The sequence below is a fragment of the Argiope bruennichi genome, chromosome 4 (genome assembly GCF_947563725.1).
Source record: "Argiope bruennichi chromosome 4, qqArgBrue1.1, whole genome shotgun sequence".
Classification (NCBI taxonomy): Eukaryota; Metazoa; Arthropoda; class Arachnida; order Araneae; family Araneidae; genus Argiope; species Argiope bruennichi.
This window is the reverse complement of record NC_079154.1, coordinates 68,794,491-68,866,579: the sequence shown is the minus strand read 5'-3', so window position 1 is coordinate 68,866,579 and position 72,089 is coordinate 68,794,491. Positions and strand designations below refer to the sequence as shown.

Here is a 72,089-nt window from a genome sequence, read left to right as displayed (position 1 = left end):
AATATAACCAAACCTTCATTCCTTGGTTTTTATCAATTAATGAAAAATGCCCGAGAAAATATTTGATGAAAGATTAAAATCAATTGAATTTCATCACAACAACGTAGTGATGTAGCAAATTATACATGTAAATATTTTTTAAAAATTATTTTAATTAGAAGGGAATTATGGAAATAAAATTTCTATAATTAAAAAAATTGATTCTTTTTTTCTAAGCTTTAAAATGTCGTAAAAATCATTTTTTTTCTCAGTAACATTGCTGGAAATCATGGCAGAAAAACACCAAAATTTCACCTAATTTTTAATTAATTAAAATTAAAAAAAATTACTCCGTAGTGTACATTTCCACAATGCAAAGCACGCGTGTTCTAAAACTGGTTTTTCTAGATCAAGCAGTTTTCCCTGTAGATTGCCAGTATAAGTTAATGTGCATTCTTTTTGCATAAGATGCATTTCGAGAACTTTACTCATGAATTCTAAAATAGAGCAAGATTTCAATGAGTGACAATCTGTAACAATTAAAAAAATCTGTAAGTTTTTTTCTGTTAGTAAATAAAATGAAAGTTTCACCCGGAACAATGTTAAGTATATCGGCTCATTCAATTATAAATAAATTATAAATTAAATATTAATATGAAATTATTTTTAGTGTTTCTCATATAATCTTTTCCTAATTCTGAAACACTGCGTTGAATTTAAAATTATTTTAAAACATATCCGTATTTCAAAAAGATTTAAATTAAAAAATTTTTTTAAAAAATTATGATTATTTTTTAAATATTCCTTTTGAATAAATATTCAGTTTATATTCTAATTAAATTTTTAAAAAACATGTAGACATTTCGCAGAAGATTTTTTTTCCTTGGCAAGATTTTATTTTCCTTCTTCAATCATTGATAAGTATTTTATTAAAATAATTTAAACATTATATACATTTTGCGGTAAGCTTCTAATTGAAAATAAACTTTTAAAAAGCTGAATATCGAATTATAAATAAAATAAGTTTAAATAGCATTTTCTGAAATTAACCAGTGTGTGTGGTCTTCACAAAACTTTCTTTTATACTCCTTATTACTCCTTCTCCTTTCTCTTATTAGTGAATCTATTGTGTCATCTTTAGCGATTTATCTGGCAATTAATTCCTAGCATAGGCTAATAATATCCAAAAAGCAAATTTGTGTTTTAGACACATTTTTCATAATCGATTAAAACAAAAATTTGACGCAAAACTGCACTTGTAGTCACAAATCCCACACCAAATTTGGTATCTTAAAATCACTGCATTTTTGAATTATGTAATTATCGTTTTAGCTAATGTTCGAACAATCGGACAGATGGATTTCCTCTGAAAAGATTTTAGTGAAAATTTGATAGAAATCTTCAAATTTGGTATAATGACAACATACTAAATTTCAACCGTCTAGCTCAAATCGTTTTTGAATTATCTTTATCACAGACAAACGGACAGTCAGACAGATGGACATTTTCCAAAAATGTGTTTTTCAAAAGCAGGGGGGTCTAAAACATATAGATTTTTCAAATTCTTGAGTTCGAATTTTTTGATGATTATTATACTTCCTCTATACTACATATGCGAAAAAGTAAAAAGTTAATATTCTTCAACAACAACAAAAAAAAAAAAAAATCGACTGTAATAACAATCAAATAAAAATTGTTATGAATCGTGACATAGTTTTCATTGATCCTTCGTCAAAAATACGCCTTTCCCTCCCAGTTAATTCACTTTTTATTCTCTTTTGATTCAATTCTAATACTATGCATTTCAACAGAAACAGGAAGTGATATTGAATAACATAACTACTGAGCTATTAAAACAATGCATAAACTTTTTTTTCCCCTCCTCTTTATTTCTTTCATAAATTCAGTATTGTTTGACAAATGGAATTTCCATTTGTTAGTTAATGCGATATAAATGAAAGAATATGTGGCACCCCTAAAATATTTCTCACAGTTTGCTTACAAGGAGGTGTAGAATAAACAAGAAATACCCTATCATACAACTAGTTCGGATTTTCCTTAGATTGCGAACGGTTTGAAACGTCAATGGATAAAATTCCCCAGAACAGAAAATCCCAAAGAATCGATTTTTATTGTTGTGACAACTCCAGTAAAAGCAAAAATCATATCTTTAAAAAAAGAACGAAAGCAGCACACCTGATTAATTTATCTAGAGAATAAGTGGGAGATAACGTTCGAAAATATTTTTGTTACTTTTTTTTTTTTTTTTTTTTTTTTTTTTGTTATGAGAATACCTTCGCTTTTCTTCCATTTTAGGAGGAAAATTTGAAAGAAATCCCCGATCTGGTTGGGATTTTCTCAAACCGATTGATTTTAATTTTTAAAGTATAATTATTTAAGGCATTTTATTTTTTAATAGAAATTTTGTTTATTTCAATATAATGATTAGTGTCTATAATAATCAAGTTAACAGTAATAAAAGGAAAGGAGGGGGGGGGGATGATGAACAGATAGTTCATATTTACTGTTTTAAATATTGATTTACAGCCGCCATATATCAAATTACATAATTACTATAATTAATCGGCCAGACGATAATGATGTAAAGACAAAAAATTAAATGAAAGTCATTTGCATTAAAATTCCTAATTTTAAATAAAAAAAACGTATATCATTTGGAAAAAAAAATTAGTCAAGTATATTTTAAAACACATTATACATAATTTTCAATAAACAAACTTCGATTTTATTTTTCACAGATTAAAATGCACAACAACATCTATCTACAGCTATAAAAGTTATGGAAACTTCTGAATAACTCAAGCACACAAGACCATATTAAATGATAAATAAAATACAGAAATATAAATGCCTGTAAACTCATAATGACATCCGGGATACATATACAGTGGCTCAAAAAATTGAGAGTACACCTTACTTTTACGTGATAAATTCAACTTTTAATATAAATAACACATTACCGGGAAGTGCAAACATGTTTTTATTTTTACACATAACAAATGGTTTAATTTAGAGTAAAAATAAAGAAAAATGAACGAAAAACTTGTAAATTGAAAAGTTTCAGAAGCATTTTAAATAAACATATGCAGAATTTTCCTCAAAAAATTGAGAATACACTAATGAAATTTTTGTAATATCACGCATAGAAAAAACGTGTCAGTATTTAGTTGCATGTCTTTTGGCTCTAATAATGGCCTCTAAATGTCATGGTACCGATTCGACCAACTTTTGGTGGTATCTAATTACCCCATTCTTCTTGCAACATTTGTTTTAAATGGGTTTTGTTACTAATTTTGTGTTTTTGAACCACTTTTTAATTATGGCCCATGAATATTCAGTGGCATTGATGTGCTAAAAATTTGAGTTTTAGATGGAAATTTCATTTTTTAGTTGGACCACACCCTAAAACAGAATGCACTTGACGTCAAAATATGGTGTCTTTTTCATTGTAAACAGCAGTTACACACACCACCACATTACCTCGACATCAATACCATTGAATATCTGTGGGTCACACTCGAACCAGTGGTCCCAAAATACAAAATTAGAAATAAAACCCATTTAAAACAAGTGGTGCGAAAAGAATGGGGTAAAATATCTACAGATACTACCAAAAATTCGTCGAATCGGTACCACAGCGTTTAGAGGCCATTATAAAAGCCAAGAGACATGCAACTAAATACTAATACGTTCTTTCTATGCGAGATATTACAAGAATTTTATTGGTGTATTCTCAATTTTTTGAGGCAAAATTCTACATATGTTTATTTAAAATGCTTCTGAAACTTTTCAATTTACAAGTTTTTCGTTCATTTTTCTTTATTTTTACTCTAAATTAAACCATTTGCTATGTGTAAAAATAAAAACATGCTTGCATTTCCCATTAATGTGTTATTTATATTGGATGTCGGATTTATCAAGTAAAAGTAAGGTGTACATGCATTTGTTAGATTTTACTGCGGTGCAAATTTATGTTCATCGATTCTGCAGCATAAAAAGACTGTATAAATCTAGTCCAGCACGTTTTTAAGGCTAACTCTTGGATTTATTAATGCTCATAGCAAAATTAAGTCTGAAATTTTCGAATCTGGAGCTATTTTTTTCCCCCGATCTCCTTGTCACATGGTCAAAATGTATAAATAATCCTCCTTCTCTACAAAAAATTAATTAATTAATTAATTAAAAAAGGAAATTAATAAAATGAAATAAAGAAAGTTAAATGATATACAATAAAACTATCATTTATTGAAAACGTTTATTAATAAATTAACATAAATTATTTTATTAAAATGGGCATATGCAAAAATATTTATGAGAAAATATAGAAACATTTTTAATAAAAAAATACTGCCGCAAAATTTAATACTTCAAAATTAAATCCTATGATAAAGAACAATAAAATTACGATGGGAACAAGTATAAATTATATTTAAGAATTAATTTTTTTCGAATCTAATAAAATTAGAGGCAAAATATAATTATATTAAAATGTTAGAATACAGAGGAAAATTCTTATATCATTTAAATGAGAAAAAAAACATGATATTTAAATATTTTACGAAATACTGAAATCAGCTTAATTTAAGATGAAAAATATTATAATGCATCATATAAAATTAATTCTAAAAATTTGTTGTAATTAGGGAAAATTTTATTTGAAAATTAAATTGGTATCATTGAACAAATAATTGTTTTAAATCTTAAATGAAACACAAATTATTTTTACGAATTTAAGTTTTTAGAAGTTAATCTGGAAAAAAAAAACTGGAATTCTTACTAATTTTTAATGAATTAAAAATTCAAAAAACTTGCTCCAAGATGCTCCCTTTTACCCTCCAAAGCATGTTTGCGTCAAATTTGGTTGTTATAAGTCTAATGATTTTTTTTGTTGAACGCCGATGGCAAACACATAGACTTATTTACATTTAATATTAGTTTTTATTATTATTATTATTATCTGTAAAAAATTCAGGAAATAAAAAAACTCTTACGACGAAAATTTTTGCAATTATCAATATCATATTAATCTTAGTCTCTTACAGATAATTAATGAAATAAATAATTGTTTTTTTTATCTGCATGATATTCAAAATATTCTAAAATTTATTAACAATGAATGTCGATAATGAATTGTATCATGCTGAAATGTCTTTGAAATATTATGAAAAAAAACCCAATTGCATGACAAAAATGAAGCTATTGTATAATTTTAGTATACAGCTAAAGTGAGTAATTTACTGTATTTTGAATTCTTATTTTTTTTTTTTTTGATAGAGTATCATTTTGGAGAGATCACTTGCATGACCATAACTATCGCCGGTTAATTTTCGATATTAAGGTTCCCCGAATGAAAGGGGAAAATATATCTCTTTTTATATTGGAGATTTTGTTTTTAAAAATTGAAAAGATAAATTTTGCCCGGGATGTTTACAATTTTACTTTTCAAGACGAGAAACTATTATTTATATTATTCTCTTCATAGAGGGCATCGCATTACGAGGATACAGAGCATAGGAAGGAAGTTATGGAGCTTGATGACTTCCTTAATATTAACGAATACCTAAAGATGAAACGTGGAATTATAGCGGCCAATTCGAACAATCTGATAGCAATTTTCCAAGAGATGACAAACAACAAAGTTGGCTTTTTTCCAGTGCCTATCACATTTTGTAATCAAGACAAGATTTAAATTTAAAAAAAAATTAATTATGTTATCTAGTAACACTTGACTAAGTTTGTCCTTTAGAATGTTGGTTACTTTCCCAGAACAAGAAGTTCACTGGCAAGGTACTGGAAGTATATTTCAGTATCAATAACAAATTATGAATGACCCCAAATCTTTCTATTTGGTATTGTTTAAGAACAGTGGTATAGGCATGGAATAATAAGCAATTGAAATAAGAATGTAGGATTAAAAAAACTTCTTGACGCACAGTTATTGGGAACCTCCTGAATACGATCTTTACTTTAGAACATGCGATCTCACTTTCCATAGGACTATAGTTAGTTACTTAAAAACAGCATTAATGAAAATTTCTTATTAGGCTGTGAGCTTTTGTCAAAACATGATCTATTGTTGCATTTGTTTCTATAGCCCTTACGTAGTGAGATAAAATAATTAGGTTCAAAAAATTCAAAATGAGCTTATCAAGTACTTTGTATATGAAAATAATTGTACCACTCAGAAGTTTATAATACCTATTTTATTCATTAATTTTGGATGAAACACAAGATGATTCTTAATACGTAATCAAATTTCTTCCTTAGTCTTTAATACTAATGAAAGATCTCAATTCTTGAAAACGCATAAACAAGTGAGTTTTAAGAAAGAATTGTTATAAGAATTGAATCTTATAAGAATTGTTCGCTTTGGCTGAGCACGAAAAAAGAAAAAATAAATCAATAAACAGTTCAATCATTTAAGATTTAATGCTTAAAAATTGAAAATATCCAGCCCAGAAACTTTAGAAATGCATTTATAAAGTAGAATAACAGAACTACAAAAATATAGAAAGAAATTCGTGATTTCGAAAATAAAATGTTAAAATCCCTTCCAATAGGATATGTTTCTCTTTCATTTTAAAATTGCGTCTTAATGGAACATAAATACTTCCTAAGTTGTCATATCCTTTTTCTATCAACAAATAAAATAAATGATTCCACAATGTCGTCACTTTCACTGCAATTTCAAACATTACGAACTGAAACTGAAACTGTTAGCGGTTGATTCAGACATTTTTTTTTTTTTTTTTTTCTGTTTCCCATTTGTTCTAACTGCGTGATGTCGCTGTGGTTTCAAAACAGAAAACAGTTAATAAATACCGGAAAAGGAACTTTTATAAAACACATCAGTTCCTTTCAAAATAAATATGTGATTAACAATATTAAATAAAAATAAACTGGTCAAATTTGATAGAAAACCATGAATTGTAAGTTTTTTTTATCGAAATACAATGGAACTGCAATTGTAGATGTAAAAATAAGAAGATGTACCAATTAGATATCGTAAAAAAAATTATATAGAACGTTTTTGTTGCGTCCTTTCAAGACAGACTGTGATATAATTTAAGACTGAAATTTAAATTAAATTGCTATTTAGGTTTAGTCTTGGTGGCAGAGTTTCAAAATTGGGAATCGTAGGGTCCAAGTTCAAAATCTGTTTTTACCAAAGGTAACATTCCGTAACTGTTACATCTGATCTGAGGATATTAGTATCATGTCAGACTTATAATAATTCTAGAATATCTTCTAAACGGAATGTTAATGTAAATAAATTAATCTTCAACTAATGTTAAATAATTATTGAAAAGTTGGAATAAACTTAATTTGTTACACTTTAATATTTATTATGTTTGCTTACTATTTTCTAGGTCCAAGAAAAAAAAAACTAAATGAATTTGCATTAGAAACCTATATAAATGTTGGGTATTTATGTTGGGCGGATGGCAATTTCAAGTAGAAATCAAGCTAAGAATTTAAGGGTTTTTTTTTTGACAATTTATACAGTTAATTTTTAATATAAAAAACTATGTTGCCGAAACAAATTAAAAAGTACCGGGATCGCATTGAAGCAAAAACTGAATTTTTGGGTAGAACTAACTAAACATATACAATTTGGATTTTACATTACAGAAATATATATATATATAATATGCAGTTTGGATTTTATATTACTAGAAATATATATATAAATTAAAATTTGGATTTTAGATTACTAGAATTTTTTTTCTCCATACGTTACAATTTATGTCATGAATATCAAATATTTATTTAATCTTACAGTACTTCGTGTAGCTATTTGACTATATTTTTATTTCCATTTATAAGTTTCACATGACTGTTCCAAAAGGCAACAATGAGTGTTTCGAAATCCTTTCTTAAATGCTTTTGTATAAATGTTTGTAGAAAAGAGTGCTATATGGCAATGATGGACCGGAGACTTGGGAAAATACCAAGATGTATAAATAATTCTATCATTAAAAATACTATCGAAAAATATTTTTTGCACTGTAAAAATACATTGGTAAAAAGAGACTTTTATTTTTATTACAGAATTGTTTTCTATCACTGAGATATTGTTTAATTCATAATGTAGCCATTTTGCACATTTTAATTTTTTTTTTTAAATTTCACAAAAGAAAATAATTAATTACTGTACAAAATTTTTCTAAATATTCCTTAAAATTCCTGCATATGATTTTCTTAAATTATATAAAGCTATTCAAAACGCATATATTTTTTAATAAAAATTTTGAAAAATAATCAATTATTTTAGGATTAAACAGTAGTATTAATCTCTAAAAATGGTGGAAATTGTTTAGAAAATATATTTTTAAATATAAGAGAAATATTTCATTTTTTATCGTTCTTATATCCGTCCGCAGACAGTAAAATTGAAAGGGTATAATTTCTGTTCAATATAAAAAAAAATCTTAATTTTAAAGAAAATTTTTATTTGTTATCCCCGAATCCGAAGAGCGTAAAATTTGTGCATATATATATATAAAATAGCAAATTGTAGCTTGTATGAAAAACCCATAAACTTATTCCCCTTCGGTTTTACTTTTCAATTACCAAAGTACTAGATTTAATAGCTATTCATCAATTAATCGTTTTATTTCATTCAATCTGTAAGGCAGGAAATGTTCTATGACCATTTTTACGAACCTAAACTACAGACGCTCTTAAGATAAAGCTTGATTTCGACCTCTATCCAAGTACAAACATGGCAGGGAAAATACCCGTTTTTAGAGGTGGAATCTTTAGCTGCACAGTTGTTTTTTGAATTATCGGCCTAATTTATAAGATGCTATCTTCAGCTTTTAAAACGTCTGCATTTCTTTTCTTTTCACACTTGAAACATAAAGAGCTTTGATCGCATAATACGATCCACGTGTTCTCTACAAAATTGGATTTTTCCGTGTCTTTAAATATATGAATTAATTATTGTTTGCTAATTTATGAAGCATTTTTTTTTACAGTATTGCTACCATTGCATGTGGATTTTTTCCCCTTTGCTAGATAATAATTTAATAAATTATTTTTATAAAATTATTTTATAAATTATTTTATAAAATTATTAATGAATGTCGTCAAAGATCAATAATGGCGATTTTTAATTTGATAAAAATGTTTTAAAGTAAAAAAAAATGCTACATTCAGGTTTTACTAGGCGGCAAATTTAATTATTATGGAAAATTTCTAAATGCAATTATGATAATTTTAAGAAATCTAATACTTTGTGTTTGCACGCTTCAGAGAAACGTGACTGAATCCCAAATGGCTGAGATTTTACAACATATTAAAAGTTCAAAATCCATGAAACATTTGAATTCGACATGATCTGAGTTGAGCAAATGCAAAGAATTTTCTTTATCAGAAGTAGTTTAACATTCAAAGAATGATTTGTTATTTTTCAGATATTACAAAACATCTGGAACTTTTATATATTATATATTTTATACACTATGCACAAAGTTTTTCGATATTTTTTACATCATTTTGATTATTACAAGAATTACATAAATTTTATTATTATAATCTGCCTAGAAACGAAACTAAATTAATAATCAATAAAATGAACTTAATTTAATAAAATTTAATCACTTTGCAAACAATGACATCAAATGATTTTCAAATGAACTAAAAACAAAGAATTGTTAAGCTGCTCCAGATTTTAACTAATGTCTCTTTCATATGTATATATAAAGTATTTATGGAGGAAAACTGAATATTAGTATTTCTTGTACACATTTCCGATTTTTATCCGTTTGATGAAATTTCGCACATGTGCCCTTCAAAAAGACAAAAAAAAATCGCTATCAACATTTTAGAGTACAAAATTTAATTAAATTTTCAATTAATAAGATTGAAGATTTCAGCATTTTTCAATCTGTATCTTCTGAAAACATTATTTCACAAAAATAATTTTTGCATTTCTTAAAAACCTAAAAAAAAAAAAAAACTTTAAAATAACATTAATTTAATTGTCGTACGTTTTTTTTTTTTTTTTTGATTAAACCAAATTTTGTTAAAAAAAAAAAGATTGCAACACAATTTTTTATAGTTGCAATAAAGGAAAAAACTACCATCGATTTGCCATTAATTTACAATAATAAAGCCATAATTGAAAAAGTTTACTTTTTCAAGCAAATTAAGTGAATTAACTCCAAAGTAAATTTTCTCTTAATGCTATTTACACTTTTTAAAATATATGTTTTAACTTATAATGAATAAACCGATTTTTTTAAAATATTTGATAAGCGTTGAACAGTGAAACGTTTTCTTACATCGGCTTCATATCCACCCCTTTTATAAAGTGACAGTGGACATTTACTTTGCTTTTTGATTACAGATTTTAAATTTAATTTTAATTTGGCACTATTGTTATTGAGGCTTCTTTCTTTTCAGGCATTTTGATTTTTAAAAACGTATTCAACAACTCGTATTCTTCAAGAAAAGTTATTATTTGGAAAATTCTAATTGTTAGATCTTTTTGAATGATTTTTAATATTCTCCTAAACAACGTTTTTGAAAATGTACTCTCCTTTCTAATTAATTTAATTGATTTTCTCAAATTGTCGTTTCATTCTTTCATCCAGTATGATCAATGCTGTAATGATTTTGCAAACTTTTTCAACCGTATATCTGTAATTTTCTTTCTGTAACATTTCTGTTGCTAAATATAGTTATACACAATCACTTAGTCCAAAACATTTCATCTAAAATTATATATTTCGGAAGCAAGCACAGTCCAAATTTCATTAATATTTTTTTAATTTTATCAAATACAAAACTAGAAATCTTAAATAATTATGCATTCCAATATTTTAAAAACCAGGAAAAACAATATTCTGGACAAATAAACAAGTCACCAGTCTTTTTTAACCAAAGAAATAATATTATTTTTCACTATGTTACATAGTTCTATTCTATTACATAGTTCTGTGTTCAATCACATTATTGTTTTGATATCAAAGAGACGAAGAATGTCAGACATTCTGTTAGTTTTTAATAATGAAAATAAGTTATGTAATAGACGGATACACAAATTTCTGTCTTTACACAAATTTATTTTTTTTGTTTGCATTAATATTCATTTCCAGCGGAAACATCGGGCGAGCAATTATGGCTATTGATTTTGTATGTGAATCAGAAAATTTCCCCGTTTCCCCGTTTTCCGGAATTCAGTTTGGCGCTTTTCTTCTTCAGTTTGGCGTCGAAATGCCATCTCCATCGTCAGCGAATTCTTTTATTTATGCTAAACTTACATAATGATAAAAAGCTGGACATTTGAATAGCTTAACTTGAGAATTTACAAATCTTATCTACGCGTCAGTTTAGGATTTGTTTATAAAGATAATTTCAAAACTTTTTTGCCTTGACACGTGAAATTTGACTGAAGCCCTATGCATTTTTTTCGTAATGCAAATTTTATATAAATGTTAAATTTCCATTATTCTGCGCATTTTGCTTATTTTTTTAATTTTATCAGAAACTTTAAACAATCATAATAAAATTTCTGATGTATAGCAAGTGTATTCCAAAATTTTTTCAATGATTGACAGAGAAATACAAAAATTGGTATTGAGATATAATGTAAATGTAAATTCATGCAATTCATGTAAATTAAAAGTGAAATAAGTATTTTGCATGCTCATAAATAGATAATACGCCATAGAAATTCTATCTGCTGATTAAATTTTATTAACATTTTGTATATAAATATTGTAAAACATAGGGAAGTTTTTATAAAATTTAATCGTGTAAATTGATTAATTAAGTATTTTTCTTAATTAAAAACGCATTTTCGAGTACGATAAAGATTACTTTATTTAAGTTTTGCTTTCCCTATTGAATGAAAATATTGCAGATAATTTATATTCTTGTATTTAAATTTGTCTCTAAATTGTCATAGCCAATGTTAACTTAAATTATGTTTCATTCTTTAAAAATTATTAATAAACTACAGTAAAATGGATTTTCGGTAGTTTTTAAAAGTCGTTCTACGTAGTTTGAATTTTTTAAGGGTGCTAAGAGATTTAAAAATTGTTTGATGCGATTTATATAATTTTATTTCAAACATTTCTGAAGGCCCTTCAAAAATTAATCATAATGTGAATTCGTTATGATTCTGTTAAATATTTTTCATTTTTTTTTGCATGAACGTTTTATTTTTCGTTAAATTTTTTTTAGCTAGATTATTTACTCCTAGGACACTTCTTAAATTTTTTCTTCTTTTTTCGATTGTTACTTTCGGTTCAATTTTATTATTATTTATTTATTTACTCTGTCGATATGATATTTCTTTCTTTGTATGTGTGTATGTGTATTGGTGTTACCGTTTAACCGTTTAACCAACAGCTTCCAATTTTGTACACATATTCGTAGATGGATAAGAGAAATTTGTCATTTAATATAAATTAGAATTTTAGTTTAAAAAATTAAATGAGATTTTAGAAATTTTCCACAATAACTGCCAATTATACTATTGTAAAAATGATTTTATCTCATTTTAAAATTAAAAAAGAAGGATCTTTTAAAGTATCTGGCTAGATTAAAAAATTTGGATGAAAACTCGCATTTTTATTTTTTGCAGCTTCAAAAAATACGTGGGGGCTTTGTTTCCAATGATATCTTTATTATACCTCTATGTCCATTAGAAGTCAAGCTACAGCAAACTATTGACATATAACAGATGCTTATTTAGAAGCATTTAAAAACTTTAAATGCATTTTTTGAACGAGTTTTTTTTTCATAATTCTGTTGTACAAGTATCGTAAAATTTCAAAAAAAAAAAAAAATAATCAAGATATCTTAATGAAATTTATTAGCGCTCATTATGTTATGCCGAATGTTATGAACTGTGGATGTGATGTTGAATGCTCTTGAAGTGGATATATGATTGTTTAAAGCAAATATTGTTGAAAAAATTCCAAAATTTCATAATTTTATATATTACACACAAATATTTTATTTTTGAATATAATTCTTAGAAATGGTTAGTTACATTTTAATGTATGTTACACATGTAATCTCACAAAGAAAAAAAATGAAATACCGTAAATTTTTTTTCTAGAACAATTCTGGTTTTTGTAAATAAATGCTAAAATGTACATCAAAATATGCCTTTTCGTCAAAAGCTACACATATATTTAAATAATTTCACTTTTATTCATCATTTTATATTTATATTAATAAAAAAACATCATAAAAACATTTAAATATTTTTTTTTGGAAAATTCTCTGAACCTAGTCTTAATGATGCTAAATTTATTTCTTTATAATCGTTTCCTTAATTTTTTATTACAATATATGCATTGTATTATTGAAACGAAATATTTAATCGCATGATGTTGTTCCATTATTAAAAGCTAAAGAAAAAAGGTTCTGTTTATTATTTGCGTGGTTTACATGCGTAATAATGAAGAGAAGTTACAAAAACGTGGAAAAAAATTAAAACATTCATTATTAAGAGAGTTACGTTTTTGTGGTGCTATGATGTCATGGGACTTACTTCCATTAGACTATTCCTTTACAGAATAAATAGAATAGATGTAAGATAATTCGTAAAACCGAATAAGATAATTAAAACCTATTTCAATAATTAATATCTAATATTTTAATTCAATAATTTTTTAAGTAGTTGAATCTTAACTTCAAGAGCAAGCAATGATAGAAATCTTTACTATTTTAGAAATCGTAAGTGCAAAATATCACTTTTCCAAAATTCCAAAATTTAAGGAACGAAAAAAGAAATTAATCATTAAAAGCAACTGGAGGACTTCTTTTAACATTTTTACAGTTTCCAGCTAAACAGAATATTTATTTTGACAATGAACATAAATAAATTTTGTATAATGAAATTTGACTTTAATATTAGGGAAATATGAGGTCTGAAATACAATAAATGGGCGAATATTAGTTGTGGAATGCCCGGATTTAAAATACCTGACACAAAAAAATAAAAGTGTAATTCCCCAATTATCTATGGAAGCATAATGAAATAAAAAAAAAGACCGTTGTAATATGTCATAAAAGTTACTTAATTTTAGACATAATGATCCCCAGAAAAACTGGTTTATATTTGAAAAGCAGAAACCTCTTCTGAAACATATCATTTCCATCTCGCTGTGTGGAAGTGGTATATTTAAAAATGCAACATTGGAAAAACTTATTAAAAAAAAGAAATTCTCACTCTTCCTTTAATTTTCTCCATAATGATTTTTATAATGGAAATCTACATTTTTTTTTTTTTTTTTGTCTTTTTCGTATGTTTGTTTTCTGGAATAACCTCCGTTCTTAAATCATCCATATTCCTTCCTTATTTGGTAAATTTACTAATTTACCTTTTAAATTGCATGTAGTTTCACCTTGAGCTAAAACAGATATTTTATTTTGAATCTGCATTTTAATGAAGTAAATTCATTTGCTTGATTGTATTCCGAAGTACCAGGAAGCAAGTTTCTTAATGTTGTCGTTGACAATTTTCCCTTAGTCTTTAGTTATGATATCTAGGGTCTCACATTTAAATCTCCTTTATTAGTTAAATCCCGATAAAAAAAATCAAAACTACTCTAATGTTCAACGTAAATATAGGTATAATGAACCACTTATCTCAATTCTAATAATATAGTCATACTGGAAACACGTGACTGGAATCAAGGCTCTTTATTGGTTGGTACGAATGTCATTTACAACGAAGAAGGGAAATGCAAGTTTTAAAACTGAAACCATTTTGACATTCCTTTTTAAATAGGTTAATATTAGGTTTACTTTGTAACGATGTTTGATAAAATTGAAGGCCGATACATCCAGTTTTGATCTATTAAAATCTCGTAAATCGCAAGAACCATTCTTGGTTAAATTGCACCACTTTCATTGAATTCAAAAAAGTGGTAGGAAAAAAAATGTAAATTAAAAACGACAAATATATTTTAACACATTGAAAAACGCCGGCGTCCTGGCATAGGGGTAGCGCGTCTTCCCCATGATCTGGGCGTCCCGGGTTGGGCATGGTTGCTCCTCCTGTTCTATCTGTGAGACGTGGGAATGGGCAACTCCTGTAAAAAGGGGTTCTGCAAGCGAATGAGTGATGCGTGAGTAGTTAAGTCGTACTCTTGGCCCAAGATCTACGACAAAAACAATCGGCTTTCGAACAGCGGGCTTGTCCGTGGCAAGTGCCATGAGAAACAACAACAACATTGAAATACACGCCGAACTGTTACTTTTAAAAAGAAACATATGTAAACCAATGATAAAAGGTGTTAGATGCTTTTAAAAAACCCAATTAACTTTAAAAAGTTAAAAACATTTGGATGGTGCTTCTCACCAATCAAGTCTTTCAAGTTAAGAGACACTGAATTAAATTGATAATAATAATGAGGAATAAAAGGACATTCAACAAAAGTGTGCTTCACACTAAAATTCATGTGGGACAAATTGGTGTTCTATCACCAAAAAATAGATACCAGTGAGTGAAACGAGTGTAACCTATATGGACGCGAGTCAATTTGACTTCACCCTCTCTTATAGGGTGAACAAGCCACAAACCAATTGTAAGTTTTATGGAGTATAATTTATTGTTGATCTGCAGATCCCATCATTCCTGCCAAGTAGTAAAGAGTCGACAAATAAATGACCTCTTAGCGTCACAATATGAGAGTGTTTGTGGCTGAAATGATGATGCAGATTTAGCAGCAAAATCAGACCTTTCGTTGCCCAAAATACCCAAATTAAATGACTCGGAACTCAACAGAAAAGAATACTTTTTGCTTATTCTTGAAAGAATTTAAACATTTTATCATAATGCAAGTAAACATGTTTGTATAGAAGATTTGTCTGAAATGTTTATCAACAGATAATTTTGAGTCGTGAGCATTTATATCCATTTACCCTGCAGACGAGTTGGCAGAATATTTGCTACATTTTTTGATAAATTGAATCTTGCATACTTTTGGGGATTAATCTTACTTTTCCAATCAGTATATCAGAACTGTAGATGAGAAAGGAACCTTTGTAGCATTAAAACAATGTTTTACGAATATTTGTGCATTGTTATCATTGCAACATCAATGATAGGGAGTAGCTTTGGAGATATCATTCATCAGATTAACGATCTGATCAATATTTTTGAATCAACTTCAGGATTTTTTTGGGATATGTATAATTTATTCTAAATTCTTTATTTTATTTCAGTAGTGTATTTAAATATAAAAGGTATATTTTGTTCATCATTATGCAGCCTAAACATCAATAACTGTTAAGAATTTATTCGAATAAATTTGCACCGATAGTAATTTTACATCTTTTCAAGGACGAAAATTCTCAAATATTTGATACGCGCCCTTAGACTTTTCCTTTACCAGGATATTTTATGCAACATTTCGTTATGATTATGAGCCTTTTATCGAAGAATTTAATCGAAATTATTAGATATATTCTAAACTTTTGAAGTCATTAACTTCTAAAATATCAAGAATCTTTATTGGATGAGGAATGCCATGAATATGTGGATACACTGTGTAAAAAAGTAAAACACTAGATTTTTTTTTTTAAATAAAGATTTTTTTTATTTTACTGCAATTATTTTTATAAGAATTATTTTTTAGATCATTCACCAAAAAAAATATTGGTATCATTTTCATGAGATTCAAAAATAAAGTATAGATGACAAAAATGATTCCTTCAATTTGAAACCGTGTAAAAAAAGTAGAAGGACAGTTATAAAAAGAACAAATTATAAGCGGTTTTAGTAAGGAATACTCTTTCCATTAGCCTATATGACTTCGAATATTCTATTTGGAAGTGAATCATACAAAGATTGGATTTCTGTTTGACAAAAATTATCTCAGGAGGTATTTAATGCCACTCGAAGCTCAGAGAGCGATTCAAACTGCTTCCCACCAGCATATATTCGACTAACAAGTATTACCTAGATATTTTTTGCTATATTAAGATAGGGGCTTTTAGCTGGCCATGGTGAAATCTTTACATTATTTACAGCAAACCATTTTTTAACTCCACTTGCGGTGTGGATTGAGGCTCTATCTTGTTGAAACATCCACTACTCTTCTCCTAATTCGGAGCCACAAGGAAGAGGCTAAGAATTCAGAACATTAATGTAATTTGTCTGCTTCTGCCTACCATTGAGAAAGATCAAACTTGTGCTCAAGCCCTAACCAGACCATCAAACTTCCTCCTCCCATTTTTCTAGTTGAATAATGTTGTTCTGCATTCTTCAGACAATTTCAGTAGCAGTGATAACTGTCTGGACCATCTAAGTTAAACTTTTTTTCATCTGAAAATATCACAGAAGTCCATTCTGTGGTCCATGACATGTGTTTCTTACCCCAAGATAAACGATTATTAATGTGTTTGTTTCCACTTTGGATGATGCCACCGTTTTTTGAAAATGAATCTTTTGGAGCTTTGGATGTAGTTATATACTGTTTGATTGGACACACGAATAAGTCCTGCTTGATTTCGAGCTTTTGGAACACTTTCACTACTCTTTTTTTAAGCTCATGAGCAAGTTTCCTCTCATCACGAGGTGTTAACTTCTTAGTTCTACCACTATTCGTTCTTATTCCGTTTCTATTTGGATTTTTAATAAAGCTTGAAACTGTATTGGAGCTGACGTGCAGTATACGAGTGATCTCTTTAATGCCGTTATCTTCATTTCTATATGCAACAATTTTACCCTTTTGATATCATTTAAAGGTATACCTCTAGGCATTCTGAAAGTAAAGAACCAGTGAAATTTTTAACAAAATGCATTTTCCTGAGAAAAAGTAGATTAAAAACATATCTTACATATTCCACCAATGACACCAATAAAATGTAGAAAGTGTCCTAATTTTTTTATACACTGTAAATCATATATTCTTGTCTTTCTAATTATAAATAGGGGTAGCTATTTCGTTTTTATACGAAAATAAAGAAACACTGTTAAATAAAACTTACATAAAAATCTATTAACCAGGATAAAAATATTTAAAAAAAAATGTCAGAAAACAGCTGTCCTTCTACTTTCTTTACGCAGTGTAAGAGGATAAGTAAGCAGGGTGTGACTTTTCTTTAACGGGACATAACTTTGTAATAAGATGGCCATTGGTTCTCACTTCCATACTGTGGTAATGATTGGCATTCAACTATTCTGGTGTTTTAGCAGAATGGATGTAATTAACTTCAATGTAATTACACCAAGAAGAATCTATCATTTTCATCCATTAAACTTTTCAGTTTTGGCTATCATTTTTTCAGCTATAATTTTCAGTAATTTTTAAAAGAAGAAATTCCTCTGTTTCCCTGCGCGAAAGTAAGAAATTTCGAACTAAAGTATCTACCGATTTAAATAGTTTCCACATACATTTTAAAGCTGCATTTTCTTGGCTTTTTTAATCCTGATTTAAATTTGTAAATATCCTGTATATTCCATGGTAATTATTATAAATCAAAGTTGAAGTCAAAAAGACGCAATTAATAAATGCTCACAAAATTGAAAACAAAATACTTGAAATTTATTTAAATATGTGAAATGCAATACGAATATAATTGCATTTAAAAATAAAAGGAATGTTTCTGTAAATAAACACGAGAAGCACCTACACATCCGGCAGAAACAATTCTCAACAAACAAAATCTGTTGCTTCCTGCTTTTGAGCACAAAATGAATCCACCACGCTTTCCGGAATTTCTCTATTTTGAAAAAGCGCTTTTTTTTTTTAATGTTAGGACTGACAGCTATGAAAAAATATATAAATATTTTCTGTCATTGTATAAAATTATGAAAAATATATCAATGAAAGTCACAGATATTTTGCTTTTGATATATCAAAAATGTTCGAAGAAATAATAGAAGTCTATTGGTACTAATGAAAAGGTAATATTTGGAATTTTGAACGAAATGATTAAAAAGGACTGCAAAAATATTTCAAATTTCTTTTTCATGTTGTTATTGATATGAAAATAATAGCAAATATGAAATATGTGCGAAAATAATTGACTAATTTCTATAAAAGCTTTAAAAAATATTTTTTAATTTAAAAAAAATACTCACCATATGAAGTTAAAATAAAAAAAAATTATTAGTTAGTAACCGCATAAAGTTGAATACTAAAAGCTTCTTTATGAACTACCAAAATTAAAATAAGTAGAATAGAAAAGATGAAAATATTGACTTGCTTCAACTTATATTAAATGAAATAACAAGAGATTTTCGAAAAGTAAGAATTAGTAGTCTGAGACGCATATTTAATTCCTTAAAATAGAAAAGGCTTAAACAGAAAGAATTTCATTTCAATTCTTGATTAGAATGTCGAAAAAAAGTGGATGGATTTTTACATATTGTGAAATTAAACTGGAATAAAAATATGTAGTTAGAAAGGAAAGTTAAAAGTGAATTCCCTTCCTGCTTTTTAGAATAGAAATTAAAATTCTTTTTACAATAGAAATTAAAAACAATTAAAAGTGTGCTATTTAAAATGTGTATTGTTTGCTTATAGTGAATATTGCAATAAAAATGCATGTAAAAAAAGTATGCTCGATGTATGTAAAAAGTACTATATATATCGAATTTTATTAAAGAATGCAATTTTTTTTACAATTGAGGAAGAACATGATTCAAAAAGTATTTTAATGGCATTAAATGCATCAGAGGTCTCTACATTGTGGTATTTTTAATGAAAATATATTAATTTACTGGTAGATGCATCGTTTCACTTTTAATTTATGCATTGCAACAACTATCTAGATATTGAAAACAAAAGACTGCGTAAAATATACGAGTTTAGACTGTCTCATGAGCTAATTTCTAACAGAGGATTTTTTGGGATTTTTTTTTTTTACTAATCTTTGTCAAATAAAATATAAAATACAATTTCATCAAGGTAAAAAAAATTAGAATTGTTACATCTTTAAATTTTCATACAAGAATAACACTTACCATGTCAGAAAAATTTATTCTCTTGTACTACGCAGGCAAAAGTTCTCGTTTCTCTTCAATAAGTGTTCTCTAGAACTCAAATGTGGTAAGCATTACCAAACTTCTACAAAAGGAAAAAGCTCCAACAATTTTTCCTTGCCGGAAAAATATGCGTAGTTTCAGGTAAATAAAGTTTATAACTAAAGTAATTTTAAACAAGATTTAATGAAACTTTAACTTTCCTTTGGCAACGTAGTAAGCAAAAATTCCCATTTTTTTAAATTGTTAAATAAAAAAATAAAATATCAGCAACTTTAATCAATATGCAAGACTGGGTATGAGCTTTTTATCCCTTTTTTTCCAACACACAAAAAGTGAATAATTTTAGGTTTCACTTCGATGGACAAAAGAAATCACTTTGATTTTCTAAACAACAATAAAAATATTGTTTCGAAATATTTTTTAATGTTAACATCGGATAAAAAAAATAATAAACTGCGTACAATTAGATTCATATCATTGAAACGATAAAGGTTTGAATCCGTAACGAAAGAATATTCAGTTTTTTCTCTTTTACGATAATTTCCTTTCTTAAGGCTCTTCATGAATTACCAATATTTTCTTTTTTTCTGAATACAAAGAGTAAATATTATTCCATCTCTTAAGAATGTGCCTCAAATAATGCAATATAAGCTTCCGTTTTCTCCGCAATTATCTAGGAAATGTGTCCTTCCCTGAGAAATTTAAACTGCGGTAAACATTTTCGAGGAAAGAAGTAATAAAGGAACTAGGATATAATACTCTTTCCTTTTCGAAAAAAAATTCCAGTAATTTCGAATCTTGTAATTAAAATTTGCAATACTCTGTTGATGAATATCTGTTTCTACTTTGATAATCCGGTAAGGCATGGATTCTCAAGCTTTTCGAATTTTGCAACGCATAAATAAGAATTGAAAATAGACGTGCTATTGTAAAAGTATTTCAAATTCAAAAAAAAATGTATTTTAAAGGCAGTTTTAAAGATTAATATATTTCAATTTTATATTATATAGTTACATTTGTGTGTGGAATTTGAATGCGTCATTATAAAATATTGGCCTATGTCAACGACCAACTATTTACTTCCCATTTATTTATTTGAAATAATTGCAAAAACAAAGAAACAGTCTCCCAGACATAATCACCGGAACGATTTTGCCGCTTTTTATGCTTCATCGGCACTATCAATCCTTGTACTGAACCATCCGTTTAATTTTGAGAGAAATCTTGAAAACAATTAAAACAGTTCCAGTCACAACCTCTAAATAAATTATCTAATGTACAGATTTTATCAATTTTTATTTCACAAGAAAGCTTATAACCTGTAGATACGCCATCGCTGACGGTCTGCCCCCTCCGCCGTCATCTCCATCAATACTATCTAAATAGAGAGGCTAACCTCAACAAATACTCGATTTTGTTAATTTTCATCGTCATTTTGTAAACAAAGCTTATCAATCATAATGTTTTTCTTTATTATGCAGTTATAATTTAAAATAGCGCTTTCTTTTAGTTTGGTAAGATATATTTCATTTCATAAAAAATGTATCTACGCGACTGACTATATTAATACCATAAATAGGGGTGCCAAAGACAGCTTGAATTGTTAAGATTAATTTAGCCATGTCAATCGCCTCTGATGAATCGCATTTCATCACAACAAAATAATGTCTGTGCGCGAAAAGGTTCAAGAAGTGCTTGAACTTAAGATTCTTAACTCCTGTAAATTTCTATTGATTTGGAAAAAAGTGGCTCACTAATACAACTATATGTCGGAACAATAGTGTCTTAAAATATATATGAGTGCATAATAAGATTAATAGTTTAATTATAATTAAATACAAAAAAATAAAATGTTATTTTAAATTATACTTCATAAAATTGGCAGATTATTCTAATTGATCAGCTTTTGAGGTCGAGAGCTCTATCAAAGTTTTATTTTGCGACATGTCTTGAAATGAAGAGGTAGGTGGTAGATGAACAATGAAGACGTATTTTCAGATCACGTGGATTCATATTAAACAAAAATTCTTGAAATCAGAACGAGGGTTGTGGTTGGAGAACTCTTTCTTCTTTTCTTCTTCTTTTTCCCTTCTTCTTCCTAAAGAATGTACGTTGAAGAAGAGTTTGTCCGACTGCTCTCGGAAATGGAGAAAGGTGAAGGAATTTCCCTCTAAGCCTGAAGTTCCTAATATTAACGAAATGAATAAAAGAAAATGCCTGAAACAGTAGATTTACATATAAGCTGCAGTTATCGGATAGACAAAAAGTCAAATACGATTCCCATTAAATTTCTCTGTATTAAGATGTCAAGTGTATTATTTAGCTCAAAGTAATGGCGCCATATAGAAGCTTTGCTTCATAATAGAATGGAGCGCAAGATTCTTCACGAACCTGGAAAGGAAAGTAATATTTCATAACAAATTGTTAAAACAGCCTGAACCATCTAATTAATTGCTTTTATTTTTTATTGATGGAGTATTTATTTTTAATTTTTTAATAAACGATGTCTTATTACTTTTCACAGATATTTTTATTTTCAGATTGTGATTCTTAAAAGATATACATACAGACGACATAGGTATGGATAAAAAGTTACAATAATCACATAGATACATATTATGAAACTATTAGCTCTCTTTCATAATAGTTATCTATGTATAGATACAACATAGATAACTATTATGAAAGAGAGAGCATTGATTTCTTTTTATTTATTTATTTATAAAGACATAAATGGTCTAGAAAAAGTTGGGAACCTCAGATTTTGAATCAATAAATATGGCAAAAATTTGTTTTGGCAAGTGAGAATGTGTACCTCGGAGCGATTTCATTGAAATTTTAATTAAAATCTAAATGCATTAAAAGGCTAGTAAGATTTTGTCAGATATTGATGTCCTCTTTCAAAAATTTCGAAAATTATTATCTTAAAAATTAATCCATTTTTCACTAAAAGCTATTTTCTATTGAATGATCCGATTTGACTACTCGACAATTTTTCTCTAATCTCCAAAATTTATTGATTTTTTTTAAATTACAGCTCTGATAATTTTTATGCGAATAAATGTGTTTATTATTTTACGAAGATACATTAGCAAGAAGTGTATGAAAAAAATTGAATAAAAATGTATACATTGCATCCTTTGACTTAAACGTTCGTGGGACTTCGTAGACAAAAAAAGAAAAACCCGTAATCAAAAATTATGCAATATTTTTTTCAATATTTCTTCAAATGTGCATGTTAAAATTTTTTTCACAAATATGGTTCTTTTTCTATAAAGAAAAGAATAGTGAGACCATATTTCGGAAAAAAATACTTCTTTGCTTTGAAAATTTTCATGCAAAATGTGATATAGATTAGCAATTTTGATTCACATGCTAACTTTCATTCAGTTAGTTTGCTGCAGTTTTGAGTTATTGCACAGATGTATATGCTGGCATGATTAAAAAATTTTTTATTGGACTGGAAATGTTAAATCTTGAAGAATTATTGATTGTCTGAACATCTCATTTCTAGACAATTACAGTATTTCTTCTTGGTGATTTTTGAAAGATTTCTTAATGATTACAGTATTGTTTTGTATGCATTTTTTGTGTGCGAGAAAAAAAAAGAGGCATTTCACAAATATTATTAGTTTAGAGAAATTATATTTTTAATATGAGCAAAATTTTTAAATATCCAGGTGTTAATGATTTATTTGCACATTTATACTCATAGCCAGTTAAATTATTTATGTATTGATTTATCCACGCGCATATTGCTAACATTTAAATCTTAGAAATTTTGTATCAACTTACTACTGAACCTTCGTTTTGAAATTTTCCCTTTAGTGGTGTGGCAAGAAGAAGCTAGTGGTTTCAAGAAGAAGCTTTAGTACTTCGAAGAAGAATGTTAATACAACTAAATTATTTTCAAAAATTCCTTAAAATCTAAATATGTCAGTAGGAAAACTAAATATAGAAATGTATTTAGCATTAGCATGGATTTTTTTTCATCCATGTGTTTCTCTCACATTATTTGTCTCCGTGGCGAACAAAACGTTTATGTATGCATTTGCTTCAATCTCTTTATAGAAAAAAAGTTCTTTTTTTTTTCTTTTTCACTTTTCATAAAATCGTTTAATATTTTCACTACTGATTCTGTCAAACTTTTGGCATCACATTTTGATTTCTTCATTATTTCTGTGACACCACCATCTGCCGGCGATAAGATGCAGATCTATAAATTTTGCATTTAGTGTCGGTTCTTGTGCGTTCTGTGAGACATTCGTTATCCGAGCATAAAAAGTAAATAAAGTGTTCGTTTTTCGATTTATTCATAAGTCGAAGTATTCATTAACAAATAAATACCCATAACTTAAATTAACTTACTTTTTTGCATGGCCTGCTTTTAAGCAAACATACAATTTCCTATAAAAATATGTCCCTGTGTTTTCGCTGAAGAGATAGTAAGAGACATAAACCGAAATATCCTATCAAGGATCACCACAAAACAAAACTAACTCAAACATATCTTCATTTATTAGAAATCCAAAACACGTTTAAAAAACAATAGAAAAAATAAAAAAGATGAGAATATCTTGAATTGTTTTAGTATAGATTGTATCTGGAATTTTCGAAACCATTTCTGAGGTAAAATTATGTGCGCAGGAGCTTGATTTTCGACCCTTGTGTCTGGCGAATCCCAAACCGCAACAAGATACATTGACTTGTAGAACTAGATACAATTTTCGGAAATGCTCGAATTTCTTGACGTAAGAACTTTCTTTTTCTCAGAATAAACATAAAAAATATCAAAGGTTTGGAGAGCTTTAAAAAAAAAAAGAAAATTTTTTATAATTACTAAAGGAAATGGATGAAGTCAGATGGCCAGTAAAATTCCTCCTTTTTAGAAAAGGAAGAAATTACTTTTGCAAACGATTTATGCCTAAGGAATTCTAAATAATTAGCACAAAAGTAAATAAAAAGGTAATTTATTTTTGGAATATCAAATTCACTGCGTTAAAGATAAAAATTTAAAAAAATATTCTAAATATTTTGAATGTGTTTTAATCACTTAATTGCTTCTATTCTACGTCATAAATACATAGCATTACTGTATATTCAGAAATAATAAATTAAAATTTAATTCATTATAGAGATTAAAATTCAATAAAAAAAGAAGTGGAGTTTTTAAGAGTACATTAATATTTTTAAAAAATGATCTTATTTTATTCTCAATAACGAATTCAGTTACTGTTTTCAAACTTGTAAATATTGTTTATGCTTTTTTTCCCCTAATATCTCTAAAAAAATTCACTTGGAAATCAGTCAATCGAACGATTAACGCATTTCAGTAATTTCTTTGAAGTTTCAATAGAAATACATAATATTTCAATATAAAAATGTCTCGACAGTATATAATTACCTGAATTATAATGTGCACTCCGTTTAATCAAAATAGTTAAATATCTCCTTAATAGAATTAACATTGAATCTTATGATTTTATAGCAGAGAAAAAAAGTCAAATTATAAATGAGTAACACAACAATCATGTTATAAGGTACCAAAAGATTGTTCCAACCTAATTCGTTTGCATTAATGGAATCTGAAGAAAAAAATTATAAGAAATTTGTTCAGACCTGTAAAGCAAAAATTTATAAGAAAAACCTTCACAAAGTTATGAACTTATTTATTTAGGGTGTTCATTAATTATTGTCGGGGTTTCAGTACCTCATAACTTTCGAATAAAAAATATTACGCAAAAACCGATTACGTATTCGTAAATTACAACTCAAAGAATTTTATTAATGATATTAAAGTGTAAAGCTTGCACGATTTGCACTTTGAATACCACTTTGCAATTTGAATGAAAAAATACCAATTCTATGAAATATAAAATGCTAATATAATATCAAAACTTTATCAAGAGTATTGGCATCATTGCGTTCAATTCGTTATTCGAGAATTTATAACAGAGAACGTCTCATAAATTATATTGTACAGAAACAGGAAAACCCGCTATTCATAAATAATAATAAGTTTAGTTTAGTTTGGTTATATTAACGTCCCGTCTTTAAAGCAACACTAGGACTATATTGGGTCCTCGTGACATGAGTACCTAATTAATTTTTGTAATTTTGAACCGCGGACAGATGATGAGTTCAACGCCTAAGCTGGCACATAAATAAAAATAAACACACTTTCAAAATTTTACAAGATAAAAAAAATAAGTCATTATTTAGTTTAAAATGTGTGAAATGTGCTGAAATTTAAAATTATATAGGCCATTTAAAGAGGAGCTTTATAAAATGCATTAGACTGCAAAATGCCCAAATTCTCTATTGGAAATAACATTGCATAAATATTCAACGATTAATCGATGAGTCATAATGAAGTTACAGTCACAGTGACGGATAGATAAATGTTAGTGCTCATGTCATTTCAATTAGAACTTCCCTTTGTTTAACGCTGAAATTTGAAGCTATGTATTTTCTTTATTACTTACAAGACACTTATTGCATTCAGAAATCAAAATAGAGCAATGTGTAATGTAAGCATGAATTCGCCCTATTGTTTTTGTTATTCCACACACGCGTCATGAATACGTACAGTATTATAAAAAAGAAAAGGCAAGGAGTTCAGCAAAAATTCATCTCGAATTTTAATTAGGAAATGGGTATTCTTGCGTGTATTTTAACGGAAATCAAACGGTTGTATCATAGTTCTTTTCGGAGAATTTCGAAAATGTTTACCACATTTTAAGTTGGGTATTAAAGAACGCATTTCCTGGTTATTTCGGAGAAAATCGGAGGTTATACTATATCAGTTTAAGATGTATTCTCAAGAAGCAAAACTACTTTCACTCTTTAAGACAAGAAACGAAATTACTAATAATTAATAAAAATAATTTTAAGGAGCTTCGAACCTCTAGTCAGAAACACTTAGTATAATAATATTTATATTTAGTTCGTCTATCTTTAATTCATTCATAAAATTTTAAATTTTTATATTTATCTATAGAATTACAAAGTAGTGATAACTCATGTATAAAAAAATGCAATTAATGTCATTGCAATGCCAGTATAGATCCAATTACTAGAAACAAAGTATTATAAAGTAAACTTAAAAATAATTTAAATATTAAATAAAATTTAAAAATATTGGACAAACGTAAAAATGGTATCATAGAAAAGGTTACTTTTTGAATTTTAAAGTGGTGTGAAAATTATATTATGCGATAATATGTTCCGAAATTATTTAGGAAAAAATAAGATACTATGAATATTTAGTTCAAAATGTATTTAAAACTTTTCATAAGCTTCCTTTATTTAGCCTCTAATACTAAAAAAATAACTATGTTCAAATTTAGAAACTTTAGACTGCACAGTCTACTAGGTATAGCATTTTGAATTTCTTTTTTCGCCATTTATATGAAATTACTCAATTTACAGATGATATACATCCTATGAATATTCTCATGTTAAAATTAAAATGGAGAGGCGCAGTTCATGTGAGAACATGAATTGATTCCATTATTTCATCACTGATACACCATTATAATGAGTAAGCCTGAAGAAGGCTAGATAACTCATTCAGTGACTATTATAAATGTTAACAAAATTTTTTTTGAAATTACCGATATTTTCAAGGAAATCAAAACATGTTGTATCTTAGCTCCATTTCGATTATTTCGAACATGCTTATAGTAGTTTTAAGCTTCTTATTGCAGAATATATTTCTAGATTAGTTGCGGAGAAACCGGGATATTATGTTGCAGTGTTTAAGATGCGTTTCTGGAAAAGTCCACCCTTTATACTTAGAAAAAAAAAAAAAAAAAAAACGAAATTATCGTCCATAATTATGAAAAGAAGTGTTAGTGTTTCTATGGTTATCAAGCGAATCTGTGGTATTTACAGCCATGGATTCGGTTCTCAGTTATTTCGAATGATGTATGTTGAAACTCACTGTTTTATAATTCAACGTAGAATTTTTTCTGTTATTTTTGAAAATTTCCCGTGTTATTGTTTATGATGACACAAAATCGATGCATCAAATAGGATAAAGGATCAGATAGGATATAAATCTTAAAATAAGCAATTGCCCTTTGATTGGAATCTAGTTTGAAAATCTAATCAAAATTTGCTGCTTTCCAGGAAATTTTTTTAAAAAAATAGTTAAAAATGGATAAAGTTTGCCTAAAAAATTTTAAATATTAACATTTTGATATTTCAATAAAGTTTTCTTTAAAAAAACATTATGGGAATGATTTTGCACAATATTAAAAAACTAAGGCTTAAAATACATTTTTCATTAATTTATTGAAAGCTATTATTCTTCGGACATGCTGAAATATTTTTTTCTAGAATCCTACGGCTGGAATATAATTCTTCAGAGATTTGTCAAGGATCCGAACAAGAATCAAGGTTTCAAAAATTTTGAAAAATATTTTAATTTTATTTAAATTATAGTATCATTTGCAGCAAACTTTCTAATTCCTTTGTCTATTTTTTTCGTAATATTTCTTCATTTTCAGTTTTTATCATGATTTTTATCGTTTGCATTCTTCTCTCCCCAAAAATAGTTCAGTACACATACTATTTTAGTGAGAAAAAAAAACAATGAATGCGCTAAAGCAATATATATATATATATATATATATATATATATATATATATATATATATATATATATATATATATATATATATATATATATATATATATATATATTTATTTTGTTTTCGTATATAATTAAATTTTGTATTGTGATTTTTGTTATTATTATTCTAATATTCATCATCTGAAAAATAAAATATATTCTTTATATATTCTTTTATCAGAACGGGAATCAACATTTCATTTAAATAAGAAATTCTGAATCATCAGAAACATTTGAATTAAGAAAAGCTGGAGAAAACTCACATGGGAATCCTGTATAAAAATATTTAAATAAATAGAAAATCTATTTTAAAATGTAGCATTTTATTCGGAAAACGATATGGGGATAGAACCTTCAAAACCATTGTAGATGAATGAATATGAATTGATGTGAAAAGTTGGGTCCCAAATATTAAACGATCATGGAATTTAAATAGCCTCGAATATAAAAATTAATTTGATGAATTGGAAAAATAAATTCTTTTATGTATTTTAACGTTCTTTTATGTGCTTGAAGGGAAAAATTCATAGGAGCCTATATTTTAGCTATAAAACATTGAAAATAATGCTCCAAATAATATTCAATCACGAGTAAGAAGAGAAGAAGTATTATCGCTAACATTTGATCACAGCTCAAAATTCCAAAGTTCTACTCCAAACAAACCCAGCATATAATTCAAAATTCATTTACGAAGTTTTTAAATTTAATTTTATAATTAAATTTTTTAAAAAAACGGAACAAATTGTTGCTTTTTATTTAATGTTCTCTATTAGCAGCAAGCAGGTATTTTTGAGGAAATGGAAAAGTGTCGAAGCGAATTTCGAAATTGTTTTGGACAATTTAAGTTTCTCAGTGAAGAAGACATTTCCTGCTTAGCTGCGTAGAAAGAGAGAGAGAGAGAGAGAGTGAGATTGCATATTTTTATTTAAGATGCAGTCTCAAGAAACAGAATAACTTTCACTCTTTGTTCTAAGAAAATAAACGATATCTTTGATAACCAATAAGAAAAATGTTTTTATGAAATGTTATGCAGAGCTTGCAGTTTAATTAACTAACAAATTAGTGTTATTTAAAAATGAAGAATAAAATAAAATTTTCCTTAACCAGAAATTAGCCAAATAAATAATTTTTATTTAAATCAGAGTTTTTCATTTAGCCGAAGGTCAGTCATCGGTTAAGTTGGATCAGAGCATCCAATCCCTTCCATGCAAAAATAGTCCGTATCATTATGGAGCCGCCACCATCTTGCACAGTGCCTTGTTGACGGGTTCATAACTTCGTGGGGTCTGTGCCATAATTGAACTTACCATCAGCTCTAAAATCGTGACTTATCTAAGCGAACCACGGTTTTCCAGTCTTCTAGTGCCCAGCCGATATGATCAAGAGCACAGAACAGAAGTTGCAGGCGTTGTCGTGCTGTTATAGGCAGTCGAATTGGTCATTTGCTCTCAGATTATTAAAGCTAAATTTCGCCGAGCTGTCATAACGGACACATCCATCGTACATCCCACATTGATCCCAGCGGTTATTTCACGCAGTTGCTTGTCTTGTAACACTAACAATGCTATAATCACGTCGCTGGTATCAGTCATTAAGAGCAGGTGGTCGTCCACTGCGTTGTCCGTGGTAAGAGGTAATGTCTGCAATTAGGTATTCTCAGCACACTCCTGACACTGTGGATCTTCGAATGTTGAATTCCTTAATGAAAGAAATATCTCATGCGTCTAACTCCAACTACTAATCCGCCTTCAAAGTCTGTTAATTCTCGTCTGAAGTCGTAACCATAGAAACCTTTTCACATAAATAATTTAAATACAAATGAAAGCCTTACCAATGCCCTGTCCATTTATATATTTTGTTTGTGATACTAATGCTATCTGTATATTTGTATATTATTATCCTTGACTTTTGTCATCTTAATGCAATTCATATTTTATTCTGTTTTACTATATTATTGATGAATGCAAGGAAATTACACAAGGAAAATAATAACGTCTATCTTATATAAAAATTGTTAAAAAACTTGGTAAATGATGAAATGTATTTGGTTTGTAAAACGCAAGAATTCATATTTAATTAATTGTTTAAAACTGTTATTTATTTTCAAATTTAGTTGTGGAAAATTTTCAAGATATAAGAAATTAAAGTGGCTAAATGTCCTGGATTAACCAGAGTAATTTCAAATTCTCACTGTTTATTTATTAACTAAATTTCCCAGATTTTTTAATTTAATTAAAAATTCCAGATTATCTTGGATTTTCTTTAGAAATAATCAGACGATATAAAAATATCAATTCCAAAATTACAATATAAATTTTCAATTTTTGATACAGATATATAAAAATCAGAAGTCATATGGAAAAGTATTGTGGATTCGGATTTAATATCACAAATAGACCTTTTTTTTATTTATCAATAAATAGTTTACATTAAAAAGTACAATTTAGATTTAATTTTTAAAAATATTGGTGACAGGAGAATTTTTCAACTTTACTAATCAAAGAATATAGTCATTTTAATATGAATTAATAATTAATTTTACGAAATCATATTAAAAAGACTTAAACAATATAATAAAATAATTAATATAAATGAATCAGTTTGAAAAACAATAATAAAATTAGTTATAACATATTATTTATGCCATTTTATTTATTTATTTATTTTTAAATATTTAAATAAATCACCATTATTTCTAATTTTTATTTTATGAATTTATTTACTTCTTGGAATTTTGTTGATCCCTCCTGCCCTACGTTGAACCATTAAAATTCAGAAATTCCTGCTGTTTTTCATGACACCCAAACGCGGTAAGTCACATTTGAAAACATGCGATCCGTTCGTTACCTTATTTGTTAATTCGAACTTTCTCGACGTAATTCAGCAAACATATGGTAGAATTTAGTAATCAACATAATTCTTATGACATTGGTATCAATATAAAAAAAAGTGTATTTAGATAAGTTTGCAATGATTAGAATGGCCTCTTTGAAGGCCAAGAATGATCAAGGGTCAAAACTCTTAAGATGTCTGCTTTGAATACGGGAAAAGGGGAACCACCTTTTTTCCTCCACCTAAAAGAGCGCCAAATAGAGTAAAAAGTCGCCAAACGAAAGCTCAGGGTCTGAATCTGGCAATGCTGCCAGCAATAATGACGGGGCAACGTTTGAGGGGAATTCCCTTCTACCTTCTAACGAAACCGAGGCTGAAAGCCCGGAGCATTTGATTATTTTATCTCACTTTCAAACAGAAACGGTACAGGAAAGAGAGAAAAATTATCTCAGAAAAGAGGGTTCGTTATTATTTTTTTTTTCATCGGAATTATATATATATCAGGAGACTACTAAATAGTGAATACTTTTTAGTTTAAGCGGTGAGTGATGCTTTAATAATTATTCTCTTTCTCTTTTATTTTCCACATACTTATAAATACCAATAAAAATTATTTTTATATTTATTATTTTTTTTTCATTGTTAGAATAAAATATGAATAATACTGTAATATAGTTTTTTTAAAATAAAATTTCTCTTCCAATATTTTTATTGCACTTTAAGATTAAATTATTTAATTACTGTAAAATTAATTTACTCATTGCATAATAACTATTGCATAAACATATTTAAATATAATCAATTTTAACTTAGAATCCTTGAATGTTATTCTGATAACTAATAAATATCCGCAGTTAATACGGCTTTAGCATATTGCTGCTTAGCTAATGGCTGAGACTAATATGTTTTTAATTAGTTAATTATCAGATAGCTAATATTTTATAAATTTAATATTTAAAATATCAAATATTGTAATGAAAATATTTTATTAACATATATTTCTATGATGTTTTGGATTTTTTTTTAAGTAGCATTGATTTTATTTAGAGCTTTGGATGTTTTTATATAAAAATAAGAATTTTATTGATAAATTAGATGATTCTTCTTATTTTTATTGTATATTTTAATTTATAAGTTACTTAAATATTAGGAATAATATTTTTATATCTTCATAATATTTAAACATGTAATATGTGGTTCTAATCTGAATTATTTTTTTCTATAAATGACTATATTCGCTGTTTTAAATTTTATTTTTGCCGTAACCATAATTTTTATAAACCGATTTTCCGATTTTACTTTTATATTTAGATTTTATTTTTACCTGATATTCTTTAACAAATGGTAAATGTTAAAATGTTACTCAATTGGTAGTTGTTATGATTAATAGTTAAATTATAAAAAGAAATATTGCAACTCGCTTTTATTGCGCAGTTATAAATAATTGGTTTTTAAAAGAATTGCTTAAAAAATTATAAGCATTTCATTAAATTTCGTTTTTTAGAAATCTTTTCAAACACTTTCTGAAGTTGATGCTCAATAGAGTTTAAAAAAAAATATTGTGGAAATATTATTGTTTTATTTTCCTTTCCATCTTGTTATTTAGATAATTTTTTTGCGCGTGCGCACATCTGTGTAAATTTATTCTAGTGCGAACATTTCTGCAGTAAGGAATAATTGCGTCTGAAAGAAGTTGACGAGGCACTCTTATTACTTTGTGCGTAAGAATTCATTATATATATTTTTTTATATCCGTACAATCTGTAATGCCTGGGCATTGGCCCTTCTTAATTGCACTTCTATTGAATGCAATAAACTGAGGTTTAATAATTTCTGAAAGAAGAAAAAATTTCAGAAAAAATGGCGAGAAATACTGCCGATTACTTTAATTAATGAAGAAAATTCTAACTCATTTTTTTTTTTGCCGCGAATGAAATAGTAATTTGATGTTTTTATTCAACATAACATTTTATCGCAAATTATATATGATAGTGATTTATCAATATTTTAATTCGTTGCATTATTACTTTCAATTCGATGATTTTCCGAATATAAACAGACAAGAAGTGAAAGCTCATATTATGTTCTGATTATTTTAACAGAAATATGCAACAATTATATTGCAATCCACCAATTCATTTTAAGATATAGATTAAATAATTTATATTTATTAGAAAGATGATTTAAAAAATTATTATCAAACTTATTATGAAAATGAATCATTATCTGCAAATTTAAATAAACGGAAAACATCATTTTTTTTGTAATAATTTAATGTATTTTTTATGTATTTTCCAGGAATTAGAGACAATTTTTGAGTTGTCATCTAACAACTTAAATCTTACCAAATAAAAATTAAATAACCTGAGTGTAACTCACAGACTTCAGATCAACATTAAATCTTCAGCCTACAGTTTCCAGAACCACTCATTCTGCTTACCATGAAATGGACGATGAGTCGGAAACCCTCTAACTCGGTTTCCGATGACACAGACGCAAACTCTCATGTTACATATACAGTGCTTCAAAATTCAGTGATCCAAGAAAATCCGCTCAGTAAAAAACGCAAGCTCAGTGGATCATCATTAACAGACTTTCCATCTTCATATACCAACATTTCTGACCAAATGTGCAATGTGCGGAAAGTCCACACCGCAGTTCAGCGCACTCCTCAAAATGCGGTTAAACGGACTCATTTGAATAGGAAAGATCTGAGTATGCTGCGTGTTCAAATTGCAATGATTTCTGACAATGACGGAGATAGGTAAGAAATCATATGGATGTAGTTGCTATTTTTTTTCTCAATACATTAGAGGAATCAGAATACGCATCCATTGTTATTTGTTGCCGAAGTATATTCACAAATTATACACATCTGTGAACCTCAAATAAGAACTAATAGATAGATTTGATATTTTGTAATTATTTAATCATAAACTTTTAAAAAGTTTCGATCACCTAGTCCGAAACGTTGTATTGTGTTAATATTCTAAGGTTGATCCATCTGTCTTCATTTTATTTTTAAAAAATGTTCTCTAAATTATGCAGCTGCGTTAACACGATTAATTATACAGCTGCGCGTTACAACGGTGTTAAATCATTTAACACCCTTTGTAACGCGCTCAAATATAAATCCAATATTCAAACGATGAAAAATATTACTGTTAATTTTAGTGAGAAATATTTTTAAAAGTTTGTTAAAATTAGAGGGAAAAAAATCTGGGAAAATAGAATTCCTGAAAAGCTTATATATTTTTTCTCTTAAATTTTAGATTTATTGTATTTTGTAAAATTATGCACAGAACTTATTGAAGAAGAAAAGTAGAATAACTGTTAGATTTTAATTAAAATCAATTGCAAGTTTGAAAAACGTTTTAGTGAGAATAACTCTTTTCAAGAAATAATTATGTGCGAATCATGCCGCCCATTTTTCTTTTTTAAATCTCGCATGTCATAAATTATAGGAAGCACGCCAGCCTCTAAACATTATATTAATTTTGAGCATCTAACGGTTAATAAATAGATAAAGAGACCTTTAATGAGACCATCATATGAATTTTGGTTGCTTATCAAAGTAACTGCATTGTCAAAAAATTTAACCACCGAATGCGATTATTAAAGTATTATAAGCTACTAATTAAATTACACAGTTTTGATATTTATTAAACTTTAACAACAAAGGGGCATTAAAAGTTAATAGATATCAAAACTGAGCAGTTCCAGATTACAAAAATTCTAAATTCAAATCACTCTGATTGCTGTAGGTTTTAAATCGTTTCCAAATGATTGCCAGTTAACCTCATGGTCACCAAGCTTTCATTATAATTTCTATTTTATTGCATTTCACTGAATAGTCGCATCTGATCTGATTGAATTTTTCCATCTGATGAAGTGAATTCCAAACCTACAGTAATTTTTATAATAATCCTTTTAAAACTCGCTTCGGAAATATATTATTTATTGTTTTAAAGAAAAAGTCGAAATTCTCTTTAAATGGTACCAATTTCAACGGAGTCAATTGCCGTTTTACAATAGGGAACCAGACACCATTTAATGAATATTTAGGTTTACTATTGTAAACTGAGTTTTAAGTGTGTAATCAGCGATGAGAAATTGTAACAATTCCAAAAATGGATCAATATTCTACATATGATACAATAATTCTTATTGGGAATTTAATTTGCTATTTCAATAGGTATCTGATTGAAGCTTCATCAATTACTGCGTCTTTCTCCGAAGCCAATACTTCTGCAGATTTTATTAAAAAAAAAAAAAAAAAAAACTGAATATGGAATCCCTTGCCATTCATAAAAAGTGGATTAGAATTTGATTGTTTGTAAGCTTGACATGAAGCAGACATACGAATGAGTTTTTTGAAATGTTATTTAATCAAAGAATGTATTCCTTACTTAAAACCGTTTTTAAATTAGTCATATTAATACTTGTTTAGATTAAGAAATTTCTAACACTTACATTGTACACATATTTTTAAATTTATATTAGAGCAAGCAGTTGCAAATGTTATTACATATTATTTTAATTAAAGATGTATGTGCTTGTTATCGTTCCTCGATTAGAAAGAGGCAACCTGTTTTTTCAACCTTCGGGAAAGTCCCTGATTCGGATCAGTATTGCGTTAACGTTATTATCAGGAAGCATATTTAGAAGAAATTCCTCATCACATGTAGTTTTAAAAATAGGTTTATTAAATTTATGCTACAATATTTTTTTTATTTTATATTAAATGTAACGGGGAGAAAATTTGTAAAGAAATGTTAGACAATTATAAATGTAATAATAAGCTATAAATCCTCATTTTATGTATATGTTTTTAGTTCGCTTCAGAACTCACGTGGATTGGGAAATTATGTCCTGAAAAATTTGAATTTCTATGAAGTTTTAGAACACGAAATTATTCTATTAATATATTTTGAAGCAGACTACACTTCAGTGGATTGATTTTAATGAAAAAAATTAATATTATTTTATTGGTAGATTTATGAATTTTATCTGGTTGAAACATTCGACCGCAGTGATGGTAAAGTCTTATATTTGGGACTGGAGGAGGGGGGGAGGGGAGTTCAAAACCCAATTCTTCTAAAGAGTTATCTTGTGTGTGAGTCTGTTGCCCTCCAAGCGCGCTGTAATGGGAAGGCTTAAGAAAAGGGGTGTTAGCTCAGGATCATTCTTGTCGTCTGACCACGGTTCGAAATTACGAATTCCTCTCAAAATAATCTTCCTGTTGTTTCGTAACGAAATGCTAATACAATTAAACTAGACTGAATTAAAGCCTTCAGTTCTTTGGAATTTATTGTTTGTGAATGACACTTAACCAATATAATAACATTTTGGTTAGATTTTTTAATTAATATTTTACTATGCAATTATAAAACTATGTATATATCGATTTGTGAAATTGTATACCAATTTCGTGGAACTACGATCACGTATTTAATCTTAAATAGAGATTGAATATCTATTACACACTTAATAAGGCTCAACGTTTAAGGTTTTATATTTTTATAATTAATTTGCGGGTGTCCAGTTGTTCCCCCGGTATATTAATAACATTAATTTAGATATGTCCCTCCATTTTGATGAACTACATTTTATCACAACAACAACAACAAAAAAGTACTATTTTAAATCATAGTTTCACATTGAACAGAATATTATGATTAGGTTGCTGTGCTTCAAAGTGGCGAAATTAATTGGCGACGAAAATTGGCTAAATCGATACGGCTCTTGAAGTTAAAAGAGTTCTGTATAAATTCTATTTTGAAATATCTCTCGAAATAGAAAGAAAGGTCGTCATTAAAGACGTATCTAGGAACTGTGATTAATTATATGAAACGCTGTGAAGTAATATCTATCGATTTTTCTGCAAAATAAAATTTTGTGGGGGGAGGGGGCGAATGGTCATTGACGATAAATTTAAAATTCCTCATCTTTCATATAAAATAAATTTTTAAAAATTTGGTAGAATAGTTGTAGCTGGAGAATTCTCTCAAGATTTTACCTCATAAAGAATATCCAATGAAACAGTGTTTTTGAAACTTCTCTAGAAAAGGGGGGGGGGGTGGATGACCATAGATGACGTATCTAGGGTTTCATGCGCTTTCATATATCATAAAGGATTTTGAAATAGGCTTAGTGGTTGTGGCTGGGAAACTCGGGCACGGTTTTCCCTCATTGGGAATGCATTGAAGTAGTGTTTTTTTCGATTACCCACGAAAATGGTGAGTGGGTGAAATTAGGGAGTCAATAATTTCGTATCTAGAGAATGGCGGATTAAGGCATTTATCTCCTTATTCAGTTAACTGATTTAGTTTCACATTTTAATATATTTTTAACTTAATCGATACTCCGATGATTTATTTTAGGTTAATTTTTTTAATCGCATTGTGAAAATGTATGTTTTTATTTATTTATCATGAAACTACGTTTATATTCATTTATATTCAGGCAAATATTTGGTGCTTATAAACACTGTAATAGCTACAAGAATGTAATGAAACAGAGAAGAACATGGCCATTTATACGTGACAAAATACATATTTTATCCTGATATTTTTAAAATCATCAAATTTGAATATTTATAAATTTATTTGACTGCAATTATAATAACATTGTTAATGTCCTGTCTGCGACCCCCCCCCCCCTCTCTCTGTCCAGTGGATCTAGGCTGTTCTCTAGTTGGAAATTCGCGTCTGTACCTAACGTTCATGAGTTTTCTTGTGATATAAAAATTGGCGAAATAGGATAAGTAATTATGATTGAATGGCTGATTTTTTTTTTACATATAATACATTTTTTATGTGTTTACATTTTTTAAACATATAATAGCACCCAAAGTTTATGTCGTAAAACTGAAGTTTGCATATGATTTTCATTGTAATGCTAGATTTGGGTGCTCGACAACAGATTAAAGATTATGGACGCATGTTTGATTACCGAAATCTTGCATCTTCTCAGTTTAATTAAATTCGATTCTGAATTTTTTTTAATGTTACTTGGTTTAAAAAGGAAGAAATGTTTAAATTTAGTTTTGAATGAACACATTTACTGTAGTTTTGAGTTTTTGGTGATATTTTATTTGAAAATGCTGAAAGTATACGTAGATGAGAAAGAAAACATAAAAGAAAAGAAGTATAGTGTTTTAGAAAAAACTTTGAAATATTACGTTTTATGAAAATAAAGAAGTTTCGTGGTGATGATAAAAATGCGTTTTGGATGTGATGTAATTAAAGATGGCATCTAGGAGAAAAGGCTCTAAATTTCGAGTTCTTGAAAAGGATTGAAACACAAACCGGATCTCCAAATGTGCGATTAATTAACTATTCTAGTTAGTCACCTAGAATAGTTAATTTTTAAATTTTATTGAATTTTACATAAATTTTTTGAAACTAATATAAAAGAAAATTATATAAAGAAGCTTGAAACAGTTGGTTATTTGAGATGGCATTATTTCTAAAGAGCCTGACAAGCACATTTTAATTATATTTTTGATTTACTTGTCAAATCAAACAAATACATTTTTCAAAGAATGCAAGCTTTTTTACATTGCGTAGATGTAAAGAAGTGAGTGTCTTGAAAATTTGAATGTTGAATGTAAGTTTGAATGTTTATTTAAAATGAAACGGAGAGTGAACATCTGTTTCGTCAAGAAAATGCTCCTAAGTCCTAAAAGGAAATAGTTGCCTGCGGTTCTATGGGTGTGAAAGTGTTTAAATTGAAACAAGAAACTATTCCATAAAATAAATCCATTCATATAAAGAAAATAAATACTATTGTAAATATATTCTTCTTTTATTAAATAAACTTAGGAAAATGAATGTAATCATGTTTTGTGAGTTTTATCTTCAAAGCAGATTTTTTAATACTTATTTGAAGTATGCATAGTGAAACTACCACTTTCATGATAAAATCCTATTTTACGACTTGATAAATATTGACTTTTTAGATCTTCATGCATTCAAAGTCACGTTTTAGAGGTATCCGAGGAAGAGAAACTCAATCAATCCAAAACGGATATACAGAGAACAATATTAAGGATATGTTAATAAAACTCAAAATTTAACATTATGTTTATTCAGTTTCAAAGCAGATGTTCCTTTATCTGACAAAGGGGAAAATGATGTCTACATTCAAAGTTAATGCTTCTTTTTTGCTTATTCTTTGTCACTCTGCTCAGATAAAATACTAATAGTGTAATTGTTGAGAGGCAATTACATTAAATTGATTTAAGATCTTGATTCATGCGCATGCTTCTTTAAATGACAAAATGAAAGTTTCTGTCTGGGTACAAGTTTTTTTATCGTTTATTTCAATTTTGGTGCATTTATAATTCAGTTAACAAAGTGTTTTTTAATTCATTATTAAAAATCATAATATCGTCCCGTAAAGAATATTATTTATGGTTTTATATGATATTGATTGATTGATATAATACGATTGATGTGGCAGTATTCATATTTCATAAAGACCTTACTTCAAACTGTCTCTTATTTGAACAAAATTAATAAATAAAAATAAAACGACAAAGTCAAGGAGCTCTGAGTTGCAGTATCATGCATTGATTTTCTTTGTTCTTGTGATTCGGCTTGTAGCTAAAATAATCATTTCATATAATATAAATTCATATTGTATTTTTTTTATCAAAAAATCTAAAACCAATTTAATAAGCTAAGATTTTATGTATGAATGTTTGGAAAAAAAAAAGATGAGGCTAATGAGTGCAGCATTATTAAATTTTTTTTGTAAGATAAAAAATATATAAATTAATTTTTAAAAATTTCATTACTTTGTATATGTTTTTGAAATTAATTAATAAAAGATATAATTTTTAAAATCCTTTTTAGTTTTAAATTGATATACTGTATTTCTTAGATATATTGCGTTTGTTACATTGATACGGTATTTGTTACATCTTCCCGATCAAAAGAAACGATGTACACAAGAAGTAAGATTTTTAAGATAAAACCCGTTTTTTATTTAGATGAAGCCTTTCAGCTTTCTCATGCTGATATTGGGGATACACACACTAACTAGGCAAAACAACAACAACAACTGTATAGGCATGACTATTCATTACTGAATATGAACAATGACGATTTCCAATGAAGCCAATAGTAGGATTTCGTGGATGAACTGTAAACATAGTGGATATTTTTTCATTTACTTTATATCAAATATCTCCACAGAGTTTCTGCAGTTCTTTAAAGTTATAAAAAGAATCATTTCAGTTTATATATGAGTTTCAATAAAATGCATAGGACCTGGTGATGGCTAATTGAACTAAGTTTATATTCAGTTTTCTGGAACCTTTAAAAAAATTATTTCAATCTCAATTTGTTCTGAAAAAAGTTCTTTGGAGGAAAGAAAAAAAAAGTTACAGAGATTTTTTTATTATTGTCCTTGAACAAATTCTCTTGTTAAATGTCGGGCAATAAGGCAAAGAAACATGATTAATTTTTTTAAAAAAGAACATACAAGGGTCAAAAATAAGATTTTGTTTCACATCATTAAAAAAAAATAAGATTCTTCCTTCTATTTTCTTATGAGATTTCAAATGTTCTTTATTAACGTTCGTAAAAATTCTCCAAGAGTATTCAACATAACCTTTCTCGCTGTTTCTTTTTTTGTGTGTGTGTTCGTTATTTTGATGTTTTCTTGCATTAATTTCTGAGTTTATTCATTAAAGATAAAGCAGTTTTTCTTATTGAATATTAAGATATTATCAATTCAGTTATGCTAATTTCATTGCTTGACTGTTTTTCTTTGATTTCCACTGTTTAAAATTTTCTCTAATTATAGTCATGATATAATAATTTGTGCAGATATAAATGTTCTCAAAGTTTTCATTGTATAAAGGGATATTCGCATATAAATAAATGCAATAAAGGAAAATAACATCTTTATATACTGTAAATGACAATTTTCATTTTTAATTATGGACTTTTTTTGTTGGATTTGTATTGTGTAAAATGATGAAGTTCTAACTTGTATTAAGGAAAATAATAGTGATGAATTTTGGATAAAAATTTGCAATTTTGACGCCATGCTAATTCTCATCAATTTTGATTAATGCTTATTCTCATATTTTCTTTGCATTTGTATTTTTCATTTCCATCTATAAATGCTTCTTTTTTTCATTTTAAATTCCTTTATATTACTTGTTTTCATACTGTATCGAAATCCGTGGATTTTCAAACTTTTTTTTTATAACAGTTGACAAAGAACCTTTTGTCTCATAGAATGTCGTGATTTTCTTGAGTTATTTTTTTTTTCATTAAAAACAATTTCTTTACGAAAATTAGAATTATTAGAGACTTTAATTTTAATTTCACGCCTTCAATTCTGAATTCTATTCATAAAACAGAATTGACTATTAGTGCATTGTTTTTGTTCTTTTGCTTGTATATCTGTTGTTTATATAGATAATTTTTTTTGTTATTTTTATCACAAAAGACCTTCTGTTATTTATCATTCTGATTCATTTGGAATAGCGATTTTTGGATTAGGTTATTCTACTTCTACAAACTGTAGCAGAAGGAAATTGTGAAAGCATTTTCTTGGTTGGAATTTAACGGTGGAAGGGGCCGCGATATAGACTCGCATATTAGAAGAACTGTATTGTCGCATGTTCTTCAATTGTTAAATAAATGTATAATTTGCATTGCAGTATCAGTGGCCTAAATTTAAGAACTCTGACACTAATAATCCACTGCATATCCCCGAATTAATAGACGTGATTTTCGAAATATGGCTTTAAATAATGTAACTTCAATTTTAACATATATTTTTGTCTGTTTTTTTTAAATATATATTCAATTGAAATTTAACGTAGATGAAAGTGATTGGTCCTCACGAATTTTACAACATATATGAGGAAAAAAATGTAATGGATTTGTTCCGATTTTAATTAATTGATCCTTAATTATAATTATCATTGTTTTTCTGCTGCTGTATAGAGATTTTCGTAAATTATTGCATTTTAGTCCCCCCCCCATCTGTTTTTTTTTTTTTTTTTTTCTTTTCTTATAGCCAATAGCCGAAATCGTTATTCAAGTGATTTCTGTTGAAACATTTGTATTTTTGTTCCTAAAGTTTCATCCCTGATATTCTGGACCCATCAAACACATAAAAGGATCATGCTTCAAATGCTTGATATCTCTTTATTTGCTTAAAAATTAATACATGTTTTTATAACTATCTTAACGCATTCGAGCTCCATAATTTAAATTTAGCATGCATTTCTTTAACCCAAAGCTTGCACTATTTTAAAAGACACCTTTTATATTTAAATTATTTATTAAAATGTTAAATTCTGAACTAATGAGAGCTATTACTAAAGTATTAAAGTGAAATAATAACCAGAACTAGAAGCACTTCACTACAATCAAGGAAACCCGCCATCTTACAGCAGATTCATATCTTGGGGATTCCCCTTCTTATTAGGCGCATGCGCCGAAATTGTCTTTCTTTAAGCCCGCCCTCGACAGTGACGTATCCAGAAAAGCTCGTCCTATTTAATTACTTCAGAGCCGCATTTCGTGAATGCGTTTGAAAAAAATTATTGACTTTATCGCAGATGAATGTTTTGACAAATGTTTACTATTCAACAAATTATTCTGATTTCATTCGAAGTGGAATATTTAAATTATTGACCAAGGTGCATTACAAAATATTAATAAAATGTTATTGATCATTTAAAAAATATTTCTGTTCATTCACTATTTATTTTTATAGCATGCGTATTTTAATTAAATATTATAATATATTTGTTTCATGAATTTTCTGAATCATAAAGAAATATTGCCAATTTCAATTCGTGTTTGTGTGTGCGTGTGTGTGTGTGTGTGTGTGTGATATGTTATGAAATTTATTTTTCTTCATAAAAGATTGAAAAAATGAAAATATTTTATTTTTTAATTATTTTTTTGCAAGTTTTTTCAATTAATTTTTCGCAAAATGCTGGGCAAAAAAAAATTATTTAAAGTATACTACTCAGAAAAAAATTCCGTATACATTATACAAACGCTTTTAAAAACGCATTTACATATAATAACGAACTTGAGGCTCCACAATCATATGGAATATAAGGAGAAAAGGTGATAATATATTTTTCATTCATTTTGATTGTCAGTTTATAAAGTCATATGAGTTATGAAACTGATTCTTTAAGAATATAATTTGAATCGCATCTAAAAAAACAGGTGTTTTTTCAGTTGGTATGAGGAACTATAATTAAGATATTTATTACTAAACCTCTGCCGCTTCATTAAAAAAATATTTGTTGGCGAAATTTTCAAGAAGCATTCAGCTTTTCTAATTCAGACATGAAATATTTCCGCTAAAGTGAGGATTTCAATGCTTTCGGATCCCCACCCCCTGTTCTCAGCCTGTGCCATATTTCCTAATTTCCTTAACAAAACTAATCCTAATCGAGAATTTCATACATTTCATAAAAAGAAATCGTCTTTTAAAAATCTGTCTTATAAATTACATATATATATATATTGAAAAAAAGATAAACCATGTTAGACATTATTTTGCATTTAGTATCTAATAATATGAACTTTAACTATAAACAATTTGTAAAAATTTATAATTAGTATAATGCTAGATACATATTTCGTAGTCTCAATGCAAATATTTTTTTTAAGATTATTTTTTGAAACTTCTTATCTCACATATGTTATTCACTCATTATTTACAGACCAATTCACGTCGCTGTTGCTCAAGAAAATCTTAAATTAGTCCAAAAGCTGTGTGCTCTTATGTTAAAAGCATCTATACCTTTAGATATCACGAATTACCTTCGACAAGTAAGTAAGCGATAACTGGTACGCACTTTCGTCATCTTTTTTCTCTTTATATTAATATAATTCTTGTTCATAAGCATTAATAAAATTACAATTATCTACATTGTATTTACTCTTTATAAATTAAAAAAACATGTTTTACTAAATTGTACTTATATATTTATTGCATTGCTTCTTACTTTAATGATTTGATTAATGAATATGCTCACCATTGAATTGCAAATTCTTTGTCTAAATTCTCTCACTACTTACCCTGTTGTGCAAATTCTATACTCGCATTTGGCGACTTTCTGTTTCACATAAGAAATAAGGATGTAAAACGATTCATCGCCAAAGATGTCCTCGGAGGACAAATGTCAGTTATTCATGCTTGACATTGATGAATCGCTTTACATCTCTGGACAGTTTCAGAAGTTTAAAGAAAGAGTTAGGCAATGAATTTGTTCTTGCATTTTCAAAATAAGGTTCTGTGATTATTTTAGAAGTCTTATGTTTTTTATTTATTAAACTTTGCATTGATTTGAATAAGAGAAATATTAAATTGTAAGAATACAGAAAATAAAAGCTAAGCATTTTTGTGGAACTTATTTACTGAAGTTGATTTTATAACTCAACTTGAAACTGTATCATTCAATTGGTGATTACCATTCATAGTGATAGTGAGAACAGAAGTCAGCCACTCCATACAGAAAAAAAAAATCATCCGTTGCAACCGCATATTAAACTATGATTATATTCGAGAGTCAGAGGGTTAAACTGTTCATTTATAAACTTCACTGAAATCCATTTCTGTAAATGGTTTGCTTGAGTATATACCGTTTTCTCTTCGATATACAACTCTCTCTCCTCTCCCCCAGATTTCCATTCCACACCAGCTAGGAAACGGTTAATACCCACGATGCTCATGTAATACACTGATCTTTTGGAGAATCATGTCTCGAACTAGATATCCGGCATCCAAATCGCTTCTGTGGCATGACAATCTGTGAATCTAAGACTTTGGTTTGAACATAAAATAAAAATAATATTCAATGTGAGGGAAAATTAAAGAGCAAATATATAAGGCTATATAATGACTATTTGTTCGTCATTAATATTAATTGTCTTTCGTTGGATTCTATTTTATTTCGCAGGAAAATGTTTAAAGCGTGTATTTTTAGATGGCATGTATAAATGGATGCTAATAAAATGTATTTTATACTAACAGTAGAACATTCTGAAAGCAATTTCGGCTGTTTCTTCAGATTTAAAAGCTGAAACCTTAATTAATAAATATACACTGGAGTGAGAGTTGCTGTATTTTTTCAATCATTACTTGAAAATGTCTTCTTGATTATTAGAGGAAATTTCGCGCTATAGCTTTTAATGCAGTATGAAATTTTTTAAATGGCAGTTTAAAATCTTCTGAACTGCCATTTTATTTTGCAGATTTCTTCATCAACATTGTGATATTTAAGCATATCACCTTTACATACAAGATGGGACATTTTAAATTGGAGTCTGATTTGAATGTATGATTATCTGTATTAATAATGAAGATGAATGTATATGTTTACTGCTCTGTTGGTCAGATTTTTAGACCTACAGCTAGCAAATGGGAACATACCTATCTTGGAGGATAGGAATATGCACCTCCGAGCGATTTTTTTTAAATAATTAAAATTTAATCTGAATTTTGGTACTTTTTTGTGATAACTTAGAAAATATAATTATAATAAATTTAAAACCGTTTCAAAATTCAAAATATCGTCTTTTTAATGAAGCATTCCAATTCATATGTATTCCAATTTCTCCAAAATTTTGTTAATTAATTAATTATTATTATTATTTTTTTGCTTTGTTTACAGCAATAGATTATGTTGTTACCTAACAATAAATTACATTGAAATTAAAATTCATCGTTTCCATATTCGTTTAATATGTATAATTGCGCAATTTTTTTCCACTGTTGAAAGCTAAAGAAGATAAAATTTGTTTAATACCTATATAGTTTACAAGACGAATAAAAAAAAGTGAAGTTGCAATACTGCATAATTTAGAAAATAGATGAGTTAAACATTCATTTTAATAGTATTATGATATCATGACACTGGTTTCCATTAGAAAGGTTCATGTACCCAATACTAATAGTTTAATGGAATCAAGGATATGAAGTTAACATCTAAAGATTTAATTGAAATTAAATATAACTAATATCCCCTGTGAACCAGATGGTCGCCAAAGACGACTTGTGTGACAAAGAAACATTTGCTATTCCTGATACTCAAATAAAACAAAAATGAACATTTTTAATTTGCATTATTTATATTCCATATCATTAGGGTGGTGTCTCAAAGAATTGTTATAAAGTAGCAAACCTTATTATGTGTAAAATTAAAATGTTAATTTTGCCATTTACCATCTCAATCAGCAGAAATCCTATGCCCTTACTCTCTGATAATACTTGCAAAACATCGAGGGTATATTCTAATGCATAATATAGCGAAAAGAAGCATCATGTTTACATTTTGGACTTCTTTTCTGTGATCGATTTGATTAAAAATTTGATGCTTATTTAGAATTGTGCTATAAAGATCACAGACTTAAATTCTTCTTTATAGTTTAATGCCTTTTTAAGGTATTATGTTGACATACACATTATTAAATAGACTAGTTCATGTGAATGTTGTTATATAAATTGAATTTATGTCAACGAATATGGTTCAAATTTGAAACAATCATTCCTTTCCGTTCACAAAACTGCATGCCAAATTTCATCCACAGCGCTTAATGTTGGAGACGAACTTCTTTTTGACGGATTTCAAACAGAATTTGATAGAAATCAATAATTTTAGTATTCAGAATATATACCAAATTTTATGTCAATAATTTTAATGTTATAACTCAAAAGCCTTTGGGATTTTTGAGTTATCGCACTCATATATCAGCATATTTCAAAGCTTGTTTTTACAAATTCGGCTATTTGGAATTTCATCAAATCGTTTTCATCAAATCATTCAAATCTAAAGCTTGAATCGTTTTTGGATATTAAAATACTTTTTCTATATATATTTCATCTTCATCTTTGATAAAATAAATTCAGTAGCCAAGAAAAACTTTTCAAGAGAAATTTTATTCAAATTATACTTTTTCAAATTCAGTTTCTCTGTTTACTATCTAAGTGTCATAATTAAATTGGGAATTCGATGAACTTAATTCTTGTTATTTTTTACTAGCTGCCTTTGGCGATTATTTGTTTCTTCAGAATTAATGGTTGCTAAAAATTTCAATTGTTTCCTCAGCAAATTATTTTTAAACTTCAATGTATCAAAAGCTTTACATCGTTCTATTAATTATGCTTCACATTTCCTTAATTTTCTGTCTTCATCTTTACGTATCCAATTATATCACAGGAAAAAGCAATAATATTTTTTAATGAAGACACTTCAAATTTTTTTCTATTATTACTTGATTCTAAACTTTAATTTTATTTACAACAAATTATGAAAAAATTATTAAAAGCATGTCTTATGCTAAAACCTACTCAACATCGAAAAAAAAATAGTCTTATATCTTAATCACAACAATGGAAAAAAGGTCAAGATGAAATTGTATTAGTAGCAACAATGCTTACAGTTTGAGTTTCACATCATCGATGAAATACAGGGTGTGCCATAAATTCATGCAGACTTCAAAAAAATCTTAAAAATAATAGTAATGCTGGAAGAAAACTGTGGTGTGTGGGAAATATGTTCAGAGAGGATCCCCCCCCCATTAACAAATAATTCACATAATGACCGATAGTAACGTCAACGCACCTTAACGTCAAACTCAGATTTTTTGAGATGTAAATCAGAAAAAAAAAGAGCACAATAATTAACAAGCGCAGTTTATTTTAAATCAACAGGACCGCTACCACAAGGCATTAAGCAAGTACGGCGTATATCTATTGCCTATTACTATTACAGCTGAGTGTACCATGTCGGCATCGATGCCATCGACGACCCGTTGAATGGCATCTATCAGCTTCTGCCAAGCGGCTGGAGAGCCCCTATAGACACAAGACTATAGTATCCCCACAATCTAAAGTTCGTTGGAGTAAGGTCTGACGAACATGAGAGTCACTTAATCTTGCATCTTCGGCATATCACTTGGTCCTCAATGAAAGAAAGTCTTGATGGAGCGAGCAACGTGAGATTGGGCTCATTTTGCATGAAAGTGACGGCAATTAACGCACGTAGCACAACTTGCTACAAAGCAAGCACAACGTGGTGTCGCAAAAGCGTTAGATACTGTTATGCAGTGACGATACAGATTTTCTGACAGGGTACAAGACACCGCTCGTCAAAATAGAAAGGACCCAGACTGAAAGACACTTTGAAACCACAACAAACAGTCACGCGGAGATTTTAGCAAGGGTTTAATGTCACCCAGATACTTTTTTTCTTTTTGCAAATTCACGTTACCATGTAATGAAAAGTGGGTTTCATCTGTCTACATGATGTTCAGCAACCTTTCTGGGTCATGTTTCATTTCTACAAACGCCCATGTTGCAAAGGCATGTTTTACATCGAGATCTGCAGTAATTGGTGAAGTGCCTGTGTCTTATACAGATGCAGTTTCAAGATTCCGTGCTGCATGCATCAGATCAACGTTTCCGGAATCCACGTTACTCTCAGCTTCATGCACACTGATATTCCTCGTTGATGTGTCGGTTGCGAAATTTCCCATGACATTTTGTACAACAAAGTCGCGGATGTTCTGCCATTTCGGGATTTTTCTCCAAACTCACAATTTGCTCAAAACGGCGTACTAAATTCAGTATCCCTTGAAATAGGGCCTCTATCCACCTTGCTTCCTTTTACCGAAAGGAACTTTCGCAATGCTTTAGTCGTGGATTCAACAATTCTTACCGAAACTAATCACTAATTAAACTACTAATCACTAATTCTAGTTCCTGTAACTGTAACATGTTGCTGGCACTGAATGACGGATCCATTCCCAGTCTTGTGACTTATAGTCAATCTGATTTGCATAAACCGTCTCGGTTTGACGTATGAGTGCCATCTATTGGTCATTTTTTGAATCATTTTAATGGGGGAAATCCAAAGACTTTTTGAACATATTCCCACAAACTGCATTTTTTTCCCAGCATTACTTTTTTTATTAAGGTTTTATGAAGTTTGCACAAATTTATGACACACCTTGTATGCTTTTAAAAAATCCCCATAAAATAGTTAAAAAAATTAATTAAAAATAAAAAAAACTGACATCATTGAAATTTTTTTTTAATTTTAAATTGTTATAAAAATTATTTTTCTACTGTAATATTTTTGAAAATTATTGCAAAAAGGTGCCGAAATTTTGCTTACTTTTTAATGAATTAAAATTCCAAAAATCTCTCAGAGTTGTATATTTCCACCCTCCAAAATATAAAATATATGTATACTACATTTGATAGCTGTAAGTCACATGTAGGTTTACATGTAATTCCATTGAGGGGGGGGGGAGTCACCACGAGTACGTGAATGAGAAGTCGTTGTAGAAGTAAACAGGATATATCTCTATATTTCGGCTATTCTACCCAGATAGGTACAGTAATTATATGAGATTAGATTACTTCAACACCGATAATATATTTCCTTTGGATGGTGTTGATTCGTAGCAGTGAGGACTCCACCCTTAATGTTTAATTACTGTCATGACGAAGGTAATTCAGTTAACTCCGGATGCTTAGGCAGGGGAGAGGCTTGATATTTGTTAATATGCGAGGACTGTTAAAAAGTATCCAATCTTGAATTTTTCTGCTCATGGTAATGATGCTCTAAAGCAGTGGAAGAAGACGATTTCATGCGATTGCTTGAATTTTTTTCTCCGTATTCGAGTATATCAGTCACTGTCTGCTAGCCGCTGAGTAAGGTGCTATCATAAGTGTTCGTCAGATTTTTTATTTATCTCAAAATGACTGAACGAGTTGAGCAAAGATATTGCATCAAATTTTGTCATAAGCTTGGTGATTCTCAAAGCGAAACAATTCGTAAGATTCACCGAATGTTTAGAGATGTTGCTATGAGGCTAAAACAAGTGAAGGAATGGTTTAACTGATTGAAAAATGGCCGCCCATCGGTGGAGACGATTACGAATGCATCACGAATACACATCAGAAGGATAAAAGAGTACTATCAACAAATTCTATGCCGACTCAGAGATGCATTTCGACGCAAAGGACCAGATTTCTGAACGATGGAAAATTAGTATTTGCATCATGACAATGCTTTGACTTATTCGTTACACCTTATTCTGACTTTCTTGGCAAAGCACGAAATTCCAGTAGTCTCCCAATCACCCTGCTCTCCAGATATAGCCCCTTGTGATTTCTGGTTGTTTCGAAAATTGAAGATGCCTGTGATAGGATCCTGTTTTGAGAGTAGAGAACAGAAAAGCAGAACGCAGCAAGATAGGAGGAGATTTGATGGATGGGATTTGGTGTGGAGATGAACACCATACCGAAAGAAAGCCTTCCATAAGTCTTTTCGGCTGTGGAAGGATCGGTGGGTTAAGTGTGTAAAGGCGCAAGGGGTATACTTTGAAGGTCCCAGTTTCGCTACGTGAGTAATATATTTTGCTCGGCCAAAGGTCGGATACTTTTTAGACAGCCCTTGTATATTGCTTCGTCGAAAAAAAGATAAAAGATATAGATTGAATTTTTTTTAGTGTTTATTTCGAAGATTTTCTTCCAAAAAGAGACGACAACATTGATTTTCTTTTTTTGAAATAAATAACATGTTTCAGAAAACTAAAATAAATTTTCTATTTGATTTTTTTATCGCATCGTTGATAGTATCCTCATATTTTCCAATCAAATTTCTAGTAGAAAATTTAACTGTTTGACTAAATTTGCATATTATTATGGTACTTTCTAAATACCCAAATTTTTAACAAGAAGATATTGCCTTTTAAAAATCAAAAAATTAGATTTTAGGTTTTATACAGAATTTTCTTATATTGTCATTGTATATTAAAACATAAACGACCTATTATATTAATTTTAAATAAATAAAAATTGACGAATATTTTAATTGTACATTAAAGTGTTGTATTCTTTTCGTAGACTCCTCTTCACTTGGCAGTGATGTTAGGTAACTCTGAGATAGTTGAGCTGCTCTTGAAGTGTGGTTCTTCGATCACTCTGAGGGACAGAAATGGCAACTCAGCGGTCCACTTGGCAGTAAAATCATCTGCTAACAAAAATGTACTGGACCTTATTCTCTCGCATCCAGACACCAAAGCTATCCAAGATTCACTGGATCACGAAGGTTAGTCTCCGTTCATTGGTATTTGTAGTACAGCACTTAGGGTTACAAAACTATGGACACCGACACCAATTGGTGGCTCGTGTATGGGAATAATTAGAAAGCACTTATTTGTGGTATTCTTTAGTATTAATAAATAAAAAACAAGTTTATTTTTGCATCTCGATTTGGTACATTATCTAGAAAAACAAAATAAATTTTTTTGAAGATATACAATATGAATTAATGGCTGGCTTCACACTGCGCCTGGGATGGGGTATTGAGCATAGAACCGGTTCTGAAACCAAGGACTTATGTAGCTACCAAGCCACATAAGTCTGCCCGAGCGTAAAATGAAAAGGTTCAGTAAGCATTGCGTTATTTTAAATTAAAAACTAAGTTAAATACAATTATAAAGTGACAAACCATTTCCGAAATAAGCATTCAAAAAATTAACTGTTTTTAAAAAAGGATTACAGAAAAAATTATAATTCTAACCTTTTTTTAAGGTTATTCGTTATTTATGTAAGTAATCTTTTGTACTGTAATAGAAAATAAAATGAAATGATGAATAGAAATAGCCTTTTCTAATAAACTAAACATTTAAGCGCAGTTTATGGTATTGAATTGAAACCGATCAAGGATTTTGATTCGTTACTGGAAGCCTGTAACCATTTGCATCTCGTACTGAAAATTTTACTTTTGTGTTTGGTTTCATCCGAATTGCATTGAATCATGCCGTTTTGTAATTATTATATTTTAAAATTTATTTTCCTTATCGGTAGATCCTTATAAAAAACAAATAGAATCTTATTAGAATGTAATATTAAATATTAAAAGTTCTTTGAATTAAGTTTTCCTTACTTAAGCTAAGTACACGGATGAGCGGAATGAAGACACATACTTTTTGGAGTATATACTGTATTACATACTAATGTATGTATACTTATTTATTAACTAATTAAAACCCAAAGTTTACTCAAAGTTACAATCACAGTCACTGAATCATGTACCAAATTTCTTATATTTTAGTCATTATTGTTTTAAGCTATACTGTTTACATGCAAAGAGTTTTTGAGTTTTCTTGCTCACATACAGAAATAATTCCAAACATGCTTCTGTCGGACTCGGAGAGGTGTGGATTGTAAAGTTCGTCAAAATCTCTGAGTTCAAAAAAATAAATAAATAATTGATGATTATAGTACCTTTTATTTGTATGCTTCGAGTATGAGAAAGTTAAAGCGAGTATAAATAATAATAGCATGAAAAATATGAGTAATGAAATAATACAGGGTGCTCATTAATTATTGTCGGGGTTTCCGTACCTCGTAACTTTCGAATAAAAAATATTACGCAAAAACCGATTACGTATTCGTAAATTACAACTCAAAGAATTTTATTAATGATATTAAAGTGTAAAGCTTGCTCAATTTGCACTTTGTAGGCATTCAGCTGAAGGCGATTATGTATTCGTAAATTACAACTCAAAGAATTTTACGTGGCAACAATGCGATCTTAGAGCATTTGCAGTCTGGGTAATTAGCCACGAAGGGCAGCCATGTGTAAATTCATTAGTCTTTTTAATATCATTAATAAAATTCTTTGATTTGTAATTTACGAATACGTAATCGTCTTCAGCTGAATACCTACAAAGTGAAATATTGTGCAAGCTTTACACTTTAATATCATTAATAAAATTCTTTGAGTTGTCATTTACGAATACGTAATCGGTTTTTGCGTAATATTTTTTATTCGAAAGTTAGGAGGTGCAGAAACCCCGACAATAATTAATGAACACCCTGTATTATTAAATACATGAAGTTATCCCCCACTTTTTTTTTAAACATAACTGAATGTTATGGTAAAAACATTGCATAACTTTTTACTTAGATTCCTAAAAGAAGTTTATGATAGTATTATATAGAAATATGCGCAATTCTATTTCATATTTCAACAACAATTTACTAATGTCATCGATTGCGGTAGCATTATCAGTTACGAGGCAGAATTGCACCATATTAAATGTAATTGAAGAAACATTTCAGCTGCCGCTTTCGCCGAAGATGATCTCGCAAAGAACCGTGATAACATGATAAATGCGGTTATTTTGTTTACTTAAACGCAATTCCTTATTGCAAGGTGCATCGTTACAATTCGCCTGAACGCTCGTTATCACTGATTTGGTAATTTTCGTATATTTTTAATTTAATTCATGTATACAGAAATGCATATTTAACTTAATATTATGAACACATTACAAATACATTTTAAATATTTTAAATTTTCATTTCACTAAAAGATACCGAGTGGCCTTAAAATAACTTTTCCATATTTCGAATTAATTGCTCCTAAAACTAATGAAAGAAATGAAACCAAATTTCATATGCGAGTAGTATAGAAGTGTGGAAGGCGTGGAGAGAAGAATTCAATAAAAAAATTTGAAACAAAAGTCGCTTCATGTAGAAAAGGGTGAATAATTTTTATGAAAACGTGAAATTTTTTATTAATATTCGAATGATAAAATAGGCACATACAGAAATAAATACTGTACAAAATGAATAAAGGGTTAATATTCAGTGTGAAAGTTTATTGAAGGAATGCCATTTCGAGTGATATCTTTGTTATGTTAAATTTTGATATAAACCTGGTATCATTTCAAAATGGAATATTAACCCTTTCTAAGGCCGTGGGAAGTATGCTTCCCACCAAATTTATCAATATTTGTATGAGGTATGGCATAAGTTCTGACAAATTTTTTTAGAAAGACAAAAACTTAGATGCTTCAGTTCTTTATCTCACACAAAATGATGTGTCTTGGTTTGTCACTTAATTATTAATTAACCAAATTAATTATTTAATCAAATTAAATTTATCTAATAAGCTAAATGAATCCCTTTTCTTATTCTAATTTCAAGCCTAAAAATATTTTAACATAATATGACTAGAAAAAAATGGCCCTTTAAAGGGTTAATATAACTAAAGCGTTCTATGTTTAGCTTCGTCATATAATGAAGAAAATTGAGTATGTATTTGAGACATCTTCTCCTTGATTAATTTAATAAAAACATGCAGTTTATTGCAAAAAAAAAAAAAAACACTTCTTAATTTGAGTTTTTGCAGTATTCAAATACAATAAATAGACTGACCAACAAACAAGCAAACAATGATGGATTTAATTCGAAATTTGAATCATATTAATAATTTCACTTATATTATGAGCGATATTCCCAAATATTATATTAGTCTCGTCATAATCTTTTGCCTTTTTTATTCAGGTTACAGCGCTCTTCATTATGCAGTCTTTAAAAATAACAGAACAGCTGTTCGATGTCTTCATACGGTTGGAGCGGAAATGAACGTCATTGTAAGTATTTTGATTTCAATAAGAGTGCAATAAATATTAGAATAGTTGCCATAAATAACCTAAATGCGATGTCAGCTGAATTAATGCGTGTAGAATAAAAAGTTCTGAGGTAACAATTAGTCATGTTTGTGAGGGTTTCTCCTAGCTTCACTCATTTCCTTATGTTGTGAAATGCATTCTGCCGAGGTTAGTTTTTGTTTCCTACTTGCGTCATGGGTGGGTTTACTAATAATTATCTTAGGACGCCGCAATAAAGGATCCCTTGTGCATCAGAATTGTTTGTCTTTCATCAGCTTAGAGAGTAATGCTTTAAATGCAATTATTCTGAAGATGATGACGGTGTATATATTAAGTATAGAATTGCAGGAATTTGAGGTTGCTGTGACCTGGTGGTAAGGTCTTAGCTTCGTAATTGGAGGGTTTCAGGCTAGAGATCCGATTCCATCGAAGAACCGTCGTGTAAGCGGGTCTGGTGCACGTTAAATCCGTTGGGGCCAGATATCCTCTTGGTGGTATGGTGAAGAAACTTGGGGAAGGTGTTCCACCACAGGTGTCGTCCTCGTTATGTGACCACGGTTCAAAATTACGAGATCAATCTCAAAATAGCCCTAGTTTTACTTTAAAAAAAACAACGGGATGTTAATATAACTGAACAGCAAGAATTTGAATGACGAAATTTCGAAAACAACGTTGGTGATTGTTATTCTCTGATGCTCAGAATAATGTATATTAAAAAAGGGTGTCCCAAATGTATTCATCACTTTGTGCCGATTCTCATAACCATTAATATCTGTTCTAGAATTTGAAGCTATATGAAGTGATTTTTCCCTTAAGTTCTTACAAACTCCTTAATAAAATATTTCATCCTTTTTCTTATCTAAAAATCTATAACCTTGGACAAATCCATAAACGTCATGTATGTTGAGATTTTATTTTTAAAGCCCTGCACATGATCAAAATTATGCGCTTTGTAATATAATTAAGAAAACTGAATACGCATTTTGGACACTTTTTTTTTTTTTTTTTTTTTTTTTTTTTTACAAATTTACAGAATTATCAAAATTTAGAGATAGTTACAATTTTTTAACATATCACATACCAAATTGCATTAATCTAGTCATTGCGTTTTTGAATTATAGAGTTTACAAGCATGCAAATATACAGCTTGTAATGTCTTGATCTTGACCGATCAAATCAGAGGATAGCGTAACAAACAATTCTTTTATTTACAGCCTTATATATGCACACAAAAAATAACGTTCTCATCTAGGCTAATATCATTTACAAAATACGCACAACAGTTGGAAGTTAATCATTAAATAGTTTCTTAGTAATCATCAATTCGGAGAATAAACACACACACACATAAAAAAAGAAAAAAAAACGCTAACAGACTGTTAACTTATACGGCTACTCCAGGGGTAGCTCCAGAGATCCAATGATCTTTATAGGGTGTATCTGAACACAGAAAACCGCATCACACGCAGCTTCTCAGAAAATCAGGAACACCTTTGAACACTCACGCCTTTTCCACTCCACCTTAAACGGCTCTCACTGCTCTTCTCTTTTCTCAAAACAAAAATCCCGCATTTTATTTCCATCAAATCTCCGCTTCTGATTTTCTCCGTGATGCACTTGAGTTCCTTACCCAATAGCTGCTCAGCAATGCTTCCTCAATGGTCTCCAGTCGATCTTGGGATGTCTGTTCATCATCAATCTTAGCAGCTGACTCTTCCTGATCACATATTAATTATATTCAATTCCCCGCTAATACCGGTTAAAGTCCACCACTTTATGACAACAGTTCTGGTGATAAATTGTTCCACAGAGATGTGAAGGTTTATCATATGGATTTTTTGACATTCTTCTCCCTTGAAGATATGACGGATCTCTTTGAAATGACGAAACACATATATGTTGTTCTTTGTCTGGATACAACAAATGACCAGACGCAATGACTCCACTGTCGAAGAGGATCCACATATGGCGGTCCGTAGACAACGATACATGAGAAAACGCATGGCGTCACATCTGGCTGGATTTCCAATTATCATGTGAGGGAAACAGGGAAACATTACAAGACCTACAGATGGCCATCTCACTAACGCGTGATTTGGTTCAAAATTTGATAAGGGCCTATGCTTTAAATATCGAAAATTTGTATCAAATTTTATAGTTTTCATTTTATAATTATTATACTCACTTGTATTCGGACAACTGAAAAATAAACCTCATGTGAATGAAATTCGATATAAATTTTATAGAATTTCATCCGTCTTCCTCAGAGCATTTTAAAATCGCTTTCAAAAGAGGATAGGTAGATATTATTTCAAATAAAAGTTTTTTTCGGACACGGGAAAGCTGAAACGTAGATATTCATCAAAATGTCGAGTTCGAATTTTTTTAAACAGTTTCAGTACTTCTTATTTGAAAAAGTAAAAGGTATGTATTTGATCAGTCAGAACTCAAGAAAAGCGGACTAGTATGGCCATAATATGAGCTGAACACATAATTCCAGCTAATCTTGTCTTCGACACATTAGATCAAAGATTTGGAAGAGTATAAACATGCAAAATCTATTTCTCACAACAAAAATATATATGTTATATGTAATTAACTTTTACTGGAAGTGTAATAGTGAACATAATCTTGAAATATTGGTGATAATTTAAGCTATCCGACTAGGTTGTAAAGATGCTTTTTCCAGAAAATTCTTTTTATGATCTGAAAACAAAGTCCAAACTTCGTAGGTTCTAAAACAGACTTTGTTTTTAATACATCTAAGATAGAAGAATAGATAAAGTAGTTTCAATAATACACAATAAATAAATGTGAAATCGGAAACAATGGCATTTTAAACCGAAAATGAGTGATTTATTTTATTTTTGTCGTGAAATTCTCCAAAATAGTATTTCAAATGTTTATATTAACTCTCTACCTATTCAACCGTGGGTTGATTATTTTTGGACATTTCTGTTAAAAAGGCGTGAAAACTCCATTTGTTACCAGCGCATATGATGAACTAATTTATAAGTAGAGTATATAAACGCATTTTCTGAAGAATGAATATTCCAATGTGATTGATTCACGGAAAACATGAAATCTCAAAATCAGCTCAATAAAATTTCATGAAATTTGGTATGCATGTATCCAAAACCTTTAAGGGTATGATAGACCGCGGATTTTAACTTCATTTAGACATGTTTCAGATATACTCTAAATTCAAAAATAAACAAATTTTGGCAAAAAAAAAAAAAAAAAAAAAAAAAAAACATTAACGGCAACTACAAATGTTCATAAATTTTTTATTTAAAAAAATTTTTTATCTTGTGGTCTGTTACATTTTATGTAGCTTGAGCAATATATAGGTGAAATAAAAATTAAATATTCTCATTTTTTTTTATAATTTTGTCAGTTTTTTCTAATATTGAAAAAACCCCGGGGGGGGCACCTCGAAATGAGCATGAGATGCTTCCGGCATGGTGGTTGGATCTCGCCACCCTGGAGGGTACCCTAATAGGTGGGGGATCTGACTCCTCCCATCGATGACGGGACGTACTTCCTTCGGGGAGGGTTGTACCGTGGCCGGTGACGGCCCTTAGGACTCAACCACAGTTCCCGCCAATGTTGCTGTTGCGGCGGTCCGGTCATTCAGTTTTATGGTTTAAATCCGTGTGCCTTCGTGGCGGGTCGGAGAGTTAGATGGTTGACTTTTCTAACATTGAACACTTTGCTGAATTTTCATTAAATAAGCTGTTTTTTTTTAAACTAAAGGTAATGAGTGTATTTTTTTTCTTCTAATAGTGACGTTTCACGTCTGTTTTAGCTATTTGGTACAATAAAAGATGTTTATGTATCATTTTTTTTAATTTCGTCTCGGAATCTAGTCAGGTATCTTAAAAGAATTTTCTCTCTCTCTCTTTTTTTGTGTGTCTTGTAATAAAGTGCGAATGAATTATTATATTTTGTCCGTGTGAGCCTGGTTGCTCTTCCACCGACCTTGTCTTCTGGACAAGGACATTTTAATTTTATATATTTATAACATTTTTATACATTTACTGATAATTATATTGTTCCTTCTATTCTTTTTGAATTTAGGATGGGAAAAGTGGTAGATCCCCTCTCATTCATGCTATCCTGAACCAGAACGAGGATATGGTCCGGCTCCTTCTGGAATGCAACGCGAACGCAGACATTGCCGACTACTCTGGAAGGACAGCATTCGAATTAGCTTTGCATGCATCAACAAAAAACATCGTCCGGATTCTCGAAGGTCGTTTGTTTACAGACGACCTCGCTAAAACTCTGGAAGACGACAGCCCGAAAGCCTCTAAAAAGACTGCAGGACGTTCGAAAAGGGGTAGCAAAAGCAAGAAAACTGAGGATCTGAGGACGAACTGAATCATATTATTATAAAAGCTATAAATCATGAATTGTTCTATAACCGAGATTAAATGAATTTGTGTTCTTAAAAGCATTCGTTTGTGCAAGTCTAGCATTGGGGCATTTTCCGGATGATATTTCTAGTCATCAGTAGTAGGGTTTCGAAAATTCAAATTAAGTTTTGTAATAGATCGTTGAATAAGAGTGGTGTATGAGTTCATGGACTAAGAAGAATATACAAGAAGTTCTCGGAATGGAAAAATATTGTTGGATGAATTAAGTTCCAGACATTAGATTCGAAACAAGTGATCAGAGAAATGTGCTGCCTTGAAACTTAGAAGTCTAAATGAGAACAACTTGATACAATCTTCCGTCCTTTATAATTCTACAAACATTTCTTTGGACCCAAAATCTCACTGATATTTTGTACACAGAGAAAAAAGAAAATGGTGTTCATTTCCTGAGTCAGATTCCAAATAACTATCTGTTGTGAATTAAAATGTCATTTTTTTTTCCTTGGTAAAATACTTATTAATTAATACAAGAATACCAAAAGTTTGATAAATCCTCTTACGCCGTTATAAGACGAGGTGTCCAGAAAAATCGATTTAATTCATTCTTAAAACTTCATTTAATTCGTATAGATATCCTGTTTATGAAAATACACGTTTCTTCTTACTGGACATGCAAATAATACAATTTCTATTGTGAATGAAGCAGCCAAAGCTAAATATAAACTATCATCTCAATAATATTTTTATATCAAAATCGGAAATTCTTTTTTATAAAATTGTTATTAAAAGACAAAAATAATCCAACATTTTTTTAAAGAATTTCTCAACTTCTATAAATCTTATTTTAAAGAATTATTTGTAACATCTTTTTTATTAATTAAACAAATTTGTAATATAAATATCTGATCAAATTCATGCAAAATGATCTACTTATTAATTTTTTTAAAAATAATCGTGAATTCTATGTTTTTATTTTTCTTCTTTTATAGTTTTCCGGAATTAAGTTATTCGGATAAATAGAAGGCAGTAGTTTCAATTGCAGTTAAAAGATAGAAGAATTATACGCGGTTAGCTAGCTTTTAATTCAGAAGAGGAAACTTGCTAATTATTGTTAATTCATTATAACGGACTTGATCCGATATAGAGTCTGAAAAGTATCTTGGACAATGGTTTTTGCTTTTGATGACAGATTATTAACAATATATATGAGACAGATCAATCGATAGATTTAGAATGGTTTCTTTTAATAATATGAACGATGATAGGCAATGGTTCCCATCACCAACAGGGTCATGGATTGCGAGTGGAATATAAATTAAAAAGTTCTATTTATGTAAATTATATTTTACTCGTTTTATTCGCCGAATCATCTTATACTTTGTTTATTCATCGAAAGAAACCGTCAACTATTTCCGCCCATATAACTTCTGTACGGTTTTGAAATTTAGAGGGGGGGGGGAGGAAGAAATTGAAGCATTAACTAATGTTAAATAAATTAAGTCATTTTTTAAATTTAAAATAACTGTTTAGCAAATTTTAAATAAAATTTTAAAAGCAAGAGATTTATTAATGATTTTTGCTTAAAAACATTGATGAATCTGGTGCAGCAAAGAATTGCAACAATATCTGTATCCCTATATTGCTTTGCATGAGAAAGCCAAAGTTTTAGAAGCATCGGTTTGAGAAAATCATAAAATAATAATTAAAAAAAGGTTTGTTAGTTTTATCTGTTTTACATTCACGAGTTATTAGTGATAGGATAATGATGTAACGGTGTTAATGGAAAAAAAAAACTAATTAAAAGAAATTTTCAAAAACAATTATTGTATAATTTATTGCTTATTACTTGATTTCTATTATTTGATGTACTATCATCGCAATTTAATAGCTGTTATATGAGTAAAATGTATCTTATCTTGATAAGAATTATGTTTAAGATCACTTATTTTTTTTTAATGTTTTATTTTTTCTCTCTGTTTTGGAATCGTTATTGAGAAACGATACTGAAAATATGGATAATTTATGAACTTGATTATTTATTTCATTCATCTTGTTTCATTCAACTAAAAACTCATTCTGGCGCTTTTTTTTATAATGCTAACTAGTTTAATTCTGACTCTTAAATATTTCCATCGTGCACTCAGAAGTGCTAAAGTTAATCAAATTCGGCCTTTTTCCTTTATTCTAAAGTGAAAGCAGGCTGAAATGTTAAAATATGAGTTATAAAATTAGTTATTTATTTTCCTTTTACTTAATTATGTATTCTATCAAATTCGCAGACCATTTAAATCGGCCAATTTAATGAACTGTAGAAATGAAATAAATTACTGAAATTTTGATGAAGATGTAGATTAACATTGATTGTAAATTTTTAAATAACATCAGACGATAAATGTTGGTAATATAACTCGTGTGACAATAAAGCGAAATGAAGACTTGTTTAATATTAAATGAGACATTCAATTCAAATGAAGGGAAAAATAACTTTCCAGAATGCAAAATATACTGTATAAATAATAATTCAGTTATGAATGTAAAAAAACGAATACCATTGGGGTATATCAAATTATTAAAGGTTACTAAAAGTTAATTCTACGTTTTGAAATTTTCTTGTTAATTATTCTATTTTTTATTTTGATTAATTACTTGAATTTGATTCTGTTCAAATTTAAAGGCGTGATAACACTTAGAGTAGAAATGTGATATTTTAAATTCCGAATTCTACAACTAATAGGTGTAAAAAAATTTTTTTTCGTCTGGGGATATAACAATATTTATAATGTTGAAGCAGATAGCTCTAATCTGAGATTAATTCAAGGTTTCATATAAAAATAGCATTAAAAATATGACATTCAGTCTTATTAAACAAATTTAAGAAAGACTATTTTTATTCTGACCAGCAAACTGCCATGAAAAGTATTGTCAAATGTACTCTGCTGCCACAGTTATCTATAATTATTTATTAATAAATTTTTTTAGTACTGGAATGTATGAAAATTGCTATAGAATTTAATAAACCGTTAAGTAATTTTAATAGAGTATGATTACAGTAATTAATGAAGCTTTAAAAATTCTTATTTGAAACATTTTAATTTTAAACATTTTTCGTATAATTAAACCTGTATTTGCCGTAACCCATGTAGTTCGTATTTTTTATATAATTGTTAGGCTGAGAACAGAGAGCTACTTAAATTGTTTATCAGTTAGAAATGTTAGCAATTTTTAATTAGATGTATGTAGAAATATATTTATTTTTAAAGATGTTTATTGTTAAATTAAAATTTCATTCTTTGAGTTGTTTTTCCTGTAAACCTTCTTTATAAAGTACAAATATAAACATATGAATATAAAATTTAATCACAGTTGTTAAGATCCTGTCATGACGATCTGGAAGCATTTCTTTTTCATTGCAAAAAGAAATAGAAAAAAAAAAAAAAAAAGCTTATGAGCTGTTTCGATGCTTAGTGCAATAAATCTTTATTCATTTATTCGAAATATAACAGTACCTATACAAATGTCATCCAATGGATTCCAATGTTTATTTATAAACTGAATATGTAAGATTATGGATGGCTGTTTTGTTATTTTAATCTTTTATTGAATTATGCATACACTGTTGTCAGAAGTTCCTAATTTTGAAAGAAAAAAAAACTGTATCGAATCCTTATTTTCTTTCTTTCTTTATTAAATTATTCATAATAAGTTTTATATTTACTTCATTTGGAATTTCATGAGTTGTTAAATAAAGTGTTATTTATTTAAGCTTCGATAGAGTTTTGTTTTTTTCGATGCCTTATTATTTTTTCTTCTTCAAATTTTGGGTCATTTTTCTGTTTTAAAACTATACAAAATGGTGTAGTATCAATTCTATTCCAATAAAAAATTTGCATCAATTATAGATTATTTATTAAAATATTCGGGTCTTTTTTCAAAAATAAATATAAGTAATTATGTATTTATTAAAAAATTTTCAAACCTTGAAACCTCGCAATTTTTCTTCTTTTTTTGTGACAGAAACACGTTTATTTCTGGGCCATTTGCAGCAATTAATGCATTAATGCACCAAAAATTAAATAAGTTTCAAATTTTGAAAGTGCTTGAAATACCTGATTTGATACTATTTTGATGATAGACGAACCAACTAAACTCAAGTACCAAAATTAAAGATTTTAGATAAATAAAAGTGATAATTAAAAAAAAAAAATGTCGTTGAAAAATATTTTTTGCGATATTTCTCTTTTTTTTTTTACAGTACTGATAAATTCTACAATTAGGTCTATTGATTTATTTCTTTCATTAACTGATACTTCCCCCTTCTCTTCAGAATGTCCTACTATACAAGCAACACTTGTCCAATTTTGGCCTGCTCAATCCATATCTGGAAGTTTATTGCAAAATCGTAATGAATAAAAAGAATTCGAATTTTCCAGAATAAAATTCTGAACATTGATAAAAAGGAAAATTACTTCCAGAAAGCTTTTGTATCTTTGCTTAAAACCGCTTAAGCTAAGCTTAAGCTAAATTTCCTATCAGAGGAATCGTTTTAAGGTTAAGGAAAAGTACATTGGCCCTGAAACCAAACGGATATTTGATGAAATAGAGAAAACGATTTGAATTTCAGGATAATAATGTAATCTACTGTTAGAAGAAAGACAGCAAAACATATTTTCTAAAAGTTTCAAAAATTCACAAACTATTAAACTGCTATCATTAAAAAGAATTTTTAAAATTTTAAAACTGTGTGAAATTTATTTTTGTGCAACAATATTGTCGAGAGTTACCCCGGAAAACAGCAACATTCAGTTTAATTTTTAATTAATCAAAATTCTAATTAAAATTTTGAAAAAACTTACAGTGAGCTCTTTTTTATCTTCCAAGGTACTTGCCAAATTTAGTAGTTATAAGTCAAACGATCTTGCCTGTAAAGCGCAAACACGCTCACATATTCATTTTTATTATTAGTGGAGATGATCTGTTCTGTTGCCTATTATTTCAGAAATCTTCATTTAGATGAAAAGAACTTGGTGAAAATTCTAAAATAATTCCTTTATAATTGTACTAGCATTAATAAACTTCTCGGTACCTTATAGATAGATATTCATATATAAGAGCCATTGTTCAGAATTATAGGTCAAATAACATAAGTCAAGAAAAAATATCCAAAAAGAAAAGGAGATAGATAGCGCTGTTATAGCTTTACTTTGAAAACAGAGTTCCGTGGACTTTATAAAATTAATTCAGCAACATTTTAGGTTCTAGAATTAAGTTAGAAAAAAATGCTTTTATCTTTAATTTAAAGCAATTAAAAAAATTAAGCGACGCTAAAAATATATTTTAAAGGCGGGGATAAATTGAATTTACTACATATTGGCGTGGTTAAATAATCGATATATCTGTAAACATTTTTGTTATTTATAAAAAATGCCGTGTTAATTACACTGATACATTTTTTTATATACAAATGAGGAATATATATTTTCTGTCTTCAACATCTTGTTATAAAGCTCGGTACACTACAGAGTTTTTCTATTACAATGTAAAATATCCCTCACAGGTGTTAAAAAACCAAATTGCTAGCGCTTGCCTAGTTGAAGCACCAGGAACTGAAGCAGCTATTCTCAAATTACGCAGGTATTTCTCGAGTTAAGACATTACAAAAGATCATGAGAGCATTTGTGATATAGGATAAACAATTTTAGACAAAAATAATTGTGAATAAAACTCAAATCTTTTGTACTGAGATCGTCAAATGCTAGAAAGGATCTCCCTCTATTACCACCCCTAACAAAAAAAAAAAAAAAAAAAAAAAAATGCAACGTTGGAGACCACAGACCTCTACGAACATCTATTTATTCAAATCTCAACAAAAATAGTTAGAGGGGAATTTTAAAATAAAAATATATATACAGAGAAGTAGCAATTCCAAAGGCACTTAAGACTGATGTGAAATCTGCCACAAGTTGTACTGCTATTGGCTCATATAGTGCCACGATAAAATTAAATGAATAGCGCGTGAAAAAACTGATATAGTCCCGTAAATAAGACGTGTATGCATCTATACATAACATTTTCACGAGCATAGGATCTGGATTGTTTTCGTCCATTTGAGATACTTGATGGCGATTTCATCAAACTCCAGTATTAACTAGAGCACCAAGAGACTAGAATTTTTGCAACAAGTTGTATCTATGGAGAACAAGTTGTTTCCATCCAGTTGCAACTTTCAGAATAATAATAACCTGACCAGCCCCATCTTGGTTTGTCTTGAATTAGTTTAAAAAGCATTAAAATGAAATCCATCCTTGGAAATTCCATTTCTCTTACTTATGATGAACTACCTTGAAACTTTTGAAGAAGTGAATCTGTAGCTGATATTTCGCGATGTTTTCACTGGGAATGATTTAATATTCTTTTAACTGCTATTGAGGATTTACATAATTCAATTTTTGAAAGCATTAAGCTTTATTATTTCGGGCAAAATTGATCTAAACAATAAAGTTATTTTTGGATTCGTTCCTGGTGTTTTCATTGTTTTGTTTATGATTTGTAAATATATTATAAGTTACTTATTTTTGTTTTCTCGTACAGAAAGAAAAAATACTGAAATCGTCAAAAAATTCGAACTCGAGATTTTCATGAATTTTTATTTATCTTATAACCCTGAGTCCGAAAAACATATTTTTGGAATATGAGTATCTGTCCGTGAATATGTTAACTGAAAAAAAAGACGTTTTGAGCAAGAAGGATGAAATTTGGTATATAGTCTTTGCACCAAATTTATAGATATTTATAAATTTTGAAAGAAATCCATTCACGGGAAGATTGACTGTCCGAGTACTTGATACCTACAAAAAGTAAAGAGTTATATAAATAAAATTTGAAACAAAGATTCAATATCTAAAGTGTATATCAGTATCGAATTAGAACCAGATCTGAAAAGGAATTGACCATTTGTCGGGCTATATTTTCGCTAATATGCAAACAAGATAATTCAAATACCTAATGATTTAGATAAACGAAATTTCGTATATAGTTTTAGAATATAAAGTGTAGTTCCATTTCAAATTTTGATTTAAATGTCTCATACAAGTACTTTCTCATACAAATAAACTCGTTAACTCAAATATGCATATATTTAGATGCATGAAATTTAATATGTGTTCTTGTTACTAAATTATTAATTGTGTGTAAAATTTTGGTTTCATTCCGTCGTAAAGATAATTAAAATGCATTCCCGGTTTTCTTCATTTTGTTACAAAGCACAGAACGTTTATGTGCTGAAATTGAAATATAAAAATTCTGAGCACTGGCGTTATTCACGACTTTGCCCAAGGTTCAAAAATCTTATTCGGCGGAAAATTACTAGCCTTTACTCCGTGAAAAATACTAGTCTAGCGAGAAATTTCAGGAAGGACACTACTGCTGGTTTCATCATGGCCTGAATTCCGTATTTCAGTATTTAGAAAACATAAAATATATTTAACTGAAGTGTACTACGAATCAGGATAAATTATATGGATTTGCAATCACTTCAAAATATAAATTAATTTGTTTGCTTCCCCCCCTTTTTTTTATCTTTTTGTACAGTCGTTTTAGCGTTCAACATCAATTATGCTAATCATTAAAAATGAGAGTAAGAAATATGCTGAAAATATTTTTAATTTTTTATCATACATTTTAATTGAAATTAATTAATTAAAAATTTACCTATTTTATATCAAGAATACAGTACACTATTAGTTTCTCTAAAAAAATGAAAAAAAAAAAATACTGTTGAAAACTTGGCCTTGTGAAAAGATTTTAATAAAACTTTTCATTTTAAACTTATTTTAGTTAAAAAAACAATAACAATAAATATTTCCTTTTTTTTTTCAGTTATGTTTTTTTTCTTGTACAACCGTCCAGTAGGCTGAATCAAACACTCAACAGAAAGAATTACTCAAAATACATAGTTGTTAAAAAATTATTATTTAATGACAAATAAATAATAATTATTTTGAAAATTGTAATGAGATCTCTTATGTAATATGCCTTTTTTAATATTTTTTTTCTGTTTATCGTATAGAATGAAAATGGCCTCCGCAATAACTAAAAAAAGTGGCAAACTGGAAGGATGAATTTTAATATATTATTTTTACATTATCTTTTTTTTTTTTTTTTTTTTTTAAATTTTAACGTGAAGATATTTTTTTTTTTTTTTTTTGCTTTTTTACACGGTGTAGTAAGCCAAAAAATGCACCTATTACGGAAGTGTACAAGGAAATTGAGGGAGACTTTTCTAGATTATTTATTAACTTAGTACTTACTGAATTATACAATATTTATTAAAAAGTGCAAAAATGGGCGACTACTCCCAACAGGGAATAGAGAATAGGCATAGCATAGGCATCCTGACATTGATATTAAACGGCAGAATTATATTTAACCCATTTTTATATGAAAAGTTTTATTATAATTAAATTTCGATTTCTATTTAAATAAATTTCTTTTTTTCTCTATTACTTCCATAAGTATTTCATAATTTAACTAAATTTTTTTTGTTCGTAAATTTGGAAAAGCGAGATCTTTTTTTTACTTGTCGATTTGTTGAAAGGTCATTTTTTAGCAGTAAAAAAAGACATTGTGGATAGATTAGGTGAGTCATCACGTAAATTTACTATCTTTCTATCATTTAAGGATTTTTAAAATCATATAATGCTTGATGCAGTCCCGATTGACACGCAACAATGAAGAGTTCTAAGTTCTTTTATCGGATTCGAATTTAACTTGTCCCGGGAACATACCTTCCTCTAAATGGCGTTAATTCTGTATGAAACAAATAAATGTTGTTGTAAAACATTAATATGCTCGGGACACTCAGTTGTCATGGGATATTTTGACATGTTATCGCTTTGCCAAAATCACATGCTGATCACATTTTTGTTTTTTACGTTTTGTTTATTCACTGATTCAAATATAAACTGTTAACCACTATTTTGAATCCGCGCGCTGTTCAGTTTAATGATAAGAAAATTTGTTTGTTTGTTTTGAAAATCTTATCAGCTTCTAAGTTTATTATGCATGTTTAAATTTTTTTTAAGTGCTTCTTGAAAAACTTTGTGTTTTTCTTGAAGTTTTCAAAGGTATCAATAAAGTTTGATTTATTTTTATATTAGCATATTCCACATCCTTAACTTCTTCCTTAATTCTGCGTTCTTTACTTTCAGATGCGTTCTGAGCAAACAGATGTGCCCATAAAAAATTTGTTGAAACAAGTATATGCCGCTCATACAGCTAAAGTAAAATGTGAGTTTTTTTAAAAAAATATTAAATTATATTTTTTGATTTTATTGCAATTTTTTTTGTTAAAACATCTATTGCATGAGTGACCATTATTTGTTTTATTATATTACGTAGAGTATTATTTTTATTTCTTTAAACTATTCTTTTAAGTGTAATTGATATTCTTGCTTTATTTAGCAGTAATGATCCAGCATCAAAATTTAAAATTAAAGGGTTTTTTTTTCAGTAATATATCCACTCATGAATTATTTCTTAAAATTTATTTACATATAATTAATTCTTAAAATCTCGAATTATGTACGAATTGTAGGTATTCTTTAAAGGCAGAGACATATTAAGATTAGGCAGCTGCCTATATGTGCTGTGAGACCACAGATAAGGCAATTAAAACATATTGATAGTCTAATAAACTAATAAATAAATAAATCTATTAAAAACCAAATTTTATGAATCTCAAAATATTAGAATAATATTAATCCTTTGTCAAATATAATTTGACTTTAATATTTTCATTTGTTATTAACATTGAGTGCTGACTCAAATAATATTGTTATAAACATGGATGATTTTTTCAAAACTTAAACTATCCTGAAACTAATTATCTTTTTCGTCAGAATGTTTATTTGCGATATGGCTTAAATTTGGAACAAGGTTAGGAAATTGTGTATTATTGAAACCATGTGCAAAACAAGGAATAAATAATCGAATTTGATTTTGATGTTTTACACATTCCACAGAAAATTTGTAAACTTCATAAATATAGTTATAGCTTAATTAGTACACATATAGCCAAGGTTTTAAAAGAATTTCTTAATGGGGATGGATCATAATTAAACACACTTGTAGGAGGATTTGCATTTTATTGTAATTCTTTGGATTTTGTAGTGAAGCTTTTATTTCTGAGGACATGCAAACTTCCATGTTATGTAAAGATCTAAACATGCTTATTACATTTTCAATAATTAAATTGTGTCACTAAGACCTTTCTTTTAAAAATCATTTGAATAAAATAAGGATTATTATGTTCAGTATATAGATAGAACTTTAGATTTTCTTCTTGTTTTGAGAGTTGGAGATCTGAGACTATTAAATTCTTATCAAAATCTTATGATTAATATTCTACAAATAACTATATCAGCAGCTTACCAAAATTTTATATATTCCTTGAGCTAATTTTTCTGTTATTAGTTCTTCATCTTCAACATTTGTTAAAATGTATATTTCAGGTTCTAATTCTTGAAGGATTACATATCATCATCAAAACATGTTGATCATACTGAACTTCCATGTGTTTGCAAAGGAAATTAAACTATAACAATACTCAAAAATGATCTTCCCTCAAAATAATGCTAAACTTTAATTATTATTATAATAATAATTATTATTATATATAATTAATTTTAATTATTATTATTATAATAATTAAAATAATTATTTCTTAAACGTGTAATCAAAAAAGCAATTATTTTTTAAACAAGTGAAACATCAATTTCTTTTTAATATTTGCATTGCTAATAAAATTAATCTTATATCTATATTGTCATATGAAGATTCTGAATTATTTGCAAATAAATTATATTTTAATTCTACAATATATAGCTTTTGTTCTTTTTTTTTTTAAATTGTGGCATTTTATAAAAATATAACATTAAGTATTTTTCCTCTCATATGTATAATGTGCTTATTATACTTGCCATAGAGTACTGAATTTTTTGTTTTTCAAAATTTTCTTTTAGGTTTGGAAGATGAAATTGAAGAACTGAAAAATAAATTGTTTGAAGCTGAAAAGTAATTATAACCATAATGTGTGAAATATAAAAAAATCTCCAAAATATATTTTGATAAATATTTTTTCCTTTCCTTTCCTTTTTTTTTTTTTTTTTTTGCAATATATAATTTTTTTAATAGAATGCATTTGATTTTAATTTTTAAAGTATGTTACTCCATTAAGTTTGCTTAATTTCATTAGATGCAGTACAACAGTGTTCCAATTTTTCTTATAAACTTTAAAAATAATGGTACAATAGTCAATGATTAGGACTTGCCCCTGAACCCAATGTAGCCTCTCTTCTAATATCATGGTAGATAGTTTTATCCTCTTTTTTTATGAGTTATGGATTATTAACAATGAGAGAAGACAAAAAAGAGAAGCCAACTTTATAGGCCATTGAAAAGGATTAAAAAAGAAATCTAATTGCTTCTAAGAGATGCCACCATTAACAAATTTCTGTGGCAAAACATTCATTTTAATAGAATGTTTCAGATTTAATCTTACTCATAATTTAAAGAATAAACATAGCATTTACATAACTCTTCATCACTTTTTTACTGGTAATTTTCTTCTTTTTCAAAAATGAATTTATCTACGTCTATCTATTTTTTTCACTATCTAAAGTGGCAAAAGCATTATTTCTTTTTATTGTTGGAATACTTAGAGGAAAACATGTTTTGTTGAACTGCCCTTAAAGGTTAATGAAATAACATTTTTAGCTTAAGAAACAATAATTTCATTAATGAAATTTTAATTATAGATCATGTATGAAATATGACTATTCTAATAAACAAAACTATAATAAAGGATTCGATTGCAGTTTTGAAATTATAAAATACTATAAGAATTAATATAAATTTGGCAATAAAAGAAGTTCTTAATTAAAATAAAATATAATTAGAAGGATTTGGCTAGCCAGTAAATTGTTTATAAATTATTTTAATATGAATTTTTCATACAAGTTATGCAATATTCTGATTAATTTAAAATTGCTTTTTTTAAATTCAATTGTCTTTTCATATATATATATATATATATATATTCTCTTTATTCATCTCTTACATATATATGTAAACATAATTTGACTGAAAAGAAAAAAACTTTTGAAATTAACACCAATTTAAGGTACCATGGATGATAAAAGGATAATATCTGTTTACATCACATATAAGGGAAAAGTGACAGAAATCCCTCTCATCAGTGATTTTACCATGAGACCTCGATAGGGACCTCTTTGACATGTGTAGACCGAAGAAAGGGAATTTGAGGTACCCTGAAAATGATTTTTATTCCTTTGCTCTGGATCTGAGAACCAACAAGACAGCAATTTTTTTAGAGCATGTGTTAAAAATAATTAAATAAAAAGGAGAGAATTTGTTCAGGAAACAAGAAAACATTCTTGAATGAAGTTAATGTGGACTAATTTAAGATTGAAATTAGATTAAAAATACTTATATATATATATTAAATTAAATTACATATATATATATATATATATATATATATATATATATATATATATATATATATATATATATATATAAACAGATTTAAAGGTAATAAGATAATAAATAAATGTTGTAAAGATAAAAATTTATAATTAATATTTTTATTTATTGATCTTATGATTAAATTATTTTCAACTTGTTTAAATATTGATTGGTTTTTATCTTAAATATTTTGCATATTTTTAATATAAATTTTTGGTATTTGGCTTATATTTGAAATATTGATTTTATCA

At 28.4% G+C, this 72,089-nt stretch overlaps 2 protein-coding genes across 3 annotated transcripts in view; both read left to right on the top strand.

The window, feature by feature from the left end:
- The first annotated feature begins 31,797 nt into the window (after nt 1–31,797).
- LOC129966057 (B-cell lymphoma 3 protein-like) lies at nt 31,798–60,759 on the top strand. 2 transcript variants are annotated; one of them, XM_056080419.1, is made up of 6 exons: nt 31,798–31,896; nt 33,735–34,200; nt 44,158–44,266; nt 51,354–51,558; nt 54,810–54,898; nt 58,997–60,759. In XM_056080419.1, exons 2-6 carry the CDS (start codon nt 33,878–33,880, stop codon nt 59,297–59,299), a joined length of 1,029 nt encoding a protein of 342 aa, XP_055936394.1. In that variant the 5' UTR covers nt 31,798–31,896; nt 33,735–33,877; the 3' UTR covers nt 59,300–60,759. The 2 variants fall into 2 exon arrangements, with proteins under 2 accessions (XP_055936394.1, XP_055936393.1); XM_056080418.1 differs by having other exon boundaries at nt 31,798–31,977.
- Nucleotides 60,760–68,278: 7,519 nt separating this feature from the next.
- LOC129965378 (uncharacterized) overlaps nt 68,279–72,089 on the top strand; it is a 15,941-nt gene continuing 12,130 nt past the window's right edge. Inside the window, exons 1-3 of the mRNA XM_056079211.1 lie at nt 68,279–68,417; nt 68,502–68,580; nt 70,314–70,365. Of these exons, the coding sequence (XP_055935186.1) occupies nt 68,502–68,580; nt 70,314–70,365 (131 nt within the window). The 5' untranslated portion in view covers nt 68,279–68,417. The remainder of the gene's footprint in view (nt 68,418–68,501; nt 68,581–70,313; nt 70,366–72,089) is intronic.

Bases quoted from the DNA above. Each gene is read 5' to 3' on its own strand.
- LOC129966057 (XM_056080419.1), top strand. From the start codon at position 33,878: ATGAAATGGACGATGAGTCGGAAACCCTCTAACTCGGTTTCCGATGAC. The intron at 34,201-44,157 runs GTAAGAAATCAT...CATTATTTACAG, and splicing joins TCTGACAATGACGGAGATAG to ACCAATTCACGTCGCTGTTG. The intron at 44,267-51,353 runs GTAAGTAAGCGA...TTCTTTTCGTAG, and splicing joins TCACGAATTACCTTCGACAA to ACTCCTCTTCACTTGGCAGT.